This window comes from Callospermophilus lateralis, chromosome 2 (genome assembly GCF_048772815.1).
Source record: "Callospermophilus lateralis isolate mCalLat2 chromosome 2, mCalLat2.hap1, whole genome shotgun sequence".
Taxonomy (NCBI): domain Eukaryota; kingdom Metazoa; phylum Chordata; class Mammalia; order Rodentia; family Sciuridae; genus Callospermophilus; species Callospermophilus lateralis.
Genome location: NC_135306.1, coordinates 193233315 through 193304290, shown reverse-complemented (window position 1 = coordinate 193304290; position 70976 = coordinate 193233315). Strand labels below are relative to the sequence as shown.

The 70976-nt window shown below is 46.7% G+C and overlaps 4 protein-coding genes and 1 pseudogene across 4 annotated transcripts; 3 read left to right on the top strand and 2 right to left on the bottom strand.

The window, feature by feature from the left end:
• Window positions 1–8873: 8873 nt before the first annotated feature.
• Window positions 8874–9803, top strand: LOC143391626 (olfactory receptor 4B13-like). Its single transcript, XM_076844384.2, has one exon. It carries the CDS (start codon window positions 8874–8876, stop codon window positions 9801–9803), a length of 930 nt encoding a protein of 309 aa, XP_076700499.2.
• A 5545-nt stretch (window positions 9804–15348) lies between these two features.
• LOC143390056 (olfactory receptor 4B13) lies at window positions 15349–16281 on the bottom strand. The gene has a single exon (XM_076842684.2). It carries the CDS (start codon window positions 16279–16281, stop codon window positions 15349–15351), a length of 933 nt encoding a protein of 310 aa, XP_076698799.2.
• Window positions 16282–30836: 14555 nt separating this feature from the next.
• LOC143390045 (olfactory receptor 4X2-like) lies at window positions 30837–43911 on the top strand. The gene is made up of 5 exons (XM_076842681.2): window positions 30837–31743; window positions 38246–38267; window positions 40535–40568; window positions 41015–41075; window positions 43715–43911. Exons 1-5 carry the CDS (start codon window positions 30837–30839, stop codon window positions 43909–43911), a joined length of 1221 nt encoding a protein of 406 aa, XP_076698796.2.
• Window positions 34007–34566, bottom strand: LOC143390030 (olfactory receptor 4B1-like; annotated as a pseudogene).
• Window positions 43912–45641: 1730 nt separating the features above from the next.
• On the top strand, window positions 45642–68324 carry Nlrp5 (NLR family pyrin domain containing 5). Its single transcript, XM_077108602.1, has 11 exons — window positions 45642–45933; window positions 48967–49023; window positions 51551–53126; window positions 55638–55808; window positions 57598–57765; window positions 60097–60267; window positions 61159–61329; window positions 62249–62425; window positions 64050–64220; window positions 66047–66217; window positions 68192–68324. The coding sequence occupies exons 1-11, from the start codon at window positions 45642–45644 to the stop codon at window positions 68322–68324; spliced, it is 3258 nt and encodes a 1085-aa protein (XP_076964717.1).
• The last annotated feature ends 2652 nt before the right edge of the window (window positions 68325–70976 follow it).

Below are 70976 nucleotides of genomic sequence, written 5' to 3'. Positions count from 1 at the left end.
TGACTCAAGAAGACAAGTATCATGTTTTCTCTCAAATGTGGAATTTAGAAAAGAAATTTAAAGAGGAATGACATGAAAAAGAAGGGGAAGTATTTTAAAAATTTTTATTGGTGCATTATACTTATTTATACCAGTGGGATTTATTGTGACATATTCATCCATACAGATAATTTGAAGAATTTCATTTCCCAGTACCTTCCCTTTCCCTTCCCATCTCCCTCCCTTGATCCATTTGCTCTACTCTACTGTTCTCCTAGAAGGGGAGCTATTGAGGAAGAGGAGGGGAACTGGGAGGAAGAAGAAGAGGAAAATCAAGAGGATGGACATGATCAAAGTATGTTATATGTATATGAAATAGTCACAGTGATTCTCATTATTTTGTACAATTAATATGTCCTAATAATTATAATAATACAAATATTGCATGCTTATGACCACTATCATCTATAGAGAGATGAAGATACAGAGAGACTGGGTAATTTTATACATGAATATTATGCATAAATATATGAATGTGAGGACAGGAATGTGAGAATAGGAAGGTAATCTAGGCAAATGCAGTCATTTTATGTAGAAGTAGAAACAGGGAGAGTGAGAAGTGGGGAGGTAAAACATCATGGCTATAGTCAGATAGTCAACTCCTGAACCAGAAGCAGTGCCCAGGTACCGCCTTTCTCATTGTTATTATTATTGCATTTATTTTCAGTAGGCAAGTTTGGGCCAAAAGCCTGTTTTGGTCCTAATTTCAACATTCTTCTTTTAATTCTCTGTTATTGAGCATAAAAATTGTATTAATTTTACCAAGTAATTGAAACAATTGAGCCTTTCCTGAAGTCATAGGTAATTTGGAAAAGTTTCACTGAAGAGAAAAGAAATTCAGCAGGGGAGTTGGTCCCTTGGTTATTGCATGTGACTTAATTTATCATAATAGTTCAAAGCTCTCACCATTTAATCACAACCTTTGGACTTTATGTGGGTGGGTAGGATTTCTACTTCAAAACAGGATCTCAAGATCTCTGGGTTTGATATTCCCAAGGCTTTGTTGTTGTTGTTGTTGTTGTTGTTGTTGTTGTTGCTTAAAAATTAATTGTAAATCCAAATATTAACCCTGACATAGATCTTCTGATTAATTCTTTCTTTGTGATTATCTTAGACATAATTTCTTTGTTTTCCAACATCTCTCAGGACTGCTCATGGCTTGTCCTTGGGGATGAACCTTATCCTTCAATTGCAGTAGCAACTGCCACCCAGTACCTTTAGGAGACAGCTGGAAAATTGGAAATGACTGGAGTGTGGTTTGGGGAAGACAAAACCTCTTAGCCTCTCTCACCTCATCTATTAAGAGAAGGGAATACCTCTATAAATATCTCTTTTCAGGTTTAGCTGAGGCTTTGTCTACTGGGTTCCTCAGTGAAAAATTTGCTGGATGGTAAGATTAGCCCAGAGAACTTATTGGCTGAAGTGTGAGAATTTTCAGGGAGAGATCCAATGCTCCCTCCCATCCAAGTTTTCCCCAAACCAGAATAGGATATTAAGTAATGGTCTATTCCAGCAGAGTGACTAACTTCATGCTGAGACACTTGAGTATATTTGAGATCCATCTAGTCTATTTCCCTTGTTCCAAGGCAGAACAAAGCCACGCCAGCTCTGTTGACCTAAAGGTAGATAATGTGATTAGAAATGAGGTGCAAAATTTCTAAACAGCTGTAGGGTGTCGGGTAACTTAAATTTTCTCTTACAGCCATAGGAGTTCGTGTGTGAAATGAGGAGGTCAGGTATGATGATCTTGGGTGGGGTAGGGGGAAATAAATTAAATTGATAATTTTTATTTTAGTAAAATATGCATAGCAAAAAATGTGATGCTTTTGAAAGCCCCTAACACTGTTAGGCTCTGTGAGGCATTATTTAGCACTTACAAGGGAGAGCCGTGACTGGGGTAGAGGTTCCACTACTTCACTTGGGTCAGTCATAGGGTGCATCAAGATTCTCCTGTCTTTCTCTAGGCGTTGTCCGCATCCTGTTATTATGCTCTGGTGTGATGCACAGCAGGTCCCCTGACATATATTCTACTCACTGGTGTGTTGGCTGTGGCTTCTATATATGCTGATCACCTTTCCACTCCCTGGTTTCTGAGTGAGGCAGCATTGTGGGGGGAAAGGAAACATTTCTCACCACTAAGTTGGAGACATGGTGGGAGCAGGTAAATGAGGATGAGGGGTGGCAGACAGAGGAATGAACATAGGAAAGATGTGATGGAAAAGGAAAAGATAGCTTTCAAAGAGGAAGGCTAGCAGGTATTCCTCCTCTTGGGATGAAGCCTAGAAAACCTGGACTGTTTGTAATTTTCCTCTTATCTCTGAGTGATTTCTCAGATTGGTTTAAGGTACATTTACTTAACTGCTCTAATGGGTCAAAAATAGATTGAGTTTAAGCTCAGTTAAAGTGTGTTTATGTCGGCAAATAAAGGTACTTCTGGCTTCTAACAATCGGTCATATTTCATTTGAACCTTTCACTGTTGTGTTAGTTATATGGCCTATTCCTGCAAATGATACAGCATTACCCTTTAAAATGCACAGAATCTTGGCTGAGGCTGCCTAGTTTCAAATCCTGGCTGCACTGCTATGTAACTGTAGGAAATTTGAGTCTCTGTTTCTGCTTTTTAATAAGAAAAAAAATAGAACAAATAATAATATGCATCTTATAGTTTTGTTATGAAACATGAGTGAATTGATGCCAACATAGCATGTATAAATACGTAGTATGTAGTAAGTACTATGAAAATGCTAGTTATCGCTACCAGTCAAAACTGCAAATAAAAATAAAGATTTAAGAAAAATATTTTAAAATGTTGAATAATATGATAATGTTTCATAGTAGAAAATACAGACACAGAAACTACATTCACAGAACAATCTATTAATTGCTTAAAAAGAAACATAGTAAAGTACTATAAGAACTTTATGTGGTGAGTTTCTTCATGCAATCTAGAAAGAAGGAAGAGAAGGCATCCTGGGTTAGGAAAAAGCTGCATAGTGTTCTTCTGGGGAGGAACAATAGCTTGCAAAGGCACGTCATAGTTCAACAAGAAGGTGGAACTCCCTGCTAAGCATATTAGGACGTCTGCTATGGACAATGAGTGAGTCTTATTCAGTGTTATGCAGAGAAATGACATGATCAGATTAGTAGATAAAAATGACTAAAGTATTCTTCCCAATTTGCTCAGAGAAGATTCATAAGTGTTGGAGTGGTTATGGTGAGCCTCACTAAGCACACTGGAGTATTCTGGGCTTGCAAGACTGGCAGGATTTGAAGGGATAAGGAGAGGGCATTTCTGGTGAAGGGAAGCTCTGTGGTGGGAATGGGCAGGGTGGTCTTGTGGGCACGGGAGAGGACCCTGACTTGAATAGAAGGGAGTTGAAGTTGAGCAGGTAAAAGGGTGATTTTTTGAGATGGCTAAGAATACGAAAGTCGTTAAAAGTGAGTAATTGAGTGTTTCCCTGATGATTCTTAAGTTGTAGGGTGATTTGGAGAAAGAACAGTGTGGGTAATGGTTTTCCAGGTGAAGTGTATGGGATGGATGGAGAGGGCCCATCTGGAGGCTAAGGCTTTGCAATTTAGGCATAGCTGACTGTGAGAAGGGGACAGCAGCAGGAATGGGGACAAAGGGCACCCAGGGATGGTGGTGCAGTGGTTAAATTAATGGGATGAAATGGCCAGTTGGATGGTGGAAATGAGAGGAAGGCACAAATCATAACTGATATAGAAGCTACAAGGCTGGGCAGCTGGAGCACAACAGAGTCATCCAAGTATCTTCCAAGTCACACTTGCCTGTCGATCTCTGTGACCTCACCACTTAGTCCCATCAGCTGTAACCCTAACTTCTGTCTTCCCTTTCCCTGGGCTTGTGCGTGAGGATGAGTTGAAAGGTGATTTCTAAGGATCTAGCGATTTATACTCATTCACCAACTAGATTTTCCAAGTAGATGAGTTATTAGTAGTGATTTGGGGTGCCTGGTATCCCTTCACTGCCCTTAGAGGTCAGGGCACACAATAGTGATGAACAATGCTGCTTGTGTTGGCCATGGGTTTCAATGTAATTATTGTGCTGAAATTATCTTTTCACAAACCATTAGCTCTTGGTTAGGAAGATTCTTTCTGCTTCCATGAATGTCTGATTTTCTTTCCTTCAGGTACCATTCCTATTTTTTTTTCCCTGTAGCTGATATTCTCTCAAAAAAAAAAAAAATGAAACAGCTATGGCTCCTTTATTGGTAGACAGAAAAGCCTATTGCACCTTTGATATATATTCAGGTTGTTTAATTTTTTCTGCTTTAAGAAAAAATTAAAGATTTAAGGTCTCTCAATTAAGAGAGACCTCATTTTAGTACTTTTGAGAAACTTAACATATCTCTTCCTTATATGAATGCTAACTAATTTGGAAATAAGTCACTTTGGGAAAAATATCACCTTTGTTACAGATTATAAAGACAATTATTGAGATGGTGGATTACATCAGTTTCAAGGGATCTTCATAAAATTCATCCCAGAATTAGGTACACATGCACACCCAGTCATGGCGGCCCTGGACCCACCCAACAGAGAACACAGACTGTACCCCAAAGACAGAGGCTGGGTAGAAAGTGTGTTCTCTGCTGCATTTCATTTAAGAGAAGAAGGAGAGTGGAAGGGCCCACCTGTATGTGCCTAATGTCTCTTGAATGGTAGAGGTAGGCAGATAAAATGTGTCTGGAGGAAGTCATGGAGTGGGGCTGTGACTTTGAGGCTTTTGTTTTGTCTCCAGTGAGTGGAGCCCTCTCTTCTCTTCCTGGTTGCCATGTACTGAGCTTCTTTCCTCTGCTGAATCCTTCCCCCGTGATGTTCTGCCTCACCCTGGACCCAGAGCTATGGAGTTGACCAACCATGGAACCAAACCTCTGAAACTGTGAGCCAGAGTAAACTTTAGCTCCTCTAAGTTGTTCTTTTCAGATGTTGGTCACAAACTCATCAATTTCCCAAAACACAAATTGGTACCATGAGTGTGGTCAATGCTGTCACTAATCTGGTCACATGGATCAGAAACCTTTGTTTTTGGTTTGAGGACTGAATTTTAAAGAGTTAAAGATACAAGTCGGGCTGGGGTAGTGGCTCAGAGGAAGAGTGTTCGCCCAGCATGTTCAAGGCCCTGGGTTCAATCCTCAGCACCACATAAAGCAATAAATAAATAAAATAAAGGTTAAAAAAAAAAAGATACAAGTCGGGAAAGTTTTAGAATGGGTGATTCTGGTGGAAGCTCAAAAGACCAGAATGCCAATAGGACTATGAACACTAAAGACTGGTTCATGAGATTTGGGAGAAGAAGGACTCTATTGGAAAGTGGACTAGAGCCATTCATGTTACATTCTGACAAAGAAGTTGTCTATATTTTCCCATATCTTGAGACTTTCTGTGAGACTAAATTTAAAGGTAACAATTGGTGGAGGAAATTTCAAGGAAGCACAGCATTCAGGTAGTGCTATGGATATTGCTAGTAACTTTTAGCTAAGGTTACTGTGATAATGAGGAGAAGAAAGCAAAGCAGAAATATTTTAAAAACTTGCAGTTTGGCCAGAACAGTGCAAGTAAAACTTGGGCTGAGGTAGTTGTGGTTGTTAAAGACAATAGAACCTCTAAACAGGTGCTAAGTAGTTTGCACACAAACAGTAGGAATGGTGGCTTGAGGACAAATCAAGAATTGTCAAGAGGACACCCATCCCAGGTTCAAGGGTATAAAAGTAATAATTCCTTTGAGAAAAGACCACAGGGGCACACTGCTTGCCCAGGGTGGCTAAGAAGTTGTCTCACTGTGCTCAGTCACCCAGACACTTAGAGGCTGATGCATCGATGGTCCCAGGAGGACTGGCTACTATTTGAGATGGTGGCAGACCTTGACACCAACCTTGTGGTCCTGGTTCTGCAGCAGTGCAAGATGCCGGAGTTAGGGGGTCATGAAGGTGTCCACTGATATTTCTAAGGAAGACCTGGGAGGCCAGGAAAAGTATAGCAGAGTTGAAATCTCTGCAGGTAGGCCCAAGAATGTGATTGTGAGGATGTGAGAATGAATCCAAGGCTACCATGTAGAGAACCCTGAGATTAAGAGATACCAGTAGTGTGGAACAAAGCTGCAGGATTCAAACAGGAATGGATCAAGCAAGAGACCATGTGGGCTGCAACCAGTAAGTTCACAGGGGAGGAGCTACATAAGCCCTTTAGAAAGAACACCACAATGCTATGTGCCCTAGATGCTGGTCATGGGGGCTACAGGACTCAGCTGAATTTTGGTCTTGCTTTGGTCCCATCCTTTCTTTCTATGCCCTTATTTCTCCCTTGTCAATGGCAATGCTTCCTCTGTGCCATTATGTGTTGGATATATGTGACTTACTTTTATTCTCTATAGGGGAAAATATCCATGAGTTTGCCTTGAGTCTTTGAGGAGACTTTGGACTTGGATTTGGGGGTAATAATGGAACAGTTAACGAACTATATATTTGTAGTGTGAGATGGGCATGAGTTTTTTAAGGCCAGGGTGGAATGTTATGGTTTAGATATGAGGTGTCTCTCAAAAGCTCATGTTTAAGATGATGCAAGAATGTTCAAAGGTAAGCAATTAGATGAGATTCCAAATGATTAGGGATTAACTGGTAGTAGCTTAGGCAGGTGTGGCTGGAGGAAGTAGATCATGGGGTGGGGGAATGATTTGGGGATTTATATTTTGTCTCTCGTGAGTGGATCCTTCACTCTTCTTCTTAATTATCATGTCCTGAGATGCTTTCCTTTGTTGCATTCTTCTATCCTGATGTTTTGCCTTAGTCCTGAGCCAGAGTTACGGAGTTGACCAACCATGGACCAAACCTCTGAAACTGTGAGCCAAAATAAACTTCTTCTCCTCTAAGTTGTTCTTGTCCGGCATTTGGTCATAGCATTGAAAACGTTGACTAAAACAGTTTAACCATGGGCTTTTCTTAAGAAATAGTTCTTTGTGGTGTTTGCTGATTTTCAGTGTGCATATATTCCCAGCTCAGCTGATTTCAGGCTACCCTGGCAACACTTCTGAGTGTGGATTTGGAAAAAACGTGCACCCAAAGTCGGTCTGAAGTGTCCCAACACACCTATGCCTCCAACACTTGTATACTTAACCAGTGCCTCCCTGGGAGGTTATTGGAGGTAGAATATATGTTTATATTTGATTCACACTATCAGTTTGCTGTTAAGAATGCTTTTACTGATCTTTAGTTCTGCCATAGAATATGAGGCTCACACCAACCCTAATGTGTGCTAACTTATCCTCACTAACTTTCCAAGAACCATCTGTTACTTATGTTAAAAATGGTATTTGTTATGTTTTGTGGATATTTGTTTGATTATTCATGAAGCTGAATGTTCCTGCATATGTGATCTTGTTACTCTTTCATGATTTTCCTGTTCATAACCGTTGCTCATTTTCCACCGGGATGCATGAACATTTCTTACAGATATGATTTTTTAAATAGTGAACTTTAGGTCTTCTCATAAATATTTTAGCATTTTTCTGATTTTATCATTAAATAATGACTTTTTTATGCTTTTTTTACTTTCTTCAAAAGTTTTAGGTATTTTTATAGCCAAATAATCTCTACTATCATTTATGTCTTTCTCCCTTCATATTATAATCACCAAGTCCTCTTTGTGTTTTTTAAAAATTCTAATTTTTATTTTTAATATTTAATTCATAATTTTTTTTGATGGGGGTGAAAGTCTGGTCATCAAATTTCATTTCTTCCCCAAAGGGCATAGCAATTGATTTAAGATCATATTTTGAACAGTAAATCCTATTTATACTTTTACATGATTAATTTTCATATATAATTTTAAATTTAAAAAGCTTACATAATCATCTACCCCTTAGTCTTTAACTTGTAGTCACTTTAAAAAGCAACATTTGAAGGGAAAACTAATATCATTAATCTCTTTTAGTATGTTTTAGTGGTTTTAGAATATTTTAATGCACATAACTTTAGAATAATTTTGTCATATCACATAAAAAGATCACTCTTGATTTTTCTTGACAACAAAATAGCAATGAAACAATGCGTGTATTTTTAGATTAAGGAAAATTTAAATTAGGAGAAATTAGAACATAAATCATTGAGTTTTGTTATTGAAAAACATGATTAAATCTTTTGTGTGATGGATATAAATATGTTTTTCCATTAATTCACTTGTTGTTTGATATCCTTCAGTAGATTTTTATGGTTTTGTCTTTATGTACATTTCACATTTTAAGGCTTTTGTTTTTTAAAATTCTTCTTACTGATTGTAGATGTAATATTTGTCAGTTGTGTTTTCTAACTAGTAATTTAATTTGAACTCTCTTCTTGCTAGTAGTTTAAAATGTTTATATGTATTTTATTTTGATTAACATATCTTAATTGTCCATTTTAATGGAGCTCATTGTGATATTTAAACGCATGCATACATTGTGCACTGATCAAATCCAGTGTCTCCCTACTCCATTTCCAATTTTCAAGTAATCACATTAAGGTAGAATCTTTTTTTTTTTTTTAATTTCCACATATGGGAGAGAACCTGTGGTACTTGTCTTTCTGTGTCTGATTTAACAGAGTTTTGTTTCACCCTTGTTTCCATCTTAAGAATTTTGCTTTCAGACACAGCCACCCACTCAAACTAGCTTGGACAAACAAGTATTTACTTGAGTAATAAGGGGCTAAATGAATGGTTGAGTAATAAGCATGTAGTAAACTGGTTTTCACTCTCTAAAGTGGTGTAAATGGATGAGTTTGTGTTACAATCACTGTTTGCTTTATTGCAGGCATCAAGCACACTTGGAACAGAACCCATGGCCAGTGCAAATAACGTGACTGAGTTGATTATCACAGGCCTTTTCCGGGACCCAGAGGTGCAGAGACTATTCTTTGTGTTGTTTCTCCCCGTGTACCTGGCCACCATCGTGGGCAATGGCCTCATTGTTGTGACGGTCAGTGTCAGTAAGAGTCTACACTCCCCCATGTACTTCTTCCTTGGCTCCCTGTCCCTGGTGGAGATCTGCTACTCCTCTACTGTGGTCCCTAAATTCATCACTGACTTACTTGCCAAGGTCAAAACCATCTCTCTGAAGGGCTGTCTGGCCCAGATCTTCTTCTTCCATTTCTTTGGGGTCACTGAGACCCTCCTGCTTGCCGTGATGGCCTATGACCGCTACGTGGCCATCTGCAAACCCCTTTACTACACAGCAATCATGAGCCGTCCTGTGTGCCACCGTCTGGTGGCTGGTTCCTGGCTGGGGGGCTTTTTTCACTCCATTATTCAGATTTTTATCACCATCCCACTGCCCTTCTGTGGTCCCAATGTCATTGACCACTATTTCTGTGACCTTCATCCTTTATTTAAGATCGCCTGTACGGACACATTTGTGGTTGGCATTATTATGTTCATCAACAGTGGATTGTTCTCTGTATTCTCCTTCCTCTTCTTGGTGTCCTCCTACATCGTCATCCTCTTCAACCTGAGGAATCGCTCTGCAGAGGGGAGGCGCAAAGCCCTGTCCACCTGCGCCTCTCACATCACGGTGGTCATCTTGTTTTTTGGACCTGCCATCTTCCTCTACTTGAGGCCCGCCTCCACCTACACTGAGGACAAACTGGTGGCCGTGTTCTACACGGTCATCACCCCCATGCTGAACCCCATCATCTACACACTCAGAAACGCAGAGGTGAAAAATGCCATTAGGAAGTTGTGGGGCAAAAAAGTGAACTCAAGGATTGAATAAAAGTGCAATCTGATTTCAGTCAACTGTGAAGGACCAGAGCAAAAGTTTACCTGTTCCTCATTTTGTTGTATTTCTAATGAGTTACATTAGCTCCATGGTATCTTTTCAAACCCTGTCATAGCTATCTGTATATGGTACTGTGTTCATATTGGGATGTTTTCCATGTCTTCTCCAATAGTCAGCACTGCAAAGTGTTTAGAATTTAGGAATGGTTCATGTGAAATGGAACTTTACCCAGTCACCTCTCAGCGGTGTTACCCTGGCTGTATTCATTTCACCTCTGAGGTTCACATGTAGTGGTAGGGGGAAGTATCACCGCACTTGGAGACCAAAGTCCATGTTTTGGCCGGTTCTCCTTATCAGTGTTATCTTGGAGGAGTCCCAGGAAGCCATGTTGATATTTGACTTGTTATCTGTGTTCATCTCCATGCTACATGACATTGAGCAGCCATGACAGAGGCTGCATTGTCTGCAAAGCACAAAATATTTATTATCTAACTTTATAGAAAAAAAAGCCACAGAATCATGTTTTGCTTTCTAAATGAAAAATTTGCAGATCAATGGTTTGATGGTGTTTTCCTAATTCTATAACTGCAGGACATGGATTGGTGCCTCCTCGGCTCTCTATGTTGTCATCCTAGGATGCAAGATGTGAATGGCAGCTGCTTCAGGCTTCATATCTTCTTCATTTGAAGAGTGGGAAAGGCCCATTCCTTATTTTGAGAAATAATTCTGAGGAATGTTTCAGCAAAATTTGAGGTGTTTTTATTTTATTTTATTTTATTTTATTTTATTTATTTTAGCAGAAAGAGGTCATGAGGTCACCCTACATGCAAAGGAGGCTGGGAAAGAGAGCATTGGGAAATGATGTTGGGATTGCGTGATGGGCTTAGATGAGGCAGAGTTTCTGCCCTGACTGGGCACATTGCTATTAGAACAAGCTCAGGGTCTGCCTTGAAGGAGGGAGTGCTGTCCGTAGGAGGTTTGGTGAGATGGTTTCTTGGAGATTGGTGCACCTGGGCCTAGCAAGGTAGTTAAAGATTTGACTGTGTCACCAGATTGACTGAATAAAATCCAAATCTACCACTTAATGACTGGATAACCTGAGATAAGCATCTTTTAAATACTCCATGATTCTGTAACCTGGTCCTGGAAATTGGAGGCAAAGAGCAGGATGGTTGCCCTAATGTCACAGTTTTCCGAAGAGCAGACCCAGTTTTCATCTCCCTCTGGTGGATAGAAGGCAGAGCTGGGATGTGAATGCCTGGGAGTTGGGAATGAGGGCCAAACTACCCTTGGAGTCCTTGAGGACAGAGAATGGATCCTATTTACATATGTATTCCTGTACCTAAGGTCTGGGGCCAATTCACTGCAATTTCATTCCTGACATAGCACTTTGCTAGTGTAGGTGAATTACCACATGAGTAATGTCCTGAACTTTTGATCTATCAAAACATGTTTCCACCAACCCTTTATAAAACTTGTAGTTCTTATGTCTTGTTGAGGTCTATAATGAGCAATGTATTTGGGGGGGTAGATTTTATGTAGTTTGAAACTTTTTGTGTATCTTTGAATCTCTTGGAAACAGTGAATGTAAAAGGATTAAATACATGGTGTTATGTCTCTTTTGATGAGTTTTATTAACAGCCAACTGCCGTGCTCTTTCTCTTCACTCTTGGTTTTATTTTCTCAAGCAAAGAATAGCATAGTTCCAGTATAGGAGAGGGACATCCCACCTGGGCATGATGTCTCAGTGTTGACCAAACTTACCTGGGTCAGATTGAGCTTCAGCCTCACTTCTTCACCCCTTCCTGTGTCTGTGCCCTTTTCCATGTGACTTTGCAGTTGGCACGATGACTGACAGATGATGGACACTCAATTGCTGCTGAATGAGTAACGTCAAGATTGTGTCAACATTTGTCTTCATCATTTGGAAGGGCTTAAGTCAGATGTGCGGTCCCTTGGAGTGAGAGGATTTTATTATTGAGATATAACTAAGACATAGACATAGAAGAGGTATTCACACATAATCTGGAAGTAAAACAATACCAACTTTCCAAACTGTGTGGGTATGCCTGGAAGCCATATTTGGATTTGTTAATATTGTAATTGATATGCCTTATATTTGCATAATACCTTGTTATTATTATTCCAAAGCCATTTCACATCTATTACTTCACTGGAGTCTCATGGAAATCCTGTGAAGTCAATGAAATATGAATTCATTATTCCTAATATATAGTTTTAGAGTCCAAATGTGTTTAGGTTAGGTTTTGCCTGCAAGGATCAGGATCTGAAACAAGATAGAAGTGGAAAAAAAAAGATTCAGAGTAGAAACATTCTCTTTATCATGTTTCTCCATCCTTAATAACTTCCATTCCAGTGTTTACCTCATGGCCCCAGAGAGCTGTTGGAAATCCATTCTCAATGCCAAGTTCCCGTCATCCTTATAAAAGAAGTGACAAAATCAGTACATGTCCCCTAAAAGTTATAAAGAAGCCTGGGTAATATAATTTTTATTTTTATCCAGGTGGGCATGTGCTCCAATAATACTTGGATACACCCTCTTAAATACTGCTCATTTCATATCTATCCCTTTGACTGTATATCTTTATTCATTAAGAATTAATGACAATTAAAATATGGAAAAATATTAATATTTGTGGAATTTGGATTAAAGGAAATAGGCATTCTTTCTACTTTTCAACATTTCTGTAAGTCAAATTATTTTACAATACAAGTTTTAAATATTTTGCAAATTAAGGGGAAAACATTGTACAATTTGCATTCTTTGATTTTTTTTTGTGAAGACAGGTGTTCTAATGTTTTGTTTTTAGCTTTATTTACAAAATTTTTAGAAATTAAAATTTTAGAAGCTTATAGTTTTATAAATTATAATTCTATATTCTACTGATTCATTCCATTAGTTTTGTATTTACAATATCTTATTGTAAATTCATATTTTGCCTTAAAATTACTTAGAATTAGGTAATATATTCATAATGAACAGGTACACAAGTGAAAAGTTTCTTTCCATTCTTTTCTCCATTTCTCCTTTCCTTGTCCTACTTTTCTTAGTTTCTTATATTTTTTCAGAGTTTCTTTAAGCAAACGCATGTATATAGGTGGTTTCTTATTTATATACACCTTTATGTAAATAATAGCATGCTATATAAAGAGAGATAAAAATTGTTTGCTGATTTAACAATGCATAGTGGAGATTTTTTTTTATATTGATACTAGGAAAACTCTCATTTTTTCTTAAGTTTCATGGTATTCATTGACTGGGTGTACCATCATTTACTTAAGTAATCTATTGATGTAACAGGTGATATAGCAATGTGCAAAAGTGAAATGACTAGATTATGAGAGTTGTAAACTCATAGTGGATTAATCCATTTTGTGGATAAATAATTTCAACAGACTAATGGGTGGCAACTGTAAGCACATATGTTGTAGATGGAAGAAATAAGTCACTGTGAGCTGAATTATATTTGTCCCTGATTCCTTCTTTTCTGTGTCTCTATCTCTCTCTGTCTTCTTCCTGTTTGCCATATGGGGAACAATTTTTCTCTGCCAGGCCTTTCTGCCATGATGATCTGCCTCATCTTGGGTCCAGGGCAATGGAATGAGTCAGTTGATCATAGATAAAACCACTGAAACCATGAGCTCATAATAAATTTTCCTCCTCTAAGTTGTTGTCAGGCACTTTGATCACAGCAGTGGAAAGCTGACTGATACAATCTGAAAAATGTATAAAAAGGAAGGTGAAGTCATTTCAGATAGAACAAGCAGCATTTTTTTCAGGGATTAATAATGGCCATCATGAGTATGATTAGGAGAGACTCCAAGGAAAATGAAGATTTCCTGGGGCCTTACCACCACTACTCACCTACATTCTGAACTAGTGCCTACAGAAGAAAGGGAAAGTTCTTCAAGGCCTCTAGCACACCCAGGATGCTGCATCACTCTTCCAGGGAGAATGCATGCATTTCACCTGATCCTCAGAAAAGGTTGGTGGATGCAGTGCAAACTCAGTGCAACTCTGTGGAATTCCAAAATTGGCCAATTCTGTGATACTCTCTAAATTGTTCACAATGATGTGAGAGGTGAGTGACATGGAGATCCCAAGAGGTGAAACAACAGCACAGACCCAGACTCTCATATCCCTTCAACAAGAAATACTAACAAGCATTAAAAAATAAATAAATAAATGTGCCATGGCCAGTAAAAATAAGGGACATGGTTCTAGAATGAAAACACATGGACAGTATAACCCCCACCTTCATGCTCTAATTGGGTCAGTAAATATTGTCTAACATTCTATGATTTCTACTTCTAGATAAGGTAAAGATAATTCCTTTTTATGAATAAATTTGACTTCAATTTTCCCAATTGATAAGTACAACTGATGCCATTTTGATATTGTTTTGTTTATCAATGTTGGACACCGTGAGACGTCCCAATTCTACCTTGTGAGTCAACATGTCAAAAGAACTCCAGGGACTTTTCTGATGACCATGATCACATGGCTAGGGTACTAGATGCCAAGAGCCAGCAAGAAGAATTGAACATTTTAAAGATACTCTTGTCCATATTGGAAGAGGAAAAAAGATTTATATTCTCATACCCAAATATGCCCTAATAATTCCTGTGGATGGTCTTCTTTTATGTGAAGTACAAGTTGTTAACATGAAGGATGGTGAACAAAGGGAGAAGGAAAGAAAGGAGGGAGATTAAAAAGGGAGGGAAGAATGGAGGAAAAAAGGAAAGGAACAGATTTTAAGCAATGATGTCTTTTTTAAATATTTTTATTTTTTAATTGTAATTGGACACAATACCTTTATTTTATTTATTTATTTTTATGTGGTGCTGAGGATCGAACCCAGGGCCTCTCACGTGCTAGGCGAGTGCTCTACTGCTGAGCCACAACCCCAGCCCAAGCAATGAGCTCTTTTTAGCAATACAGGTAGATAGAAGAAATAGCTCCTAAAGTTCTATCACACAGTACAATGGCTTTCAGTGACACCAATTAATGAATATTTCATGGATAACAAGAGGAGACAATGACAGCTTACCAAACACAAGAAATGATAATTGTCTGATCTTATCTATATATTTTTACCCTAATTTGAACATTACACGTTGTATACATATATTGAAATGTCACACTGTCCCCCACAAATATATTAAATTGCTATTGAAGGAAGAATAAAAGAAGAAAAGGAAGCAAGAAAGTAATTTTAGCCTACAAAACATTCATCAAAATATTATCCTTGCATTTACATTTGATTTGCCCCTTCAATTACCCAAACCATTCTATTATTGGATATCAGAGAATCACCAAGTTCCATGAGGTTCAGAAAGAATATTTGACCTCTGTCCTTGGACCATTATAACCAATATACGAGGGAGTCCTAGTTACTAAGGAGAATTGTCTCAGCAATAACATGAAGTTCTTATGTTTGTTGTTGCCATTCTTGAAAAATCACACAAAACTTAAAATCCATTCCAAGAAAGACAAAAATCATACACATATTATTTATCATGTTCCCATCCCTGAGTTCTCCTCTCTGGCCCACAGCTTCCTCATGGCAACTTTCACCTCTGAGTTTCTGAGTGTGTAGATGATGGGGTTCAGCATGGGGGTGATGACCGTATAGAACACAGCCACCAGTTTGTCCACAGTGAAGGTAGTTGAGGGCCGAGTGTAGATGAAGATGGCAGGTCCAAAAAACAAGATGACCACTGTGATGTGAGAGGCACAGGTGGACAGGGCTTTGCGCCTCCCCTCTGCAGAGCGGTTCCTCAGGTTGAATAGGATGACGATATAGGAAGTCACCAAGATGACAAGGGAGAAAACGGAGATTAATCCACTGTTGGCCAACACAACAACCCCCTCCACAAAGGTGTCCGTGCAGGCTAGCTTGAATAAAGGCTGCAGGTCACAGAAATAGTGGTCAATCACATTGGGACCACAGAAGGGCAGTGGGATGGTGATGAGAACCTGAATTATGGAGTGGATGAAGCCCCCCAGCCAGGAACCAGCCACCAGCATGTGACATAGTTGACGACTCATAATGTTCATGTAATGAAGAGGCTTGCAGATGGCCACGTAGCGGTCATAAGCCATCACCATAAGCAAAAGGATCTCAATGACCCCAAAAAAGTGGGAAAAGAAGATCTGGGCCAGACAGCCCTTCAGGGAGATGGTTTTGACCTTGGCAAGTAAGTCAGTGATGAATTTAGGGACCACAGTAGAGGAGTAGCAGATCTCCACCAGGGACAGGTAGCCAAGGAAGAAGTACATGGGGGAGTGCAGACTCTTACTGACACTGACCGTCACAACAATGAGGCCATTGCCCACCACAGTGGCCAGGTACACGGGGAGAAACAACACAAAGCACACTCTCTGCACCTCTGGATCCTGGAAAAGGCCAGTAATAATTAACTCAGTCACATTATTTGTACTGGCCATAGATCCAATTCAAGTGTGCTGGACATCAGATAGTGAAAAGCCTGCAATAGAGCAATGATTTTTAGCTCTGATTCAGCTCATTTAAGCACATAAGACAATGTAAACCAATCTATAATAGGCTCATCAGTTCATTAAGTACTCATTTACCATTAAATATTAGCATTCTAATACTTTGTATTATTTTAATTTATTTAATTTTACTAATTTTAAGTGGAAGTTTCAGAGCTATAGTCATTTTCCCAAGGTTACACAGAAAAGTGGTGAATTCTGGGACTCAGAACCAATCTTTCTGATCTTGAGCCCAGGCATCTTTCTCATTCACTGCAAGATATTCTGAATGTGGGAGCCATTGAAGTGAATAGCCTATATTTCTATTACCTATCTTGCATTTTGATAGCTCTTCCTCTTGGGGAATCCCCCTGATTCACTTCTGGTCCTATGTTCCTTGTTGCTTTCATGTTTGCTCCAGGGAATGTCTTAATCCATTTTCTGTTGCTATACCTGGATGCCTTAGACAGGGAACATCATAAAAATTAGAGGTTAATTAGTGCACAAATCTGCAGGCTGTGAAGTCCAAAAGTGTGGCCTGGGTCTCTGCACAGCACCTAGTGGTGGCCTTCTCTGTGGGTCATGGCATGGTAGAGAGCATCACACGGTGAGCACAGAAAGCATGCCAAAGACTTCTTTATACAACACTTCCTCGATCTTCTATTAATCCATTAACCCATGAATGGATTAAACCATTTATGAGCACAAAAAATAATAATAATAAATAATAATGAGTAAAATAATGAGAAACTTCAAATGGAATCACTGATTAGAAAGCACAACTGAAAAATATTGTGTGCATAACAGTAAGAAACTTTTTATAAATATAAAGCATTAGAAATGTAAAATACTCAGAAAATCCTAAAACTCTAGTGAAGAACATAAAATAATGTTATATTAATGCAAGAGAAGACACATGTCATCACAAAATAATTTATGAAATCATGTTTTTAAATAGTAAAAGACAAGATAAGAAATTGCTTCAATTCTCTGTAAATTTCAATTCTTCTTTAATTAATCCCAAAATATGCATCTTCAACTATAATCCAATGAAATTTCTTTCTATAATTAAACAAAATTATGCTAAAGTTCATCTACAAGGAAAAATAACAGCTATAATCATACTAAAAAATTAATGTTAAGTGTTTGTCCTTCAGATATTGTTGTTTTTTGTTTCATTTTGTTTTGTTTTAGTGGCTGTATTTAAAGAAGTTTAGTAATGGATAAGAAAGAAATAATTATATAATTCTCAAAAACTGACATGACGAAACATTTGCTATAGCCAAGTAGATTTAAGAAAGAATGCTCAAAAGATAATAGAGGAACAATTGGTACAACCTTTAGGGGAAATGTATATTTGATGACCAACTATATACTACCATCTAAATAAATTCCAAATTAAACATTTAAGAATGAGAATTTAAATTATTAAAGAATAACAAGTAGAATTGGTGAATGTGATAATAATTTGATGGTAGAAATGCCTTTAGAACTTGGACATAAATGCTAGATTTTGACTACACACACACACACACACACACACACAACTTTTAAACAACAAAAATTTGTGCATAAAAAAAGGTCATTATACAAATGATCCAATGGGAAAAATACTCAATGTACATGAAAATACTCAGTAGTTCCAACATATAAAAATTTTCTAAATCTATAAGAAATAGATGTGCATGCACAATTTACAATAGCAAAGTTATGGGATTAGTTCAGGTGTCCATCAACAGATGAATGGATAAAGAATGTATCATATATACACCTCCATCTCAGTTTCCATGAACAAAGCAACTTGTCTTCACCTAAGTTGTTCTTGTTAAGTGTTTTGGTCATGGCTACAAAAAGCTAACAAGGATATATCATCATATACCTTTCATAGCAATTAACAAATTGTTTTGAAATTGTAGCTTCTGCTCTATATCACTTACCAAGAAATACAGTATTCTCACACTCAAAAATATGTCTGATATTTTCTTAAATCTATTATTCACATTTTTGGTAGATAGTAATAGCTGGTATCTCAATAATACTTACTATATTCCACACAATTTACAAGTACTCTATAGACATTTATTCATTCATTTTTTCACAAGAAATCTGGGAAGTAGTCTACTTATTATTACCCCTTTTTTACACATAGGAAAACAGACAAACCAAGAAGTAAAGTAAGTTGCCAAAGGCTTCATAGTATTGAAGCCAGGATTGGAAAGCAGGCAGCCCAACCACAGGTCCCGTGCTTTTTCACAATACCATGTTCCATTAGCAAGGACACGGTATGTACAGAATGCATGGCACAAAGCAAGAGGGACCAGCATAGAAAAGTGCAAATCAGTCTTTGATAATAGACTGTATATACACTGAATGGTAGGTCTTTGGATCAATGAATAATACATTGTGAAAATTATTAGCAATCGAAGGTACATTCATTCATTTGACCCATACAAACACATACCCTCTTATCTGAGTTTGATCTGTTTTTGACTCAGTGGAGAAATTAAGGTAAATATATTTTTAAAAAATCAATCTCAGAAATCACTCAGAGATAAGAAGATAATCGTGGAGCATCTCATTTTTCCAGACTTTATCTCCAACAAAGAAACAACTGATGACCCTTTTCCTCGAAACTTATCCTTCGTTTCCTATCATCTGTCTTTTCTCTATTAATTCCCCTTTCTGCTGCCTATAACCACCATATCTCCATTTACCTGTTGAGAAATACCTACCCAACCCCCCAGCCAATACTGCCTCACCTAGAAGTTCAGAAAGTAAAGGTGGCCAGCGTCAAGCAACTGACTGGTCTTTGAACCGGAGCTAAATGATACACAAAAATATACAAAAAACAGCTTGACTTGCAAGTGTGACTGACACTAGGGTGCAGAAAGGGAAGCTCTACCCCAAGCACAGGTTCCCACATGGTGATTCCCAAATGCTACTTCACAGAATTCAAAATAATAAAGGTATTTAAAAGTCACCCAGTTTTTTCCTGTGTACATTTAATTGCAATAAAAATGGTCAATTTGGGCTGGGGATGTGGCTCAAGCAGTAGTGCCCTCGCCTGGCATGCGTGCAGTCCGGGTTCAATCCTCAGCACCACATACAAACAAAGATGTTGTGTCTGCCGAAAACTACAAAATAAATATTAAAAAATTATTTCTCTGTCTCCTCTCTTTCTCTCTCTCTCTCTCTCTCTCTCTCTCTCTCTCTCTCTCTAAAAAATTATCAATTTAATTCATTATTCAGTTCCCCACAAAAATAATTTAACAAATAAAACCAACTCATTGCACAAATGAGCTCTTGTGACTCTAAGTACATAATCAAGTTGCCCAACATCCTATGGCTGCTTAGAAACTTTATGCCTTATTTCTAGTCACAGCACCTACCTTTGGGTCAGAAGAGCTGGTGGTGTGGTTTTATGTTGCCTTGGAACAAAAAATTGGACCAGGTAGCTCTCAAATCCTCTCAGGAGACTCCAATTCAGCATGAAGCTAGACACTCCACTGAGATAGATAATTACTCAAAGAGATATTCTGAGAAAACAAGGATAGTGAGGGGTATTAGTTCCCTCCCTGCAAATTCTGGTCCTTGAGCAAGAAAGTGCCCTGGGCTATGTTACCACACAGCAGATTTCTCACTCAACACCCCCAGTGGACAAAGACCAGGTCACACTCAGCTGAGACACTCTGAGAATAGTGATGGAAGAATTTTCACAGATAATTCCCTTTGATTATAGATGAGGTAACAGACACATTCACTGGCTGCCAATCTCATACACTAGTTACTTGCCACGTTCTAACTCAAATCTAAGTGCTCTTTCCTCAGCATTAGGCTGTCTTCTAATGGAGTAGGTGGTAGGTGCTATTGCAATTCAAAGATCTCCTTCTCTTACAAAGGAAAATGGACAATGTTCATGGGAACTGTTGGAAAACAAAGAAGATTAAGTCTAAGGTAAGCCACAAAGGAAAATTCAAAGGATCTGTATCAAGATTTGGATTTGTAACATTTTAGAAATAAACAAGAGCCATACACATCAGCAAAACCAAAGATTTTAAGTTCTTTTTTGACGTGAACATCTACACACCACTTTGTAGTCCAAAGGTTGTGTTGAATTACTGAGATCCTTAATCTACTTATTACACTAACACTACAATCAAGGGACCAACTTCCCCCATGGAATTTCTTTTCTCTAGAGTAAAAATTTGCGAATAAACTGTGACTTGAAGGAAGGTTAAAATCTATTTCAATTGCTTTAGTGACAGCAACAGAATCATTTTTTTTCACCTAAAAACAAGGAAGTCAATGAAGAAAGTTGAAAGTAATACACGCGGAAAGCTCTCATGCAGAGACTGGTCAACTGAAAATAAATACAAGAACCAACAGTGAACAAACACAGCAGTGGCACTAGCTGTGGTTTGGCAAGGGACTGACTCTCCAGTTTTGCCCAGGCCCTTGCACCTCTTCCCTTCTCACTCTCCCGTCTGTCCATTTCCATATGAGATGACAGAGTTCACCTGGATCATCACTCACCTTTCTACTCTAGCAGTCATGCGGCCATGTGTAACACTCATGTTTAAATTCAGTAATTCTCCCTGTGCCCCCGCCCAATGATGATAGAGGTCATGATCATAGAATATGGTAAGAATTTCCTCCCAAAGGTGTCATTCACTCACTGATTCATTTACTTACTTATTCATCCAGCCATTTATTCAACAAAGAGTAATGTATCCTATGAAGTACCAATCACTGTTCTAGGTAGTGGGTCTTTGCCATTCAGGGAAAAAAGGCTCCTAGATTCATGGAGGTTAAAACCTTCCTATCCCCTCCAAGACTTCATGGAGGGAGAGACAGACAACAAGTGAACAAAACTTGATGTGTAAGTTAGAGGGTAACCAACTTTCACAGTTATGACAAAAAATAAGATAGAGAAAGCTGTTAGAAATTAATTTGTGTAAGATAATAAGAAAGGGCCCCTTGTGCCAGGATCATTCACTGTTTTCTCTGTGATCTTGGGCAAATGACCATTTTTCTGAGCCTTATTTTCTAATAATAAAAGTAAATAAATTTGAATCATTTGAAGTGTTAGATTACCGATAGTAATTGTTATTTAGTACATATTGACTGAATGATTGACTAATAAGTGTTTATAAACCATAAAGAATAGACAAGAGACCCTGAACCTACTAGAAGAAAATGTAGGCCTAACTTTCCATCATATTGACAGAGGAACCAAATTCCTCAACAAGAATCCTAAAGTGCAAGAAGTAAAATCAAGAATCAATAAATGGTATAGTATCAAACTAAAAAGCTTCTTTGCAGCAAAGGAAACAATCAAGAACATGAACAGAGAACCTAAAGAATGGGAGAAACTCTTTTTCACCTGCACCTCAGATAAAGCATTAACCTCAAGATTATGAACTCAAAAAACTTAACACCAGTAAAACAAATAACCCAATCAGTAAATGAGCAAAGGAACTGAGCAGACACTTCACAGAAGAAGAAATATAATTAATCAACAAATATATGAAAAATGTTCAACATCACTAACAATTAGAGACATAAATATTAAAACTAAACTGAAATTTCATCTCATTCTAGTCAGAATGGCAATTATCAAGAATACAAATAATGGGGGCTGGGGTTGTAGCTCAGAGGCAGAGCGATTGCTTCACATGTGTGAGGCACTGAGTTTGATCCTCAGCACCACATAAATAAATAATAAAGGTATTGTGTCCATCTACAAACTAAAAATTTTTTTTTTCAAATAGAATACAAGTAACAATAAATGTTGGTAACAATGTGGGGGAAAAGATACACTCATACATTGTAGGTGGGACTGCAGATTGGTGCAACCACTATGGAAAGCAGTATGGAGATTCCTCAGGAAACTTGGAATGGAATTAGCATTTGACCCAGTTATCCCACCCCTTGGTATATATCCAAAGGATTTAAAAGCAGCATACTATAGTGACAAGTCCCATGAATGTTTATAGCAGCTCAATTCACAATAGGTAAGATATGGAACCAAACTAGGTGTCCTTCAACAGATGAGTGGATAAAGAAAATGTGGTATATATACACAATGGAATATTAGTCACCATAAAGAAGAATAAAATTATGGCATTTACTGGTAGGTGGATGGATCTGGGGGCAATCATGCTAAGTGAAATAAACCAATCCCCCCAAAACCAAAGGCCAAATGTTCTCTGTGATATGCGGATGCTAACACACAAGTCAGGAGAAGTGGAGATTCACCATATTGGATTGGGGAGGAGACGGGGAAGCAGTGGGGGGATAGGAATGAGAAAGAGTGGAGAATGAAATGGACATAACTTCCTATGTCCAATATGAATATACGATCAGTGTAATTCCACATCTTGTACAACCACAGAATGGGAAGTTATACCCCATGTATGTATGATATCTCAAAATATATTCCATGTATAACTAAAAAGAACAAATAAAAAAAAATTAAAACAGATTACCTGGGCTGAGAGCTTTACTGACAAAGTTACTATGTTGACCAACAGTGAGTTGATCTGCGTTTTCTCCATCCTCATCTTGCTGTCTTGCTATGCTGCCATCCTGGCTAACTTGAGGAAGACTTCTGAAGAGGAGGGATGAACAGCTCTCTTCACTTGATCTTTTTCACATCAGAGTGATCATTACTAAAATTTAGAGCAGGAATGTGACACAAAGACCCATGTGTTAAAGTATTGACAAACGGTATTGAGAGATGGCAAAACCTTCAGGAAGGGAGGCCTACAGGATGGATTTGGGTCACTGGTGTTATGACCTCAAAGTGAGCACTGGGACATGGCCCCCTTCTGTCTCTCTTAGTTCTCAGTTACCATGGGGTGAGCAGGCTTCCTCCATCATGCACTCCTGCCGTGATGTCCCATGTCACCAGAGATTAAAGCAACACGGCCAAACAACCATGAGCCAAAATAAAATTTTGCTCCCTAGGTCTGTTCACATTAGGAATGTTTTCAGAGCAGTGGAAAGGTAACTAACACAGTCATCTTGGGTTTTTGTTCTGTTTGGTTGGGATCCTGAGAGTTGAACTCAGGGCCTCATGCATGCTAGGCAAGCACGCCACCTCTGAGCTACATGCCCAGCAGATTTCTGAGCCTGCCATTTCCTCTAACAATAGCTGTCGTCTGCCTTCACTGAGGACAAACTGGTAATGTGCTCTTCATGGTCGTCACCCCCAAGCTGAATGTCAAAATCTGCACATGGAGAAACGTGAGGGTGAAAACTGCCATGAGGAGCTTCAGGGGCTAGAGGTGAACTCGAGGATGGAGTGAAAACATGAGCCAGGAACACCAGGAGCAGGAGACTCAAAGTGCGATCTGAGATCAGTCAACTGTGAAGGAGCAGAGTTCACCTGCCTCTGTTTTCCTGCAGGCTAAATGGGCCACTTTAACCTCATGCTAGGACTTCACGTCCTGTCCTAGATGTCAGTGGTTTCCAGTGTGGTCACATTGGGACACCCTCTCCCTCTTCTGCAGTAATCAGCACTGCACAGTGTTTAGAATGGAGGATGGATCCCATGAAATGGAATTCCATCCAGTCACCTCTCAGCAGTGTGACTTGGCTGTACTCACTGCACCTCTGCGGGTAGCATGTAGTGATAGATAGAAGGATCGTGGCACTTGCAGACAAGGTCCATGCTGTGGCCAGTTCTCCTTACCAGAATGATCTTGGGGGACCCCAGAACAGATTCTCTCCTTCCTTGGGTGCCTTCTTCCCATTAGCCTGGTTCTCTTGCCTGAAATTCCATGGTAGGAGGTTTATTTCAGGAGTAAGAAGGGAATTCTTAAAGGCAAATATCTGGAAGGGTGGAAGATGGCCATTATTAACCATTATCATCTACAAGGCTCTTGTCTTTCTAAACAGTAGTTACCTGGGGTCTCAAGGAAGGAAGTGATGTAGCTAGGACTGCGTTTGTTTCAACTGGTGAAGAGTGGCTTCAGTCAAAACAATCTCACTACGTGTTCCTGTGTGCACTGTGACTTAAGAAAGGCTCTTACATTTTTTTTTTTTAGGTTTACAAATAGGTATTAGGAAATTTAATTATTTAGAAATTAAATATAGAAATATTATAGCAAGAATAATATTCAATAAAAATGGTAAAAGAGAACATATTTGTCTTATCTCTAATCTTAGGAGAAAGTTCTCCATAATTCACCATTAAGTATTAATGCCAGTGCAGGGTTTTTTTTAGATTTTTTATTTGCTATATATTACATCAGAATGCATTATGATTCATATTACACATATAGAGAAGAATTTTCCTATCTCTGGTTGTACACAAAGTAGAGTCACACCATTCATGTCTTCATACATGTACTTAGGGTAATGACGTCCATCCCATTCCAACGTCTTTCCTATCACCATGGCCCCTCCATTCCCCTCCCTCCCCTTTCCCTATCTAGAGTTCATCTAATTCTCCCATGCCCCCCGCAACAACATTATGAATCAGTACCCTTAAATCAGAGAAAACATTCAGCATTTTAGGGGGGGATTGGCTAACTTTACTTAGCATTATATTCTCCAACTTATCCATTTACCTGCAACTGTCTTGATTTTATTCTCTTTTATTACTGAGCAATATCCCATTGTGGATATATGCCACATTTTTTTTATCCATTCAACTATCGAAGGGTATCTAGGTTGGCTCCACAGTTTAGCTACTGTACATTGTGCTGCTATAAACATTGATGTGGCTGTGTCCCTGTAGTATGCTGGTTTTAAGTCCTTTAGGTATAGACCGAGGAGTGGGATAGCTCAGTCAAATGGTGGTTCCATTCCAAGTTTTCCAAGGATTCTCCATACTGCTTTACATATTGGCTGCACCAATTTGCAGCCCCACCAGCACATGAGTGTGCCTTTTCCCCCACATCCTCACCAACACTTGCTGTTTGCATTCTTAACAGCTGCCATTCTGACAGGAGTAAGATGAAATCTTAGAGAAGTTTTGATTTGCATTTCTCTAATTGCTAGAGATGCATTTTTTAACAGATGAGAAAAAAATAACTAGATGAAGAAGATTTTGTGACACACACAAGTTAGCATGAAATTCAAATATTAATCTTCACGGTACAGTTTTATTGAATGACAGGCATGTCTGTATTTTGCATGTTATCTGTGTCTGTTTCCATGCTACATGGGCAAAATCGAGCATCTGACACAGGCTGTATGTATAGTCTGCAAAACCCTAAATACTTACTGTCTTACTCTATAGGAAAAGATTGTCCAGACTTGACGGAAGCCACATAATCATGGATTGCTGATTGGAGGAGAAGTTTGGAGGTCAGTGGTTCCAGGATGATTTTTTTTTTAAAGAGAGAGAGAGAGAGAGAATTTTTTAATATTTATTTTTTAGTTTTCGGTGGATACAACATCTTGATTTGTATGTGGTGCTGAGGATCGAACCCGGGCCGCATGCATGCCAGGCGAGCGCGCTACCGCTTGAGCCACCTCCCCATCCCCGGGATGATTCTAATTCTGTGATAATGGCAGCTCTCTAGGCTGACCTCATGGTTACAAGATGCAGTACAGCAGCTACTCCAAGCATTATATCTCCATATGTAGGGTGGTAAAGTCCCAGGTCACATTTTGAAAAATAGTTATGAGAAATCTCCAGCAGAAGTTTTTTTTTTTAATTTTTTTCATTCTTATTGGCCAAAACGAGGCCAGGGATCTACCCCTATGTGCAAAAAAAAAAAAAAAAAAAAAAAAAAAATTCTGGGAAAGTGAGCATTGGCAAAAGAGAATAGAATTACATGATATGCTTAGATGTGAGGAAGGAGAGTTCACCACAGGGGGTTTGGTGAGATGGTTTCATGGACGGTGGTGCACCTGGGCACAGTGAAGAAGATGAGGATTTGACTCTGATGCCCCACTGACTGAACAAAATCCAAATCTACCACTTAATGTTGGTGGAACCTCATGAACAACTGAAATTCTGTGATTCAATGGAATGTCAAGACCTTGAGTCCAATAGATTTTCACATTCCAATAAATTCAATAATTTTGACAAATGTATACACTGTGGCGCCAACATCCCAAACTAAAAGGAAATATTTCTATCACCCCAGAAACACTCAGGACTCCTCCCAGGTAATCTCTAACCCTGACTGCCAACTGGCATCTGCTAATCTAATTTCTATCATCATGGAATTCTTTAGCCTCTCCTTATCTTCCTCTGAATGCAAGCATGAAGCACATACACTCTTCTATCTGGCTCCAATCTCTCAATGTAATGTTTTGGAGAGTCATCTGTGTTGTGGCCTCCAAGAGGTTGTTCTTCCTGGTAAATTGTAAGTAGTATTCCATTTCATAAAATAAACCACAATAAAAAAATTCTCCTGTTGGTATACTTTTCAATGATTTCAGTGTTTGACTGTGGTAAATAAACTCTGCTACAATGGGTGTGTTTACATTTTCGTTTGTGTAATGAACAAATGATGGACTGGGGTTGTGGCTCAGTGGTAGATCCCTTGCCTAGGATGTGCGAGGCCCTGGATTCGAACCTCAGCACCACATAAAAATAAATAAATAAAATAAAGGTATTCTATCCAACTACAACTGAAAAATAAATATTTTTAAAAAAGAACAAATGAACTTAAAGTCATTCTTTTATTATACACACCAAATAATTTTTCACAAGAAAAGGTGTGAATAAATATATTCCTATTTCTGAAAATAAAAGGATTGGGATCTTATTGGAATTGGAAAAACTAAGATAGCAGTCAATGGGTTAATAATATTTACCAGAATAGGAAATAAAATCAACCTCTGAAGTAAAAAAAAAAAAAAATGTAGTTTTAAGTAAGTAGGCATAGTCTAACAACACAAATAAGATTTAAAATGTAATTTCCCTATAACAAACACTCAAATATTCATATTAAAATTGATCTCACTTAGTTTAATTAAAAATCCAAACTTTCAATATGACAATACTTTGGTTGGCAGATTTTTGCAGAAATTTCAATTTCATGAGAATGTATTGCAGAATACATAGAGATTTTACATGAATAATCCAGGCTTTGATGTAATTACCTGCTAAACTTCTACCCTAGGTATATCTTTCTTTGTGAAGGACAATGATTAACTCAGTTATTACAGGTAGGAAAGCAATCTTGTCATACATTGTCCTAAATCATAAAATGCTTCATCATAGTTTTCTCCTTAGTCATTAGTTGACACTTGGGACAAATGATTCAAATCATTTGTTGACATTAGTAACACTTACATATGGCCCATTCGTTTTACAAAGTTCTCCTGTGGCATCTCTAAGACATTCCATCACTCTAAATTTACAACACACACAGGTTTGGTCAAAGCACGTAAGGAATCCCATGTTCTCCACACCTCATTTCAATGCTTATGAATTCAGAGCAAATCTGCTTCAGCTATAGCAGGGCATCTCCAGGGCAGTCCTATGGACAGTAGTGCTGGATAATTCTCTAATGTATGGACAGTCCTGTACCTTATAGGATGTGTGACAGCTTGCCTGGACTCTCCCTCCTTAATGTCACTAGCCCTTCCCTCACCAGCCAGCTTGGACCTCAGCCAGTGGCTCCACACATTACCCAGTGTCCTCTGGGGTAAATCACCCCTGGATGGGAACCACCCTTCTATACCTCTTCTACTCCACAGGCTTTGAGATGTGCTATTTCAGTTTCCCTAGGCCTTGGACCCACACTATTGAGTACTGTCATTTTATATCAAGCTCAGGATCTAGCTCCTGATGAGCAGGAGAGGGATCATTGCCTTGTGACAATGCCATGCAGGGGAGTGCTCTGTGAATTCTGGTTGAATTTAATTTGTTCACATTTCCCAATTATTTTTTTTTTCCTACTAGGCTTGTGCAGGTCCTGCTTCCCCTGAGAATTTCTGCCTGATTAGGAAGGGGAAGGGTACAGATCCCTGGAGACCTCCTCTCACCTGATCATGCCTTCCCCCTACGTGGTGTCCTTTTTAAACATCTTGACTAAAGGCTGAGCTGCCAGGGTTCTTAGTTCTCTGTGGAGCACCTGGGAGGCAAGTCTACTTGGTTTTTAAGTTCAGGTGGATCTGGGACCCTGATGACTCAGTCTCCCACTTTCACAAGTCTAAAGCTGCAAGGGGAGCACATCACCCTGTCTTAAGATTCCTGGCGAGCAGTTGTTCTGGTCCTAATGCTTCTCCACTGGCTAACTGGCAGCTTCCAAGAGCCCAGACTGTTCCCAGAAAGAAATTTGCATCTGTCTTCAGAACGGAAAAGGTCACTGTGGTGAACTCAGCAAAGGATAGAAACACTGGTATCAGTTTTGTTGTGTGAACATGGGCTTCTTCAGTATGTGATGGTTGATTTCACTCTTAAAGCACAGGAAAGGGGTCCCTGAGGCATATGATGTTTTACAAAGTTTTCTGGTGTGAATGTTGAAGGTGCCACACTCTGAGATTCGGGAATGGAGAAGATATAGTCTTGGTCCTTGGAGCCCTTTGTTCTTTCAAGATCTACTGGAAAACTATGATATAGCAAATACTGTGCTTAGAAAGCCATGGAAGACACCCACCCAGGGTCACTCAACCCCTGGCACTCATTGAGTGTTATTAGGTGGTGGTCAGAGAAGTAAGCACGTGGTGGAGATGGCATGGTGAGAAGATGCAGTCTCTCCCTTCAGAGGCCTGCGCTGCAGTAGGTAGGTAGCCACAAAAAACAATATAATCCAGTGTGAAGCCCTTTGATCCAAGGAAGCACAAAGAAAGGGAAAATAACTTAGCCTGGCATGGACCTGGGAGAGGGAGTCATGGCGTCTATCTCCGAGGTAGGTAAGATCTGCATGCTAGTTGAGCCTTGAGTGGGGAAGAGGTTAAATAACTCTAGGTGGATGCAGTGGTGCTAGCCTGAATCTCAATCAGGAGAATCCCAAGTTGGACATCTCTCTAGGGAATATAGGGAGATCATGTCTCAAAATAAAAAATAAAAGACCGAGGGTATAAGCCAGTGTTAGAATCCTTACCTGGCATGTGCCGGGCCCTTAGTTCAATCCAGTATAGGAGAGAAGGGGGGTGGGGTGGTGGACAAAGGAACTAAGGAAGGGAGGACAGGAGGAAGGGAGAATGTCTTCCTCCTAGGTGTTCATTTTAAACAGCATGAATTTAAGGCATGAGATGCAGGGTTCTTAGTTCTCTGTAGAACACCTGGGAGGTTAGTCTAGGAAGGAAAGAAGAGAATAACTTTCAAGATACTATCTGAAAAACACATGCATATGACCCCAGGAGACCAGACTGTTAGCAGACATAAGCTGTCTCCCATGAATGGCTTGGGAGAATAGCTCAGGGATCTAAGAACTTACTATGAACCTTGCCTTCTCTTTGTTTCTGTGTTGTAAGTTCTCTCTGTGAGTTTCCTCTGGGTCCTGATGGTGCTTAACCACCTCAGCCTGTCTCCATCACTGGAGAAAGGAAGCTTTGTGGCAGGAGGGTAAGTCCTCGGGCTCCCTGTCTCAGGTGCTCTGGACTCTCATTATCTGAGAACACAGTTCACAGATGTTGACCTCAGCTAGCTCAGACCCAGTCCAGAATGGAGCAGGACTACCTGCATATCAGTCAGTGGAGATCCTGGTGATGACAAGGTGTTGGGGGAATAGGAGGTAGAGAGGGATAAGTCAGAAATTGAATGGGCCCTGGGGAAGGGTGTAGAAATTTTGGTGGCACTGGATACATAATGGTTGGAGGAAGTGAAAAGTGCCCGTGAAGAGAATCGTGCATGGATTGAATGGATCCTTAGAAAGCAATAAGGTCACACAGAGACATGTTTAGAGAATAAGAAATAGGATGGGGAGTAGAAATAAGGACTCAGACAAAGCTTTGTGGTTCTGTCCGGGGCACTGAGTCCAGGGACGTCTCTTCTGAAGACTCTGAAGGGCATGTGGACAGGGTGAAAACAGTGTTTTGGAAACCAGTTTTACAAAGCAGGTAAATATAAGTGTAATGCGAGAAAGCTGCAGTGACAGGTAAAACAATTATCCAAGGCAATAAAGATGTACTACAGAGACCCAGCCACACTGTCTTGTGTGCCCACATTGTCCAATCAGGAGATGTGCTTTATTTTTACTAGGTTGCCCCCCCTCTGCTCTGTTTCCACTAGTCCAACTTCTGCATACAAAATTTTATTTTCCACTTAACAAACTTTCTTCATGACTTTTTTCTGCAGAATAAATTCCAAAATTTGTAACAGCCCTTCTTACATTAGTACCAGTCTCTCTGAACAGTTTGATTTGCTGTTGTCCTTTTAATCCAGCCAAACACAATGCATCTACAGTTGCTCTCTCCAATTTGGAATGCTCTTCCCTTCTTCTATACAGAGGACTTATCTTTCAATATCTAGTTCATAAGATCTCAGACAGGCAAGTGTCTATGTAACTCACCCAGTTCATGAAGAAGTCTTTTGTTTTCTATCATTTCAGGTAACAAGACCCAAATAGCTGCCTCATAGTGGTGACCTCATGGCCAATACATACAACGTGACTGAATTCATTTTTCTGGGACTGTCTCCTAATCAGGATGTGCAAAGAGTTTGCTTTGTGATTTTTCTGCTCTTGTACTTGGCGATTATCCTGGGGAATTCCCTCATTGTGCTCACTGTCATGACCAGCAGAAGTCTGGGATCCCCCATGTACTTCTTCCTCAGCTACCTGTCCTTTGTAGAGATCTGCTACTCCTCTACTATAGTCCCAAAACTCCTCTCAGATCTGCTGTCTGTCAGGAAAACCATACCTCTGTGGGGCTGCTTGGCACAATTTTTCTTCATGCACTTCTTTGCAGGCACTGAGATTTTCCTGCTCACAATGATGGCCTATGACCGCTATGTGGCCATCTGCAAGCCCCTCAACTACACCACCATCATGAACCAGCAGGTGTGCATGGTCCTGGTGGGAATGGCATGGGTGGGAGCATTTCTGCATTCCCTTTCCCAGATCCTTCTCGTCTTCCAACTGCCCTTCTGTGGCCCCAATGTGATTGACCACTATTTCTGTGATGTGCTCCCCTTGCTCCAACTGGCCTGCTCAGACACTCTCCTCATTGGGCTGCTGATTGTTGCTAATGGGGGGACCCTGTCTGTGATCAGCTTTGTGGTCCTCTTGGTGTCCTATGTGGTCATCCTGCTTCATCTGAGAACTCGGAGCTCTGAGGGGAGGCGCAAAGCCCTCTCCACCTGTGGGTCCCACATCACCGTGGTCATGTTGTTCTTTGTACCCTGTGTCTTCATCTATCTGAGGCCTTCGACCACTCTGCCTGCAGACAAGATGGTAGCCGTGTTCTACACAGTGGTGACCCCACTCCTCAACCCTGTCATCTACTCCCTGAGAAATGCTGAGGTGAAGAAGGCCATGAGGAGGCTGTGGACCAGGACAATGAAACTAGATGGACTTAGAGGCTGAGCCTTGGTACTGGTCCTTGTATTTTAATGATGCTAGTCCTAACTCAAGGGGCAAAATGAGTAGAAGGAGATTAATTCTAGAGTGACCTTATCTGGTGTCTGCCTATAAAAATGTCCTTTTAATCACTTGTAAAGTGTTTCCTCTTAGGGATGTACTGAATATACTTTACCATGTTCAGTTGCTTCTAATTTTTAGTACTATAAGTAATACTCCTTTAAATATCCTTGAATAGAAATCTTATACTAACTTATGAGTTTTGGACTCATTTTCTATGGTGAATTTACTCTCCTAAAGAGTAACTCTACTCTGACTATTCAAAACTATTGAAAAGAAGGGAACTCTTTATATTCCTTCTCCAAGACCAGCATCACCCTTATATCAAATCCAAACAACGAGTCAATAGAAAAGGAAAACTACTGACCAATATTCCTGACAAGCACACATTCAAAAACTTGTCATGGAGGCAAGAGATATAGCTCAGGGGTAGAGTTAGTTCTTTCCTAGCCTATATGAGGCCTTGGGTTTGGTCCTTGGTACTGCAGGAAAGAAATAAAAAAAGGAGGGAGGGAGGGAGGGAGGGAGGGAGGGGAAAGAAAGAATGAGAGAGAGAGACTTCAACAGAGTGAGTTTTTCTTATTTTGGTTTTTTTTTTTTTAGTTATATATAGCATTAGGATTCATGTTAACCTAATTTTGAAAGCATGAAATATAATTTACTCTAATTTTGAACCAGAACTCCTTCTATCCCTCCTCTCTTCCCTCTCCCTATTTCCTTTCTTCTACTCAACTGATCTCTCAGCTACTTATAGCTTTTGTCTCGTGGATGTACATGATGGTGAGATTCACTGTAGCATATTCATATGTGCACATAGGAGAGGTAGGTCAGATTCATTCCACTGTTCTTCCTTTTCCCCAGTAAGTTTTTGATTGACTTCTTCATTAGCCATATAAGAAAAATTTTAAAACATGATGAGGTAAATAAACTACATTTAATTTAGGGTTGGGGATATAGCTTGGTGGTAAAGTATCGGAGGGACAATGGCCAGCATCTCATTAAGGGGTCTTTCTTCCTGCCCTGGATAATCCAAGCCACCTTAAGCCTTACAATCTCAAATAATTAGTAAATAACAAAGCACAAATACTCAGAAGTATTTACAGAAAATGAAGCCCCTGTTAGATCTAGTCCACACAGGTTCTGGAACTAGACAAAAGACAAAAAGGTTCTGGTGGTATACCCCCTTAAGGGGTCCATCAAAGGCAGGGATAAGGTTTCTAGGGCCAAGTCTTGCTTCATGATTTCTTGCAGTCAGCAGGGTGATGGACATCTTGGCAGTCACACCCATCTCAGGTGCTGTGTGGAATCTTCCACAGAGGTTGATGGGGAAGTTCACCTGCATCAAGTGGTCAATCCCTGTTGGGGGTACCACAGGGAGTTCCCAATGCCAGCCTTATGCCCTCAGGAGGCTACTATGTGCAACAGTTCACATATAGCCCACGGACAGCTTGTGACAGTGAGCACTTGCTTTAACATATGTAAGGTCCCCAATTCAATCTCCAGTATTACCAAAAAAAATTTTTTCAACAAAATAGCAGCAAACTGAATTCAACAACACATAAACATTTGATATAGGGAAAAACAGAAGGGAGAAAAAGAGGAAGGAAAGATAAGTGATTTCAATTTACAAAACATTTATCAAAAAGTCCTCTGAAAAGGGATGCCAGTAGACAGTACTTTGGGATAGCATAGTGGAATAACTATGGGTGACAGTAATTAATTAATATTTCAAAATAATTGGTGGAGAGAATTTTGAATGTTCCCAACACAAACACATGATAACTGTATTAGGTGATTGATATGTGATCTGATCTGATCATTACCCATTTCATACATGTATTGAAACATCACATTGTACACCCATAAACATATAAATTACTTCAGAGGGAGGAAGAAAGTGAGGAAGTGATTTTAGCCTACAAGACATTTGTAAAATTCTCCACTTTGCATTTGCCTTGGTTTGAGCCTTCCAATCATCCAAACCCATTATATTATTGGATATCATGGAACCAACCATGTTCCATAATATTCAGGGAGAATTCTTCACCTCTACTCCTCAAATGTTACACCAGGGAATCCTGGTAACCAAGGATAATCAAAGCAGTAATAACATTAAGTCCAATATTTGTTGCTGCCATTCTAAAATACCCCACTAAAAATGCATTTTAAACACATAATAATCAGACGTACATCTTTCTATTGCGTTCCCATCCCTGGATTCTCCTTCTGGCCCACAGCTTCCTCATGGTGATTTTCACCTCTGCGTTTCTGAGTGTGTAGATGATGGGGTTCAGCATGGGGTGATGACCGTGTAGAACACAGCCACCAGTTTGTCCCCAGTGAAGGTGGACGAGGGCCGCATATGGATGAAAATGGCAGGTCCAAAAACCAAGATGACCACCATGATGTGAGAGGCACAGGTGGACAGGGCTTTGCGCCTCCCCTCTGCAGAGCGGTTCCTCGGGGTGAACAGGATGACAATGTAGGACGACACCAAGATGGTGATGGAGAAGATGGAGATTAATCCACTGTTGGCCAACACAATAACCCCCTCCACAATGATGTCCTTGAAGGCTAGCTTGAATAAGGGGTGGAGGTCACAGAAGTAGTGGTCCATCACATTGGGACCACAGACGGTCAGTGGGATGGTGATGGGAACCTGCATCCTGGAGTGAATGAAGCCCCCCAGCCAGGAACCAGCCACCAGCATGTGACACAGTTGACGACTTATAACATTCATGTAATAACAACCTCAGGCGGGTGCTGGCAAGCCACGGGTACATCCTCATGGTGGCAAAAGACAGGTACAAATGGGCAGGGAGGAAACTGTCAGGGCAGCCGCAGCTACCTTCTATGGCACATCAAACCATCCCAGCAGGTGAGGCTGCCTGAGTGCTCACTGCTGGTTGAGAGTTGGCCCTGCCGCAGGGGCTGATCCTGGCTGGGATTGGCTGGTCTCACCATCACCATCCCGAGATGGAATTTGTCGCAGGTAAATGTCAAGCAGGGGCATGGATTGGAGACACTGTGGCCGCCCCTCCAGGTTGACTTGGGGAAATGCTGGCCACGTTGAGGCACTAGAGAGGCTGGGCCAGCTTGGCTGCCCTTCTGAGAGTTCTACTAGGGGTCTAAGGGACTGTCTTCTGCACTCTCTTGACAAAGGCATTCTAAAACCACATTTTTATACAATCACCCACTCCTTCTACCTAACACTACAGGCAAAGGCAAACCAAGCCTGTGCCATTCCCCTGTCCCTAAGCCCCACAGGCAACCCTGTCATGAGATTAGCAGACAGCCTTCCAACACCATTTGTGTGCTCAGCTGTATCCGTCAGTGACAGCACTGAGCTTTTAATACATTACCAACACCACGCTATGTACATTATTCTGCAAGTTATCTTCACTATTAGTCTAGCCTGCAAGCCACAGAACTGCACACTTTAAAATGGTGGATTTTAGCTGGGCACAGTGTTGCACACCTGTATTCCCAGCAACTCAGGAAGCTGAGGCAGGAGGATCCTGAGTTCAAAGCCAGCCTCAGCAACTTGGCAAGACCCTATCTCAATAACAATACAAGAAAAGAATGTAGCTAGTATTAGAGCACCCTGGGTTCAATCCCTAGTACTAAAACAATGCTGAGTTTTATGTTCTGCGTATTTTACCACAATAAAGCGGGGTGCGGGGTGAAGATCATGAAAGAGGAAGACTGGGAAAGTTGTGGAATCTCCCACTTAAGTGGAGAACAGCTGTTACAGTTAAAGCTTCGTCCTGAGATTTCATAAACTGACTTCCAGACCACTCATGTGTAATCGAATCAAGCCTTTATTGAAGCACACCGGTGGCGGCTGACCAGAACATAAAGCTGTTCCCCTGATCAGCCCCCAAAAATTGCAAGGTGCTCCTTATAAGCCTGAAAACCGCAAAAGGGATGTTCAGGGGGTCTAGCCAATGCAAGCAAGCCAGGTTACAGAAGCGGGACAGTGCAGTCAAGCGGAGAGAAGCCTAACCAATCACAGTTAGCCCAGTCACCCAGTTACAGAAACAGAGCCCCGTTGCCCTAGTTACAGAAACAATGCCCCATTAGGTAGTTCCGTGTTCTTAAAGGTTTCTATAGCAAAAGGAAAAGAACATCTTGCCCCGGTCATGACCCTTCTACTTGGCATGGTTGTTTTACAGGATGTAGTCACAAATCAAAATGGAGTCACATTTGCTTCTACTATCACACAGCAAGGACTCCCCCTTCCCACCACTGCCAGGGTGACAGGTGACAGGATATAAGAGCAGCTGGACCACTAGGAACGTGTTCTCATAGCTCCCTTCACTGATCCTGGAGTGCCTGTTCCTACCCTGGGCACTTTAACACATCTGCCCCAACAGGCCCTTCCCCAGGTGAAGGTCAGTGGGGAAGCAGGAGGACAGTGCTGACGAAGGAGCATCAGAAGTGCACCCTGCCAGCAGCAAATCCCAGGAGGATGGAGTGATGGAGACTGTCACCACAGGAGCTGTGTCCACAGGTGCCTGCCACACTCAGGGCATTGCATGTTATTTAATTGCTGCAAAGTCTGAGGTTGCAAAGAGAATATCATTTGGTGATGAGAAGATTGGCTTAATGGGCACAGGGGACTGGTGCCAAGGTCAGGAGCTGTGACTCTTGTAGGTGCCCCTCTGGACGTCTCTTGCCCAGCCAGACTCTTCCTTTATTCCTGGAATTCCACCTCTAGGTCTCTAACCAGAACACTGCCCAGCAAAATTTCAAAAGAGAAAAAAAATTGAATAACCGAAAATATAGCATTTATTCAAAAGATAGCAAGCCTATTAAATTTCAATGGCATTCTTCATAGAAATAGAAAAAAAATCCTATAATTCACATGGAACCACAGGGGATCAGCCAAAGCCCTCCTGAGGAGAAGGAAGGAAGCGCGACAGCCTGTAGCTGGCCTCAGAGCACCACAAAGCAGTGGTAGTCAAAGGACCAGACCCGAGGACGGATGGAACAGAAGAGAGGCCCCAGAGCCACAGTGCACAACCAGGTCTCAAAGAAGTCTAGAACAGAGTGGGGCAGGGGCAGCGTCTTCAAGAAACGCTGCTGGGAAACAAAAGGAAAGAGACCCTCAACTCACACCTTGTAGAGAAATCAGCTCAATGTGGACGAAAGGCAAATGTAAGGCCCAAAGCAAAATGCAGGGGGAAGCTCCGTGCCATCAGTCTAGGCAAAAAGCAGGCACTAAATAGACACTCGGAAGGAAACGTTGTCTCCCAGGGTGATTCCCCCTGCTCCCCAGGAGACTCAGTTCTCCCAGCCCAGTGCAGCCCAGCAGCTTCGGCACCACCCTCCCCTATTGGCTTCGAATTACCTGTCAGCAGGTAGGGGGGTTCCCATGTCCACAGTGCGTAGAGCTGGACAGCCAGGATCAACTCTCATTGGTGCAGAGCATGTCAAGGTGCAGGCGGTATCCACCAGGCTCTTGAGGTGACACAGAAGCACGGATCAAGAAAGGCTTTCTGTGGACTTGAGGAGTGTCCCATGGAGCCAAGCCGGGCACAGGAGCTCAGGGTCCCTAGCACAGCAGTGCAAGAGCTCTGGAGGAAGGGACTTTGGGGACTCTTGGCCCAGAAGGCTGCAGATCCTGCAGAGAGGACATGGGGCCAGCAGCAAACTCCTGATCCTGGTGTAGATTCCTGCAGGACCCCAGCCTGCAGAGGGTTGCCGGTGCACATGACCACTTCTCCCACTGCCAGAGAGATCTCACACCCCAGTACAGGATGCCAGGAAGAATACAGGCCACTCAAGTGACCACTTCTGCAGGAGAACACCAGTGAAGCCGCCCATCACAGACACTGGGCGTCAGGAACCAGACACGGCCGCCCCACCGGCTCCTGCTCCACACCCAGAGGAGGCGGCAGAGATTGTTAGCAATGTTAAGCAGCAACTTCATGTTGAAGTAATGACTTTAAATTGGCAATCAGAAAGCCAGTAGAGAAAGGCATAAGAACTGGAAAGAAACAGGTAAAACGGCAATCACAGATGATTTGATTACAGATCTGGAAAACCCAAAAGACTCCATAGAAAAGCCACTACTGACAAAACGAGAATTGGGTAACAACACAGCAGGTGATCAGCCAAGCACGCAAAAATCAACAGACTTCAAAATGAAAATGAGAATAAACAATGGAAAAGACCCCTTACTACAGCAAAAAGAAAATGCCTACTTTAAGCTTAACAATAATCAAAACTTAAATGAGAAAAACACCAAAGTACATTTTCATAAGACCTAAAAGTAGACTTAACCCTTAAGGAAAGACAACCACGCTCCTGCTTGGAAGGCTGAGCACCAAGGTGGGTCGCTTCTCTCCAGCACCAACCCTGGAGATGGAGATGCATGTTATAGAAGGCAACTTGACAAATAAACACGAATATCCAGGAGAATCCTGGGAAAGAAGAGTAAGGAGGAGGGAAAACCCTCCAGACATCAGGGTACACCATAAAGCTTCATCCTTACTACAGAGTACTGACAGATGCACAGACTGAGCAAACGCACAGACTAGGGGCCCAGACACAGGATTAAATCCCATGCAAGTCTGACAAAGAGGGCGTTTCTGACAGGTGGTGGAATGGATTTTTAATAAGTGGTGTGACACGCAGGTCTGTTCTCACACCACCCCACAGAACAATTTCCAAATGGATCAGAGACTCGAATGAATAAATGAGCAGTAAACCATGGAATCATTAGAAGATAACAGCTCAGCGTCTCTACAACCCGTCACTGGAGAAAACATTCTTAACGAAGATTCTAACTTCAAAAGCAATTAGAGAAAAGATAAATTATGAAAGTTTTTTAAAGCATCGTATTTTTTTAAAAAAAATACATTAGGCAAAATAAAAAGGACAAATGACAAGCTGAGAACTGCACTTCGATGACTCATTTATAAGGAGCTTCTAAATGTTGAGGAAATACTGAAATGGAATAGAGAAATGAATGAATGAATGAAATAGAGTAGGGGGAGTAGCTGCTCTCTTCCTTCTTTTCCTTGCAAAGAAATGCCATGGCCCTCAACCTTCAAAGATGCTGGAGCTCCTTGAAATGCAAATTAAAAATTCACAGAGGTCCCATCTCTTAATTATATGATAGAGGAGGAAACGACTATTGGTGGGTCTTTGAGGAAACACACACTCTCAGATGTGGCTACTGGGGATGCACAATGGCTGGTCCCTGTGGGGAAATACTTAGAAAGATACAGGACCCTTCTATCCTCCCACCTGAAAGTCCTTTCTCTAGAAATCCACCCTGACGAGAACACACAGGCAATTTATTTGTTGTAGGACGAATTGTGGTACATCTACAAAGTCAATTTCAAGCATATTGTAAATCTTCGTATGAAATAAAAGACTACCCTTTGCATTTATTCAGCAATCAGTTTGTCTAAATATATTAAAAGGTTAATATCAGGGTGATGAAGTTTTAAGTGTATTTCTTCCTACCTTCTCCAACTTCTTCTACAATGAGCATAAAATCCTTTTCTATTTTTAATTTTGATAAAACACACAACACAAAATTCACCATCTTATCTGCTTTTAAGTGTTTATGTGAGTAGTGTGAAGTGTATTCATCTTATGTGGAATCCATTTGTAGAACTTTTTCATGGTGCAAAACTGAAACTCTGTCCCCATTAAACACCATCTCTGCTTTCCCCTCCCCTCAATCCCAGGCAACCATTTTCCTGAATTCTGTCTCTACAAAATCAGTTTGTCTGAGAGACAGCTGCAATCCAAGGTCCACAATAGCACTATCCACAACAGCCAAGATACAGAAATAACCTAAGTGTCCATCATGGAGGAATGCATAGAGAAGTGTGAGATAGATAGATAGAGAGATAGATAGACAGATACATAGATAGATAGACAGGCAGACAGACACACATACATACATAGTGGAATAGTATTCAGCTTTCAAAAAGAAGGAAATCCTGCTATTTGCAACAACAGGGATGAACTGGAAGACATTACCTAAATGAAATAATCCAGGCCTAAAAAAAAGGTTAGTCATGGTCACACCTACACACCATCTCTCAGTTGAGCCCATAGCAGCAGAGAGTAGAAGGGTAGGGTTACCTGAGGCCACAGGGTGGGGAATAAAGGAAAGGGAGCTTCAGATACAGATCTGCACAACAGAGACCTGCGATGACCACAGGTAATAATATACCACATATTCCAAAATTGCCGAGCCTTTCAGCACAAACAATAAGCATTGGAGGTGCCCGATATATGAATTATATTAATCCAATCATTCCACAATGAATATATATAACCTCACAGCAGACCCTATATGACTACACTTAATTTTTTTTATAATAATTAAAAATAGCCAAGTGCCCTGATCCCAGAGGTGAGCTGTCCAGCGTGTTCTTTCTCCTCTGTTCCCACCCCTTTCTCCATCACTGCTGAAAGCCAAGCACAGGTTCCAGGTTGTGGAAATAAGGACATCCAACACAGGTGCACCTGCCCGTGCGCTCCGCCTGCCCGTGGTGCTGAGCAGGTGAAGCAGATGAGCCAGACGAACCAAAGCGCCTCACCAGCAGCAGGTGCAGGAAGTAGCCCCTTTCCTCGGGGCTGGCCATTTGAGCCCTGGCAGCCAATGGGCAGCGAGGCGTGCAGAGGAGGACCCCCATGTGGGAGTGGCTGCGCCTTTTTCCTCCAGGCTTGCCTGCCAGAGAGTTGGCCCTGATGCGGGAGGTGAGCCGTCAGGTGAGTGCCTTCTCCATCACTGCTGAGAGCCTGCCCTAGTTCTCTCCGGGATACTCAGGCCCCAAGGCCCCGTGGAGAGCAGAGTAGACACCCGGTTTTCTGCACAGTCCTCTTTAGATGTGTATTTAAGGCAGTTGGGCGGGTCCCCTCCCAGATTTGAGGCCTAAAGTGAGGGTAGGGCAGGGCATTGACCCGCTAGTGACAGTTTATCTGGAACCCTGGAGGTGGAAAAGTCACATATTGCTGGGGGCTGGTCCGTTCTCTGTGGATGAGCTGCAGGCAGGTAAGCGTGCCCCTGGGTCACAGGTTGCAAGTGTTCAAGGCTGGGACTGGGCCTCAAGCCCCGTCTCCACTGGTTCTACAAGCAAAGCTGGGCGGCGGGGCGGCGGAGCTCTGGGCGGCCTGCCTGCGGGCAGCTGACCTTGTTCTGCCCCTCCCACCTGCAGATCTGCGGGGGCTGGAATGGCGTCCTCCCTGCACCCCAGGCCCTCCAGGCTGAGGCCCCCGGTGGGTTCTGAGCCCTGGTCCCAGCCCCTCCTCTCGGGGTTTAAGGGCACACACTCCCATGCGCTGGAGGGATGGAGCTACCTGCTCCGCTCCCCGGGCTGAGCTTTGGCGTGAGAACAATAACGCTCCATGCTGGTGTGCTTCCCTAAGGCCAATGGAGATGTCTGGGTCCCCTATGAAAGGCCGTAGGGAAGACGAAGTGCCCTGTTCTGTGGGCTGCCCTCCCGGGGCTCTGCCCAGAAACTTCACCTCTCCCTGATGTTGACCCCAGGCACTGATCCCCTCCGCTGAGGTTCAGTGCTGGGTCCCTTCGGCCCTGAACTTGGGGCATGTGCCGTAGCTCGGGAGGGTGAAGGTGGAAGTGTTTAGGAGAGCTGAAGCCCAGTCTCCAGCAGCCTTCCTTCCTGGCTTAGCCGCTCAACCCAGCAGTTGAGAGCGTTTTGTTTCCCAACACCCAGGCATCAGGTGGTTCTCACGTTGAATGAGAGGGAGGGGGGAAACCTGGGAATTTTGATCTGCAGTTAGGATGTGGCCTTTTTAACTGATAAATACGTATTTCTCCTCCACCGCATCCCAGTCGATCTTGGCTGCCTTCCTGGAGAAAGGCGCCAACATGCTGCTTCTCTTCTGGCTTCTGTTCTGAGCCATCCAGGGCTTGACCTTTGGTGGTCTCTGACGTCCTTCTACAGCTGTTTTCTGTTGTAGTTGGCAATGGTGAAGTGGTCCTGGTTGTCTGGGTGAGCTGGCCTCTGGGGGCCTCCACTATGGTGATTTCTAAGCAGGGGTACCCCTCATTGCTCACTGAGAGGGCAGCTGTCTCTCCCGTCCCCCCCTCCCATGAGGTATCTCTTGCTGATCCTCTGCACCTGTGTGGGCGCCAGACGCACTGAGGCCTGTGCTGACCGCAGGGTGTGTGCTTGAGCCAGCCCACCTGCTGCTGATGGGCTCCAGGCTGCCTCCACTTCTGCTTGAGCAAGGCTGTGTCTGATGATGCCAGGGTTTAAGGAGGGTGGTATCCTTCAGCAGATGTTGCTTGTTTGCTCTTGCACCAGTGGTTGGCCCTCTTCCCTCATCCATAGGGAAGCGAGTTCAGTCAGGCATGCAGGACAGGTCAGCTGGGCACATCAAGCACAGCACATCACCGTGGTCCTTGGTTAACCCATTGTCACTGGTCTCATGTGGGTCAAAAGCCATAGACCAGCTGCGCACCCTGGCGCACACCAGTAATCCCAACGGCTCCAGAGGCTGAGGCAGGAGGAGCACAAGTTCAAAGCCAGCCTCGGCAGCGTAGTGAGACTCCAAGCAACACAGCAAGACCCTGTCTCTAAGTTATTAAAAAGGGCTGGGATGTGGCTCAGAGGTTAAGGCCCCTGGGTTCAATCCCCAGTACCCCCCACCAAAAAAAAAAAAAAGGCCAGACCAGGTATTTGGACCTGCTCAAATTCTTTGCTCATTTCAGTGCATTGAGCTGTTGATCCTCTCCATGGATCAGAAGAGAGATTTATATAAACTATTCTTCATATATTTCAAATGTATGTTCACCAGTTTGCTTTTTCAGGAAAGATGTAAATATTGATATGCTACTCTTGTTTTTATGGATTAGGAAGGGGACTGAGTCCAATAAATTTCTATCTGGCTTTTCTACTATTGGATTGAAATTTTCTGTTCCATCTACAGGTTATTTGGGGATTAAATATAAAGTAGAAATTCATGAACACAAATATTTCAAACTTGAGCATATCTTCCTTTTCTTTTAATGCTGGGAATTAGGGAATTGACTCCAGCGGTGCTCTACCAATGAGCCACAGTCCTTTTTTTTTTTTTTTTAAATAATGAAGTTGCCCCAGGTTGGCCTTGAACTTGTGACCCTCCTGCCTCAGCATCCCAAGTCCCTGGGATTACCCAATAATCTATTACTAACTGAATTCAATGACTTCATGATTTATAGAGGTTTTTCAAGAACTTTCCAGGGTGAACATACCCACCTATGAATGTCAGTTTTTACCTTTGTCATTTATACCCCACATTTCTCCCATCTGCTTTGCTACCAAAGGTAATGTAAACCATTGAATTATAAAACACTGGGACCCAGAGGACGTGCAGGTGGAGGACAAAACTGGTCAGCAATGTCCGTGGCTACCGTCCCATCTGATTCCCTCTGGGTCAAACAGATCGGCTTGTGGGGCAAGCGTTATTCACCACTGGGTCTGTCTGTCTGCCTGCAGCTTTTACACTAGAAAACCTTGCAGGATGCACTGAAGGCTCTCCTGTGGGCACTGCCAGTGTGTCCACTGAGACCCCGCAATCTGACCTTACTGCTCTGTGAGTGTCACCATAGCTGACCTGGTACTCATGTTGACGTGAATTCTCAGTTTCCCGACTATTCCTGTGTTAAGTGCTCTGAGGCCCAGGAGCACACTGTGCCTGGGAGGTCGGTCAGGGGCGTCCCTGGGGATCCACCTGCTGACGGCCATGTGAACTCTGCGGGCCTCACACAGGCCTGGGGAAGTGGGTGCTCGAGTCCCACAGGGCAGGGGTGGGGGGCAGTGGCTGCTTGCCTGGGGAGGCCTGGGACAGCTGCAGAGCAGGGCTTGAGCATGCAGTCTGGCCTGGCCTGGGCGCCAGCCTCGCCCCCACAGGCTTGGGCCTCCTGCGTCTGAGTCTCCTGTGGGTGACCAAGCTGGCTGACGCCGATCCACTGCCGCAGAGCGCACTCGGGAACGTGAGGGAACAAGGGAGGCACCGGCCTCTGCAGGCGGCACTGCTCCGGGACCCTCATCCGGGAAAGAGCCTTGCCCTGCTGGAACACCACACCCCAGGGGGGCCCCGTTGCTGACCCGCCCCTGAACCCCAGGAAGCCCCCAGGAGCAGCCCTGGAAAGGAGCCTTTGAGGAGGTCTTTCTCCATGGGTCTCCAGGCCTTGTGCCGGTTTTCTTCCATGTGTTTCATGATCTTTGTTTTCTTCACCTTCTGAGTCCATTTTCTGCTGTTATAACTGAGACCAAGTAACCTACAAGGGACAGTTATTTGGCTCACATTCCAGAGGCTGTGAAGCACAGAACCTCCCATGGTGGAGGTGGAGGGGCAAGGGAGGCTGAGATGGTAGCTGCCCCTCCTTCAGGCCACTCGGGAGGGAGGGCCAGCGTCCTCATGGCTGCCCTTTCCCAGCACAGCGGCATGGGGTCCGTTTCCAGTGAGCTCTGAGGGACACACCAGTACCACAGCGTCCTCCAGCCCTCCTGTGAAGGTGACCTTGGCAAACCCCTCCTGAGCCTCCCTAGTTGGAGGAGGGCAGGCAGGACTGAGGGCACTAACCCCCAGGGGGGAGCTGGTCTCCTAGATCAGGGAGCCACGGCAGACGGCCAGTCTGTGGAAGCTAGTGGAGACAGCGTGGCTGCCGGCTGGGGGCGCCTCCCGGGCTGCCGTGTTCTCGCCAGGACCCTAGCATATCGGCAAGTCAAGGCAGAGGGAGCTGTGTAGGCACAGGTGTCAAGCAAGGATGACATCCCCCACCCCTGGCGGTGGCCCTCAGAAGAGGCCCACCTGCTGGAGTCTAGGGGTACTGTGTTGCTTCCCGTGGATGGCTTTACTTTCTACCACCAGGTAGAAAACCAGACGAGCCCTAAACCACCACCCGATCCTGCTCTCCCTTTTCAGAGGTTGCAACAGAGCAAGAGGAGGGGTCCGCAGCATTGAGAATGGCTCCCAGGCGCCACGAACACTGCAAAGTGTCTGTCGGGACCAGCCCTTCAGGGCTGGCAAGGCAGCATGCGGCAGAGATCCTGCCCATGCCTGTCTCAAGTCCAGGGGACCCTGGGGAGTCTAGCCTGAGGACCACTGCTCAGCCCTCTGTACCTCCTCCTGGGGAAGTGCCTTCCCAGATCCTTGGCTCACTTCAGATTGCCTCTTTGAACTTTTATAAGTCCATTATCTGTAAGATTTTTCAGATATTTCAGTAATTCTTCTACCAGGACTATTTCCCGCATTTGTGTGACTCCTGCTAAGCACACAGTGGCCCTCGGCTGATTGGACACCGTGGGGCAGGCTGGTGGCAACTGCTGGGAACCCAACTGCTCTTCCCTGAGCCAGGAGCCTCGGATGGGCATGTTGAGCTTTATCTGTGCCAGGTGCACTTTCGAGGGACTGCAGAGTCGGCAACACACTATCCCAGAACTCCTGATGACAGGATGGACAGTGGCCATTGGTGCTGGCTTTTTTTTTTCTTTTCTCCCCCAGACAGGGTCTCCCTAGGTTGCTTACAGTCCTGCTAAATTGCTGAGGCTGGCTTTGACTCTATTCCTCCTGCCTCAGCCTCTCAAGCCCCTGGGGTGACAGGCATGGGCTGACGTTCCCAGCTGTAATCCTGGCTCTCTGAAGAGTTGTCATCTGTGTGTTGTGTGTCTCCAATATTTCCCAAGAGGGACGGAGACCCTTGCCTGCCCCCCCCCAAAGCCACCTGAGTCAGTGCTGTGGGCTGAGCCTGGACCTCTCCCCCCAGGTCCCACTTGCTCTGCATATCAGGAAAGTCCACCTTCCCCTAAGGCCGTGGCTCAGCCCTCCGCAGCGATGGAAAGGGACCAGTTGTACACCTTGACCAACTACGGGCTGCAGTGGTGCCTCCAGGAGTTAGACAAGGAAGAGTTCCACACCTTCAAGAAACTGCTGAAGGAGAGGTACTCGGAGGTGGCCAAGAACCCCATCCCTGGTGCAGAGGTGGATGCCGCCGGCCCTGAGGGTCTGGCCGCCCTCCTGCTTGAGTACCACGTGGGGCACGTAGCCTGGACTGTCTGCATTAACATCTTCCAAGAGATGAGCCTCTTCGCGCTCACAGAGAAAGCGCGGGATGAGGAGAGGAAAGGTAAGACGGGGGCAGGTTCAGGATGGGGACGGGGCGTCGTCATCCAGGTCCACTCTGCCACGGGAATCTGAATGGTGAGAAGCCACTGTGTCCTCAGCGGCTGGAACTTGGCACAGGGAGAAGCAGTGGACAGCCTCTCCACTCAGGCGGAAGTTGGCCGGGTTTGAGAGGATTCGAGTGGTAAGTGTGTTCGGTTACACTTCTCACTGGTGCAAGCTTGCGTGGGTCTCTGCTATTCCTCCCTTGGATCCCACGTCTGGGAATTGCAGCTCCTGGCGATAGAATGTGTGTGTTTGCAAAGGCTCCACGTGACGATGCACATCAATGTCTGATGTCCGTGTCTGCCCCAGCCCCAGGCAGAAGGATGGGGCTAATGGTGCTGACTGAGGGGTTGGCCTCCCCTAGATGGTGGCACTGGAGTCTCAGCAGGAGACTCGGATCAGACGTGTGATTCTACCTTAGCAGTGGACTTCGATCAGGAGTTATTTGGGGGTCTTTAGGAGAAAGATCATTTTAAAACGTAGTTCTCCTTTATCAGAAGAAAGTCTCCTCAACGGTAGACGGAGAACGTATTGCAAAAAGCTCCAGGACTGGGCAGCCGAAGCAGCCCTGCTGACTGTGGGAATCTTGGGTCTGCTCGTCATCCGTCACTCACCCACACTCGGCTCAGCCTGTCGCCTCTGAGCTGTGGAGAAGCCTGTGTGGGAGACACATTGGGCTCTTTGCAGGAAGCTAGGGTAGCTGATTCTACTGAGTCACCGTAGTAGGTCACAGTCACATGGAAATGTCCGTGGGCCCTGAGGCTGGTCCTCGAGCCCTCCCCATGAAATGGGCTCCCCCAGCAGAAGCTGAAGCAGAGCTGCTTTCAAGTCCTGCAACCTGGCTGCTCTGGGGAGCCCACCAGTGACTTTAGGTAACACTTGTTTAGCATATATTTAAATTGTCCTCTGTCCACCACCAAGGACTTGGCTTTCAGCATCGCAGAGACACATGGGCCTTAATCTTAAAAAATGGATGGTATAGCAAAATTGAGAGGTTTCTACAGCAGACCAGAGGGACGTGAAGTCTAGGATCACTTCTAGAAGAAGAAGAAAGCTTTGGAGGAAGAGGAATAGGGCATGGTACAGAAGGTTCTGAGCAAGAGGCAGCAGTGGTAGGAAGCCTTGGTGAGGAGAGGGCTCGGGGCTGGATGTGGAGAAGGGGCTGGTGGGGTCACAGCCTCTCCAAAATGCTGGCAAGCCTGAGCAGTGTCCCGTGGGTGGGGCTGGGAGAGCGGGCGTTTCAGTGCTGCTGCTGAAGGGCTGAGACCCAAAGGAGCTGTGGGAAGGCCAAGGCTGTTCTAGGGAAGCCAGGAGAGACGTGGAGGCCGCCTGGACTAGGTGGTAGAGAAGGATGCAGAAGCACAACTGGGAAATGATCTGAAGCAGGCAGAATCATATAAGGACTTGAGAGAAGATGGTGTCAGGATGGTACCTGGGTTTCTGGAGGGAGACCCCAGGTGGGTGGAGCTGCGTGGCCTCATCCCAGGAAGCACTGGGGTAAGGCAAGGGTCTGTTGGCCTTGGACCCACCTTGGCCCACATAGCTTGAGGATGTCCCATTTGTGTAACTCAAGGCCTCAGGTGGGTGGTTGACTGGGTCGGAAGTGAGAGGGTTGGAGGATGGCTCCTGAACGTGAGCATTTAGTGACCACAGTGTACCACCACAGCACACCACCTACCAGGGCCACACGGCAGGCAGGTGAACCACAGAGCATCCTTTCCCATTAGTTGCCACCTCACTGTGCTCCAGGCATAGGAGGACTGACCCCATGTGCCCACCACGGGCTCTACATGGGATAAACTGATCTCCTGGGCTCCTCTAGGTCCTTCAGTAACGTAGGCAGGCCTGAGCTTGCCCCTGGCTTGGGTGGTTGCTACAGCTTACACCATTCTCTCTTCTCTGTTCTAGCATGTGCAATGTCTCAGATCTCAAAGTCTGAGCTACTAAAGACTACCCAAGGACCCAGTGGAGAAGAAGCACCAGGTTTGTGGGGGAGGTGGGGGGGGGGAGGTGGAAGGATGGATGCTCTTGTTCCATATGGTAAATGTCAGTCAGTCCCCAGATCATGTTGAGAATCTTTTCACATGCTCATTGTCTATCTCCATATTCAGAGAAATGTACATTCAAAGCCTTCATCCATTTAACTGTCATTGGGCTATAATGTCTCTCTCTGTTTTTTTGGATACGAGGTCCTAAACAGATACATGACCGGCAAGTATTTTCTCATTGTCTGGATTTTCTTTTCACTCTCTTAATAGTGTCCTTCAAAACAAAAGGTTTAAATTTTTATGAAGGCACATTTTCTTGAGCTTTTAGTGTCCAATCTAAAATCTATTCCCTAGCCCAAGATCATGGTTTATGTCAGTATTTTCTTAAGAGTTTTATAGTCATAGCTCTTAAGAGAGCAATTAGTTCAAGTAGGGGATGTAGCTCAGCACTAGAACACTAGCTTGATGTGAGCAAGTCGTATTTTGAGTTGATTGTATGAGGTGTAGGGATCTATCTTCATCCCTTGGCTGGGGAATTTCCAATTCCAGTAACAATTGTTGAAGTCTGATCTTAAAAACTCAACTGTCAAGTACTCTTTCTAATGAGTTGAACAGAGGCAGGGGTTTGCTTTGGGGACGGTCCCATTCCATGGATCTGTGTGTCTTTTTTGAGGCAATACCACATAGACCCAACCACTTTTGATTCTTGGTAAGCTTTGACATCAGGAGGTGTGATTCTCCAATTTGTCCTCAAGATTTCTGAGCCATTCTGTGCCCCTGGGATCTCCATATGAATTTTAGGATCAGCTTGACAATTTTGTAAAAGAATTCATCCTCTGGGATTTTGACATGCATGGCATGAAATTACATAGATCAATACTGGGAGTATTAACTACAAACGAGGCGTCTTCAACCATGAACACAGGGTGGTCTTACCATTGCTTTGAGGCCTCTTTCAATTGTCTTGTGCCTTTCAGTAAACGGGCCTTACACTTCTCTTGCAGAAACTTCGCAAACTATACAGCAAGGCGGTGGGACAGCTGCAGAGACGCGCAGACCAGGTGAGGGAAGCCCCAGTTCCTTTGGCAGCTGGAGGCAGCTGGGTGGAGGAGGGGGCTGTGGAGCCCACCTGGGTAGTTCACTGGGCTTTAATTCATCAGATTTTACACTTCCCCTCTCAAGCCCCAGGCCATGATACTCACTCCCCATGGCCCCTGCCACCAGGCCCTGGGTTATGGCCAGGAACACAGCCACCCACCCACCCACCCCACCCCCATGCCCACACTTTATGTAAATGAAGAGTGTGGACTTGGTGGTGGGCTTCCTTGACCTTGAGCCATCAGGGTTCATCCAGGTTGTCAGGGGTCAGCCTCTGGTTGGCTTTGGTGCCTGACAGCTGGGCCTTCCACATTGTCTCCATCTGTTCCCCGGCTGGTGGGAACCTGGGTTGTGCCCACTTTGGGCTGTGGTAAAAGATGCTGTGAACACCTGTGCTCAGAGGCAGTGATGGTGATTGGTGACCTGGCTCATGACATTCGGGTGGCAGAACCTGATGTCTAGCGGCCTCAGAAAACAGGAATGATAGCCGCCCACACCTGCTGTTGGGAGAGGTCATTGGGCGGTAATGAGGGAGTCATGACTACAGTCCCAGACTCTGAAATCGTGTCAAGCTGGGCTCTTATTCCACGGGTACAACGTAACGCGCCGACTGTGTGTTACTAACCTTCCATTCCACCAATATAAGAAAAAGTACTGGTTGCCGGAATTGTTGACTTCAAATGCACCCTTGACGACTTGCCTAGGACACTCACCCAGGCCAGGTGGTGATCTCCATGTTTGTTCGTCAACGTCGCCCTTGTCCCAGCTTCACAGGGAGGTACTGGTGTCCCCACTGTGTCCCTGAGCACTCTGTCATGGAGGATGGAAGAGGCCAGAAATACATTCATGTCCAGAACAAGGAGATCCATATCTATTTCCAGTTACCATGCAGTATAAGCCTTATTCTGATTATGACTCACAGGAAACTAAGAGAAGGAATGAGTTGGGGGCTGGAGGTAAACGACGATGTGGGTTTTCATGCTTTGAGGTCCCTGGGTTTCCTGAGGCTGATGAATTGGATTCAGGGGCCTGGGCTCTAGGGAGGTCTTAGAAGTTTTGCACTCTTGACAATTAGAGCCATGGAAGAAAAGAGGTGGCTGAGGAGGAAGCAAAGAAGCCTGGGTCCACTGTAGTGTCTTCCTGCCTCTGGAACCCCTAACTCCACTGGCACAGCCAGTCCTGTGAGGAGGACCTGGGTCCAGGCTCCTCCAGCACAGGCTCCAGGCTCCAGGTCTCCTTCCGACAGCTGCAATGTGGATCTGTTAGCGGCTTTCCCTCGTATTCCTGTGAAGTACGAGTTCTGCATAGGTTTTTGTACTTTAATAATCACATAAGGTTGGTGCAGAGAATCTTGCTATGAGGGTTTTTTTTTGGTTTTTTTGTTTGTTTGTTTGTTTGTTTGGCAGCATAATGGTAGGACCAGGAAATTGAAGGTCCCAAGATACCAATATTTGGTATTTATCAAGTACCTGCTGGGTACTTGAACAGACACCTGAAGGCATTGGAGAGGCCCAGGTGAAGGGCAAAGCACTATTCTTGTAGAGTGTACAAAATGCAAGGAAGAATGAGTTTGAGCTTGGAGATCAAAGTCAGCAGGGTTACGACCGCATGGTTCACGGGCACCACCTGGCACGCTCGGCCGGCCTGAGCTAGTGGAGGTTGAGTACTCCTCCTTAAATCTCTCACCAAACCACAGGAGGACTTCGGAGGTGGGGAACTGGAGCCCAGAGTAGGAGATCCACGTCTCGGATCACACGGACACTGCAGTGGAGCTGGGACTCCACTCAGGCACCAACTCCAAGAGACATGCCCCCTTTTCTGTAGACCCTCTAGGGGTCTCCACAGTAGCTGAGGCTGCACTTCTCTTGCACATGTAGATGTTAATGCCATGGTGCAAGACCCTCAGCTCCCCCAGGCTCCTATCTTTCAGAGTCTACAGAAATTACTCAACGGGCCCCAGGCACTGTTAGAAATGCTGAAGACCCCCGTGAGGAGGAAAGCCCACAAGCAGAATGGATGGGTAGAGACAGTAAGCAAACAAACGTAGCACAGCACATCTTGGGGTCTGAGAGATGTCGGGGCGAGCAGAGTTTTGGGAGCTTCTGAGAGAGCCACAGTTTCAGGGGAGAAGGGGCAGAGCCCATCAACAGCATATTGCCAGGAAAGAGCAAAAGACCCAGAGCTTGAGCCGTCTGCACCAGGATCCACTGATTCTGGCCCAGGAACTTTTGTGCATGTTCATTGTGCTCATACGTGTGGAGGTACAGTGTGTTTGGATCCGTGTATGCACTGATGGTGAAAAACTCGGGGTAACTAGTGTAGCCACCACTATAAACTCTCATTTCTTTACGGTAAGTTCATTCAGATTCTTTCTTGAGATAGAAAATAACCCTATTGCCAATTACATTCTCCCTGCTGGTGTTTCACTTGTAAACCACTTTGTTCCAATTTTGTCTTTCTGCCACTCTCTCCTGTCTGCCTCATGCCCAGGTGCCTCGCAGGACTACAAGGACCGTGTGATAACCAGATTCACCGCAGAGTTAGACAGACACCCCCGCTTGCAGAGTACTGCCGGCTGGCCAGAAATACAAACACTGGTTGACGCTTTTCACGCAGACCAGAGGGGCTTCCGGGCACGCACCGTGGTCCTGCATGGCAAGTCAGGCACAGGGAAGTCGGCTTTGGCCAGAAGGCTCATGCTGAGCTGGGCGCAGGGCACATTCCACCAAGACACTTTCTCCTACGCCTTCTTTCTCCAGGCCAGGGAGATCCGATGGATGAAAGAGAGCAGTTTTGCAAAGTTGATCACCAGAGAGTGGCCAGACTCCCAGGCTCCAGTGGCAGAGATTATGTCCCAGCCTGAGAAGCTCTTGTTTGTGGTGGACAACTTTGATGACCTAGACACCAGGCTCGGGGAGGATGATGAGCGGCTCTGTGGAGACTGGGCCAAAGAGCAGCCAGCCTCAGTCCTGATGCGCAGTCTGCTGAGGAAGGTGCTGCTGCCCGAGTCCTCCCTGCTGGTCACTGTCACAGACGTGGGCGTGGAGAAGCTCAAGTCACTGGTCCAGTGCCCCCTTTACCTGATGGTGGGGGGCATGTCGGTGGAGAGGAGGACTCGGCTGCTCCTTGAGCACATCACAGATGACCCTTGCCGGACACAGCTCTTGCGCTCAGTGGTGGACAGTCACCGGCTCCTGGACCAGTGCCAGGTCTCCACAGTGTGCCTGATGCTCAGCATGGCCCTGCGGCTGAGGAGCAGCTCGGCCCCCGTCTGCCGGACCCTCACGGGCCTGTATGCCACCTTCCTCTTCCACCAGCTCAGGCCCCGAGATGTACCACTGCGCTGCCTCAACCAGGGGGAGAGGGTGACCCTGAAGGGCTTATGCCGGATGGCAGCCGAGGGCGTGTGGACCACGCGCTCCGTGTTCTACAAGGACAACCTGCGGGTACACGGGCTGAGGGTGGACACACTGTGCGCCCTGTTCCACATGGACGTCCTCCTCCGAGAGGACCGTGGGGAGAGCACTTATACCTTCCTGCACCCCAGCCTGCAGGAGTTCTGTGCCGCCCTGTACTACCTCCTGGAAGGGCGGGAGAGGGAGCAGGACCACTGCCTCCTGTTAATCAAGAACATGCCGGAGCTGAAGGAGCTTCAGCAGATGGCCTTGAGCTCTCACCTGCTCGGCATGAAGCGGTTCTTATTCGGGCTCATGAACAAGGACATACTAAAGGCGCTAGAGGACCTGCTGGGCTGCCAGGTGTCCCTGGGGGTGAAGCAGAGACTCCTGCGCTGGGTGTCTCTGCTGGCCCCACGGGCCACTACGGCCACCCCCCGGGATGTGCTGGACTCCTTCCACTGCCTCTTCGAGACTCAAGATGAAGAGTTTGTCCTTTCTGCATTGAGCAGCTTTCAGGAAATGCGGCTTCCCATCAACCAGAGGGAGGACCTCGTGGCCTCCTCCTTCTGCCTCCAGCGCTGCCAGCAATTGCGGAAGATTCGGGTGGACGTCAGAGACATCTTCGTGAGGAGCGAGCTTGCTGAAATGTGCCCTGTGGCTCCCCCAAGGTGAGTGCCTCCCGCAGTTCAGTTCTGGAGTTTGACAAGGTTCCAGATCCTTGTAGGACAAATCATCGAGATCCCCAAATCTGGCTCACTGTGGATAAGCTCTTGAAAAACACTAGGCCCACTGAAGACTGTTGAAGGAGAGGATCTGGGCCTGGAACCCCGGGGGCATGTGGAATTTTTTCAAAGTTCTCTATCAATTTGATCCTTTTGACTCACACACTGCCCTCTAGTGTAGGGTCCAGAGCTGTGCTAATAGAATTTTCTGCAGTGGTGGAAGTGTTCCACAATACTTTATCCAATATGGCGCCCACTAGCCACATGTGCCTATTGCGCTCTTAAAATGCCTTAACTTCTCGAGGAGGTAAGTGAACCCTTAATCTTATTCCATTACAACTTGCTTATATTTACATGGTCACACGTGGATGGAGAGTTTACTGTGTGTACTCAATGGTGCTGCGCCTGTCTATCCAATTGCCCATCCTCCCAGGACTCACATAGAAACCCAGTCAAGAAGATGGCTCTTGTTAAACCATGACACAAAGAAAAGACCACCGACTCCAATTTTAAATCAAATCAAAGCAAGCTTGTAATTCTGACTAGCTGGGACTCTCTCTCTCCCAAAATCCGTGGGATAGAAGACGGTACTCCAGCTCTCTAGGAACGCAGTTTTATAGGACAAAAAGTTGAAAAGGGGGTGTGTCTTGAGAACTTACAGATAACAGAATTTTGACAAGCAAATACAAAGGCAGGTAGTAGGTTAATGGTGTAAATGGTTCTGCACTTACGGAGTAAATTTAGATCCCAACATCAGAATTTATGAGGCACTATTAGGGTTGCAGAGAGGATTGTTATCTGGTCAGGTAAAGCCAAAATTTATGAGGCACCACTCAGGTTTCAGAGTGGGTTGTTATCTGGTCAGGGAAAGCCAGGCATGAGTGAGTTCAAGGCATGGGCAGGCATTCCAAGCAAGTTTAAAACATCAAAATATGGCCAGGTCAAATAGAAATCCCAATTTTACAGAAAATAGAAATGAACCTTTTATAACTTTTGACAAGATGGCTTCTGGTCTTACAAGGGAATTAAGCTGTAGTAGGAAATAGTAGGTCATATTACTTCCCAGAGTGTGACCTCAGGAAAGTTCTCCAACTGCCTGAGCCTGTTTTCTCATCTGCAAAACAGACATAATGGCATTTACCAATGGAGCTATCATGAGATTATAGCTGAAGCACCTGGGAACTATGGCATTTGGTTAGCACACAGATACTGGGTGGTAATACCATCAGAGCTAATCCAGGGCAGGCTTAATTCAGCAAAGAACACTGGGCAACCTTGGTTTTGAATTTTACCTCTTCCCTTAACAAGCTTTGTGTCATTGACAACATGGGGAAGTAGCTCCAACCTCTTGGACTTAGAACTCCAGCAAATTCCCACACAGGGGGCTATCACGGTGCTTGAAAAACACCCAGGCCCTGGCAAGGCAGCGGCTTATGGTGGGGAATGATTAGATCTGAAGCGTGCTCTGCTGGAGGAGCTTGCACTGTGGTCACCATGCTGTGCAAGTGATCACTGAAACCGGTTCCTCCTGACCAAACCGTTGTCCCTTGGCCAGTGTCTGCCCTGCCCCACGAGGCTTCAACAGCCACTACCCAGCTCATGATCGTTGGCTTGTTCAGATTCCTCGTGAGATCATGGCTCGTCCCTCTGTGCCTGGGTCACTCATTTCCCATGCTGTCTTTCAGGTTTGTCATTTGCTTTTTTTATTTATTCCTTGAGCACTCCAGTGAGATCAGTCAGCCTCCTGGAAACGTCAGCCCAGTGGTGAGGTGGCCGCCATGAACAGGTGACCGCTGTTTCACATGTAAATCAGTATCGCTAATGCTGGTTCTGCTGCGGGCCTCGGGGACCAAGTCTCGGACCCAGAGCTGTGACTCCATAACCTTCCTTCAGAGGCCCTGGTGGCCCCGCTCTAGCTGACCCATCCTGGGTCCCTCACCTAAGTAGTCACACAGCAGTTGTCCTTCTGTGACCTGCTTGTTCCGCTCAGCTTAACATCCCCTGGATTCATCTGTTGTTGAAAATGGAAATTTTCTTCAAGGCAAAATAAAAATTCCATTGTGTGTAGAGACCACTTCTGTATCCATTTATCCACTGAGGGACATCGGGTTGCTCCCAGGTCCAGGCTCTTCAGATTTCAGATCTTTGGGGGAGCTGCACAGAAGTGAGATTGCTGGGTCCTGCCGTGGTTGTTTTTATTTCTTGTGGGATGGCCACAGTTTTCACAGTGGACACAGCATCTATTGGGGGACCTAGAACTCTAATGTGGCTTGAGAGCAGGTAGCGCCTACACACCCTCATGCCCCGCCCCAGGCATAGACTTTCAGGAAGCATCTGGGTAAGGGCCAGTCTGCAGTGCACGAAGGGGCCCATCTTGCTGAACCTGGTCATCTCGCTCCTCATTGTCCCAGGGCTGCTGGCATCCAGGTGCATCTCTCACATCTGTGTCTCCAACAGGCTGCAGCAGAAGGCCCTCGTGGACGAGTGGTGGGAAAGCTTCTGCTCGGTCCTAGGCACCCACCCGAATCTGCAGCAGCTCCACCTGGGAAACAGCATCCTGAATAAATGGGCCATGAAGACACTCTGCCTCAAGCTAAGATGGCCGACCTGTAAAATACAGAATCTGATGTAAGGCTGCCCAGCCCCAGTACTAGAGAGGCTCTTCCCAGGACTGTCCTGGGAAGTTCTCCCCGTCCTGAGAGGAGACCCGGCCGTAACCCCACAGATGTGCTGAGGGGATACGTGCTGTGGAAGGTGGTGGGGTGTGGCTAGAAACCGTGCTGGGTGACTAGATTGTTGAAGCAGGTTCCCTTACTCTGGGTTTTGAAGGATGAGTAGGAGTTGGTTAGGAGGGGAGAACGTGAGGAGAGCTCATTCCGGTGATGGTAGAGCTGGAGGCAACAGTGAGTACAAAACACGTGGTCCATAGACCCTGTGAAGCCTGTCCTCGGTGATGGGGACTGAGCATAGCACCAACCAGGAGGGCCCAATGAGCTCTAGGTGTAGCATGGAGCTGGGACACTGTTTAAGGCTCCTGGAGCAGGACCAAGCGCCAGGTCTACTTCAGAAGCTCTGCTGCCTTGTGTCCAAGACCAAGTGACATTTCTTCTACTTTGTTTCCAAGACCAAGTGACATTCATGCAACACCAGGATGAGGGTGTTCAAGTTTTCGGTTGCTAACCTCCCCCTCTACCCTGCCCCTCCCTCTGTGAGCAGTTTTCCTCAGCCAGCTGGACTGAGGAGTTGGGCTCCAGAATAAGGAGGAATCCCTCCTCCTCACACCCCATGGCAACCTGGACTTCCCCAGGGCTGGCTGTCCCTCTAAGTGCTACTCCCTGGGAACCTCCTCCACCCTACCCCACCCCTGCCCAGCAGCATCTCTGTGGGCATCACTGTACCCAGCAGTGGTGGAGATTCGGGCAGCGGCTCACTGGTCCCCGAGCTCACAGCTGTCGTCCTTAGCATTCCCTGAATGCTCCTGCAGTGACATCCTTTTTTATTTTTATTTATTTATTCTAATTAGGTCTATATGGCAGCAAAATGCATTTTGATTCATTGTACACAAATGGAGCATAACTTTTCATTTCTCTGGTTATACACGATGTAGCATTGCACCACGTGTGCAGTTATACATGTACCCCGGGTAATGATGTCTGTCTCATTCCACCATCTTTCCTGCCCCCATGCCCCTACCCTCTCCTCCCCCCACTTTGCCCAATCACAGTCCCTCCATTCTTCCCACGCACCCCCCCCCGCCCGCTCCTATTATGGAATCCACATCCACATCCACTTACCAGAGAGAACATTCGGCCTTTGGTTTTTGGGGACTGGCTTACTTCACTTAGCATTATATTCTCCAACTCCATCCATTTACCTGCAAATGCCCTGATTTTATTCTTTTAAAGCTGAGTAATATTTTATTATGTATATATACCACAGTTTCTTTTTCCATTCATCTACTGAAGGGCATGTAAGTTGGTTCCACAGTTTAACTATTGTGAATTGGGCTGCTATAAACATTGATGTGGCTGCGTCCTTGTAATATGCTGATTTTAAGTCCTTTGGGTATTGACCAAGGAGAGGGATAGCTGGGTCAAATGGTGGTTCCATTCCCAATTTTCTAAGGAACCCCATACTGCTTTCCAAAGCCGTCTCATCCCTGAGGTGTGCACCCACGCTGGCTTTCCCTGGACTGGGCTGCATGTCTCCAGCTCCACCCCGTTCTCAGCAGGCCGAGTCTGCCCCCAGCCAGCACTGTTGTGTCCTCTCTTCCTGTGCCCAGTGCTCGCTCTCCATGTTCGTGTGTGTATCGTTTTAAAATTAAAACTCAAAAAGCGACTTGAGAGCTGGCACAGGAGAGGGCGAGGAGGCAAAGCCACGTCGGTGTCTGGCACCTCACGTCCCCTCTGCTCTGCAGATTTAAAGATGCGGAGGTCACGCCCGGCCTGCAGTACCTCTGGATGACACTCATCATCAACCGGAACATTAGACGGCTGGACCTGGGCAGCACGGCCCTGCGGGAGGAGGACGTGAAGGTGGCCTGTGAGGCCCTGCGGCACCCCAGCTGCCTGCTGGAGGCTCTGAGGTGAGCCTCGGGTCTGATTTTTATTCTGAAGTAATTACAGAAAGTTTCAAAACCAGAGTTGGGAAGATGGGGGCACTGGGATGGGTGGTGCTGAGGGTGTCTCCACCCAGGCAGGTGCTTGGTGCCATTGAATGGCAGTTAAAAACGGCTAAGGCAACAAACTGTTTCAGACATCATGAAGACGGGCTTTGTTACCACACAGCAGTAACAACCTCCAGAGTTTTCACAAAGGTTAAAAACAGCTGTCACTGGAGGTCGCTGCATCCCCAGGCAGTCCCCCCAGTGGTCACGTCCTACATGACCTCACCACAGCATCAACAGCAGGAGGCCCTGGCACATGAGTGCCCCTCCTGTAACCTTTTCAGCACAAACCCATGCCCGTCCCTGTACCCAGGATACCTCTGGCACCGCCCCTCCCTGGTCTCATTCCCTCCGCAGCCTCCCCACTGAGCCCTGTGGCCCCTGGTGTTCTCCGTCTAATTCAGCCTCTTGAGGATGCCATAAGGTGGAATCATGGTGTCATTGCCTGAGACAGGCTCCTCCACCAGCCTGTGAGGTCCTTCCCTGCATGGGCCATTAGGTGGGCTCCTCTGTGGCCGAGTGCCAATAGGTGACCAGGCCGTGCCACAGTCGGCTTAAGGCTCACCTGACCAGAGGTGTCTTGGTGTGTCCAGCTTCTGGCAATGCCGACCAGATTAGTCAGGAAAGCCTAGTCTAGCAATGCTGCACCCATGGCCTCCCCGACGGGCAACCTGGATCCTGCTTCAGGCTCCATCACTGATGCCCGGCAGCCAGGGAAGACCAGGGGCTGTGCCACTGCCACATGGGCTTGGGCCTGTGACTTGGGCCCTTTACCTTCATGGTGCAGCCACACATAGCCAGAGAGGTCCTGAGGGCGAGAGGGGCTGCCCAGTGTGTGGCTCTCACATAAGAGACAGCTGCCAACTGTCCTTCCCGGCCCCTCCTTTCCCCTCCTCCACCAGTCAGGGCTGGGGTTCAAAGGGAAAATAGGGGACATTGCCAGACAGGAGGGGGACAGGACAGGCCATTCATAGCCTGGAGTGGGGACAACAGCAATCCAAAGGCATACTGGGTTGGCTCCTGGTGGCTCGGGACAGCAGGGTACCTCGATTTCCCTCACCACTGTATCCCCAAGGCCTATGGACATGTGGCCTGTGTCATGTCCCAAGTGTTGTTGAAAGGATGCAGGGTGGACTGGCTGGCTCCCTGGTCAGGACCTGACATGGATAGCAGGTGGGCCACATTGTGAAGCTCGGAATCCTGTAAGTCGGATTCTTTTGCTTAGCTGACATCCTATTTCTAGAACTGGAACAGGTTCGGGCCCACAGGCTCATCGACCTAGAAGTATTGGAAGTGTTAAAAGAAACTGTCCGCGAGAACAGGCAGACCTTTATCCCATGACTGTTCCCAGGGAACACAGCCTGGCAGCTTCCTGTGGCATTTGCCCCATATTGGGTAGTAAGTCTCCAGCAGATGAGGGCCCATGGGAGGGCTGCGTGGTCCTAGGCAAGGATTATGCCATTTTTGCATCTGGGGTATTTGGTACCCAGAGCCATGCTGACACCAACCCTCTATGGGCACTGAGGGGCTGCTGGAGGGGGTCAGAGGGTTCCCTCGCCACCTTAGCTGGCTCTCAGTCTTGTGAAAGGACCTGCTGCAAGGCAGGCTGGGCAATGTGGTCCCACTCCACACGTGACAAGCAGGTGGGCATGGCTGGCATCTACTGTGGCTGGATACAACCCGCGCATCTGTCAGACATCTCACGTGCTTGGCGTGGGGGCATCATCCCCGTTTTCCAGAGGATAAACTAGGCGGTTCCAAGGACGGTGAGCTGCCTGCCGGGCAGGTGTTTGAGTGGCAGGTGGACTTGGAGTGGGATGGCTGGGCAACAGGCTAAATGTACATTCTGCCCTCGGACACAGCCAGAGGTCTCAGGCCTTTGGCAGATGCCAAGTGCTGTCTGCGTGCCAGGCAGTCCTGTGGCTGCTGGAGTGCAGTGGGGAACCAGGCAAGCCAGCCTCTACCTCACAGAGGTGACGTTCTAGGCAGGGAGGTAGACATACAGGGACACCCCCAGGTGTTCACTGCTATGGGAAACTCGGCGGGAAAGGTGGGCAGTATAAGGTAGTCCGTCCAGCTCACTCCAAAGACGTGAAACCCAGGACACTTGAGTAAGGAGCCAAACCCATGAGGACCTGGGGCCAGGCCTGTGCTCAGATGCTGCGGCAGGAGCAGCATCCAAGGACCAGGAAGGTGAGCAGAGGAACAGGCCTGCAAGGGGAGATGCCTTCATGCCGCCCGTCTCTGCAGGCTGGACTCCTGTGGGTTGACCCAAGCCTGCTACCCGGTGATCTCCCAGATGCTCGCTACAGCCACCAGCCTAAAATCCCTCAGCCTGGCAAGGAACGAGGTGACGGACAAGGGCCTGGAGCCGCTCTGTGAAGCCCTGAGGACCTCATTGTGCACCCTGACAGAGCTGGTGTAAGTGGCTCCCCTCACCAGGGCTGAGGCCCTCTGCACCATGGGGTTGTCCCCCTACAGCCTAAAGTGGGGACACATGGGAGGATGGCGTCTTGGAGTGCCCCAGTGTCAGGAGGACCCAGTAAGTAATGTCTGCCTCCACTTCTGAGCCATGTGAGGGCAGCAGTAGGAATCCACTCCAGAAAGCGACCACGTGTCCACTTGAGGCCTTTCAGAAGGAGGCGCTGCCTCCACAGATGGGGAGATTGGTCTCCAGTGACTGAAGGGCAGAACAGAGCACCCAGGTTCCAGCACAGACTGGGTCAGACGGGTCCCACAGAGCATCAGCCACAATCCCAGTGAGATTCCTCTGCCTGCTGCCCAAGGGCAGGGGAGGGACAGGTCCAGGCATGGTCTAGCAGGCCTGGGGGGCATCCATCCCTGCCCTGTTGGTGGGCAAAGTAGAGCTGCATGCCCACCAACTTTACCAGGCAGGTAAGCAGGGATTCAACCCCTGACCGGTCTCCAGGCTGTGGCCTGGCTGTCACTGGAGCACATCACCTTAGGTCCAGAGTCATAGCCAAGGTTGAGAACAGTAGCACAAATTACCCTCTTGAAGTCAGAGAAGGATGGTCCACTGAGAGCCTGTGTGCCAGGCACCTGGCATGCTGACCCCGTTAGTGCAGCCACAGCCCTGGGAGAGCAGCTGTCGGGCTCTGGATTGCTCTGGTTGTCAGATGCAGAGCTTCCTTCAAACAGCTCCAACCAGGAGGCCCTGGGAGCCTAATGCCACACAAACGGGACTCCCCACAGGCTCACAGTGCTGGAAGGGAGGGGGACAGGAAAACCTCATGGGGGCAAGGGAGGGCCTCTGGGGGAAAAACTCATTTCTTCCCGGGCTCACTTCTAAAGGCTGGACACCTGTGGCCTCACAGCCGCTGGCTCCCAAGACCTGGCCTCCATCCTCGTCCACAACCACAGCTTGACGCACCTGTGCCTGTCCAACAACCAGCTGGGGAGTGAAGGGCTGAACCTGCTGTGCCGCTCCCTCCGGCTTCCCAACTGTGCGCTCCAGAGGCTGATGTGAGTCTGTCTGCCCCGCTGCCCGAGGGTGGCCACACAGCCTTCTAACGTAGCCCCTGTGGTTCCCGAAGCACAGAACTGGGGCAGAACGTAGAGGGTGCTGCCACAAAGGGGCCCGAGACAAGTGTCCCCGGGATCTGCAGGATGGGGCCTGGGACCCCCATAGATGCCTCAGAAACTTGGCGAGACACTGTGTCAAAGTATAAAAAACCAACAACGGCTGGGGATGTGGCTCAGTGGTCTGCACCCCTGGGTTCAGCCCCTAATACACAGGCCAAGGAAGAACATGACCTTAAGCACAAGGTACCTTCCAGGCCCGAGGGCTCCCAGGTGGATGGGGGTTGCTGAACCCTGGAGGTGGAATGGCGCCCCCCGCCAACAGCTGCCACACCTCATCCCTGGGGCCTGTGAATGTGCTGCCTTACATGGCAAAAGGGACTCCATGGCTGAGTCTGAGGGTCTTGAGATGGGAGACCCCTGGTAGATTATGGGGATGGCCAGCAGTAATCACAGGGGCCCTTAAAAGAGGGGAGCAGAGAAGCAGGAGGTGGGCATCCAAGTGATGCTATCAACCAGCCATTGGAGGATGGCCCTGAAGTCTGGGAAGGGCAGGAGCAGCTCCTCCTGGAGCCTGTGGGGAACACGGCCCTATTCCCTGCTAGGCCCTGGCCCAGGAAGCCCATGCCGCATGGACTTCCATCATAAGGTGGTAGGTTCGAGTCCTGGGCAACTACGTGGTGGCCACTTGTGAATGGCAGCCATGGGAAGATAATCCTCAGGGTCTAAGGAGAGGTAAAGAGGAGGATCTGGCACCCCATGTGCCAAGTGCCACTACCCTGAGCCCCACAGCCCTCCTGATCAGACGTGGCCCTTCCTGAGGGGAGGGGGCCCAACCCTTCCTTGCCCTTGTGTCCCACAGACTAAACCAGTGCGACCTGGACGTGGTGGGCTGCGGCTTCCTTGCATTGGCCTTCACAAGCAACCCACATCTGGGGCTGACGCACCTGAGCCTCAACAGGAACCCTTTGAAGGACAAAGGGTTGAAGCTTCTGTGCGAGGTCCTGCAGGAACCCTGCTGCCGCCTCCAGGACCTGGAGTGAGCACCATGGGGGTCGGGGGCAGCCTGCACTCTGCAGGCCTGGGGTGCCGGGGTCCACAGGAGCTCGGGTTTCCTGTGGCAAGGTGAAGTGTGGGGTCACAGAGAGTATGCAAGGGCAGATGCCCTGCGCTGGAGGTCCTGGGGGTGGGTACTTAATGCACTCCTCTATCCAATCTCAGAGGGTGCCACCAAGCCAGCAGGAACTAGAGTGTCACAGATGGAAACCTCTGCTTTGTCCCATACTCCGCCCTTGATAGGGTATGCTAAAGCATGACCCAGCACCCCACTCATTGGTGGATGTGACCTTTAAAATCCCCTAAAGGTGGGCACTTCCCTTAGGTCCAGTGTCTCGGTCATAAACATCTTTTTTTTAAAGAGAGAATTTCAATATTTATTTTTTAGTTTTTAGCAGACACAACATCTTTGTTTGTATGTGGTGCTGAGGATCGAACCCGGGCTGCACGCATGCCAGGCGAGCGTCCTACCGCTTTAGCCACATCCCCAGCCCCAACAGTCATGAACGTTTAATAGCATTGTCGATCAGTTACAAAGGAGGAATTGGTAGACAAGAAAGTAGGGCCATTTGGAAATCTCTGCCCTCCCACTAGTAAGTGGAGTTGGATAGAGATTGTGCTAACAAACCTCTGGGTGCCGCCCAATGTGAATTCCTCATTGGTTTTAATTTCAAGCCCTACTTCTGGGTGGTATAGAACTTTACTCTTGATTGAATGGAGACTCGCTTCCTCTGGGATTGCACTAAACTGCTGGGCGCTTAGGGGATCCTCAGTTTGTCATCGTTTGCCCGCTGTCCCTAAGACAATCTTGCCCCCGGCCCTCAGATGTGAGCTCTCATAGCTGAGTCCCTCCCTGTCTTGAGCCACATGCCTCACGAGGACTCTCTGACCCCAGGGTCACTCTACCTATGGTTTCCAAGCTGAAGATGCAAGTAGAATGTCCCTTGTCCAAAATGCTTGAGCCAGGAGTGTTCTGGACTTTGGATCTACCTCACAGTTTGGAATGTTTGTAGAAGGAGACGTCAGGGAAGGACCCAAGTCTACACACAAATCACTTCCCTCACGTGCACCATCCCCGGGGGGCCTGAGGGTGATTTTGTATAGTCTTCAGGCCCCCGAGTTGACTGACCTGGCACACGAGGACAGGTGTCGATGGGTGTTGCCATTTGTGGCTTCTCATCAGTACTGGGTTTGACTTCTGGAGCATTTTGGGTTTGGGATGCTGAGCCTGGGTGGGCATGGACCCCCTCGGTCACTGTCACTCATATGAGCTCTGCAGCCATTCCTCAGCTGCTCCACCCCCACTGCCCATGTGGCCTTGGGAGCCAGGCCCACCAGCCTGTGGCAGCCCCTGCTGACCCCTCCCCTCTGGGCTCTGCCAGTTTCTCCTTTTTCTGTTCTGCTGCCCACACCCCACCCCCAAGGACCTGGGCCCCTCCAGGAGAGGCTCCAGCTCTGACCTGCTCACTTTTCCCCAAGATGGCCCTCTGGTGCCAGCAGCCCGCCCCGTTCCAAACCACAGGGAGTGAACGAAGCCCACAGGGGTCTCCCGACATTGCCCCACTGTGGCACTGTCCCTGAAAGTCGGCCGCCTCTGGTCTCTGCAGGTTGGTGAGTTGCCAGCTCACCGCGGACTGCTGCAAGAACCTGTCCTGCGTCATCACCAGGAACAAGCACCTCCAGAGCCTGGACCTTGCCGCCAATGCCCTGGGGGACAGTGGAGTGACAGCGCTGTGCGAGGGACTGCGGCAGCCTGACAGCTCGCTGAGGAGACTCGGGTAAGCTCCTGGGATGGCCTTGGAGGCAGAGCTGGGAGGAAGCCGGAAGGCCCCTGTGTGGAGGAGGGAGGCCCACTGAGGCCAGCAGCCCTGCCAGGTTGGACGGGCACAGCTGACCCAGGCCTGGGCTTCAATTCCATCCCCCTGCTGTGGATGAGATGAGGGGCAGCAGGGCGTGGGCACAGCGTCTGCAGGAGAAAGCCCTGGGCACCCCCCAAGCAGCCCAAGGTGCTGGGAAATGGGGTGGGGGGCTTGTGTGGCCATTTAGGGGAAGGACGGCACTTGAGCAGTCACCCCAGTGGCTCCCAACTCCAGTGGGCGTCAGTCACTGGGGCTCTTTAGGACACTCCTGGATCATGCTTGGAACACGGCTCAGCCGTGTTGGTACCTGCCACAGCGCGTGCGAACCCCGGAAACACACTATGTGAAAGGAACCAGATCCCCAAGGTCACGCGTGTTGATCCCATTGATGGGGAGAAAAGCAGGATAGTCAACCCCATAGACGAGGTCGATGGGGTGCCAGGGGCTGGGAGGGGGAGGCACAGCGCCTGCCCCCGTGGTGAGGAGGGAGCTAGGGAGCTGGGTGGAGGTGTGGCCACCCAGCTCTGCCAGGGGGTCCACTGGGGGCTCCGATGCACTCACCGGACACCACCCAGGTGCCGGCATCATGTTCTGTATGGCCCCCTCCAGGGCCACCCGCCCCACGTGGCCTTCTTTAGAGCCATCTGGGTCTCCGTGTCCTGTCATGTGGGTGCTGTGGCCTCCACCTGAAATGCTCGCCACACCCCAGCCTGCCTTCAGGACCTGGGAACCACAGGCTCTGAAGTGACGGGCACAGGCGGGCTGGGGACAGGGGCACTTGAGGATCGTGGACATCACTTCCTACCTTCCCAGCATCCGTTTTCCAGCTAATCTTTTTTCCCTTCCCAGTGACATTTATTTCAAACCAACTCCGTGCCCGTAAACCTCTGGGCCTACCTGTTCTTCCTGGGGCTTAAATGACACCACCCCTCCAGACGCCGCGCAACCCGCGTGAGGAAAGCATGGGATGAGCTTCCAGGGAGCCCTCGGGGTCTGCAGCCACTGCCTTCCCTAATGCAGAGTCAACATCGCCAGCAGCAGAGACCCCAGGTCCTGACTGCACAGCGCCTAGTGCTGCTGTCCCCTGACCCCCGTGCCCTGTCCTTGGCCTCCCTAATGGGCGTTTTCTGTCTTTAACTGCTCCAGAACCAAAACCAAGACATGACCCTGTGCCCAGCCCCACACTCTATCATGTGAGTTTAGAACCTCAAAATCCACAATGGACATAAAGCCCTCCACCACCACCTGCACTCCTGGGGCGCCACTGCCCTGTCTGTCCCTGTTGCAGCAAGCCGGGAGGGGCTCCGTGTTCTGCCTCTGGACACCTAGGCAGCTCCACGTCCTCACTGGGCCTTACCCTAGGGCTTTCCGCTATCATGTGGTAAACCCCCAAAGCCTGGCCCTCGCCACTGCCTGTGGCTGAGCTGTGGCCATGTGGGGTCCTGCAGACACTGCCGCCACCTCTGCAGTCCCTGCTGCCCCCGTGCTGCTCTCCTTCAGCTCTCGGCCTTCATCCTTCTTCCCCCAACTTGATCTGGGTCACCCAGCAGCCCTCAAAGGGAGCTCGGGGGCAGTAGCCTCACTTGGGAATGTGTCTGAATGGGAACCTTTGAGTCTTTCCTGGAACTGCCCAGCCAGAGATGGGGTGCAACCCCCCACTTTTTCTTTGACATTGAGATGAAATCCACGGGTTGGTGCAGGACACGGCATTGATCCTGGGTTTTCTTGGGCACCTGCTGCTGCAGGCTGGAGGCGTGCAGACTGACCACTGATTGCTGCGAAGTGCTGTCCTCCGCCCTTTCCTGCAACCACTACCTGACCAGCCTGAACCTGCTGTGCAACAACTTCGACCCCTCAGGGATGACCCTGCTGTGCTCCGCCTTCTCCCGGCCCACGTGCAACCTAAGAATAATTGGGTGAGTCCCTGGCAAATGTTCTGGGGCACAGGCCTACTTCTCAGGCAGGCAGGCTAGCTGGTGAGAAGCAGCTAGCTCTGTCCCAGCTGTGGGTACCGGCTGTGCCGCAGGCTCCATGCTGGATGCCGGGAGCACATGGAGTTGGAGATGGAGGTTCAGCATCTCAGGAACTTGCTTTCAGGTGGGCTGGGGAGGGGGAGAAGGGAATCTACTGGTATTCAAGCCCAGAAATCAACAGAATGGCTCTACTCAGCAGCTAAAAGCAAGACCTGAGGCACTGGCACCCCTGCTGCAGCAGCAGCACCCAGTGGTAGCCAAGAGGCAGGTGATGGGTGAGCAGTGCCATCCACGTCGGCAGTGGAACATGGTGCCTTGAAGGGCAGTTCTGACCTGGCTCCGCAGAGGAGCCTTGAGGGCACTACACTAAGTGGGCCAGGACACTGTTGTGCTCTCCCATGTAGTACATAGCCTGGTCTCAGGGTGCGAGGGGAAGTGGCTGGGGACTGAGCAGCTGGGGACAACACACAAGTTCTACAGGAGTGTCCAACAGCACAAGTGTACTTACTGTCCTGGACTGTACTTAGAAGAGAGTAAGCAGTCATTTTTAAGTATATTAAAGGTTAAATTAAAATATAAGGTTCGGGGTCACTGCAGATGGTCAATGCCAAGGAGGGAGTGAGATATAAGAGCCGTAGACTTGAGGAGGCACTCGCAGGTCACAGTGCTCCCCAGCAGCAGGCACTTGATCTGAGCCCTCAGGGCACACGGTGAGGTGGGAGCACTCCTGGCTGAGAGTCGAGGGAAGGTAATGAGAAGAGGGAGCAGTGGTAAAGGCTGGGGTTGACAGGATGGTGGACGATAAGCCCATGGTCAGGGAGAGCCTCAGTCCAGATGTTCAAAATCTGATCTTTAGGATCCAGGAAGGCCTCCAGCAGCTCTGTATCTAAGGTGTGGTGGCATGTGAGACAGGAGCTTGGGCAAGATCCAGAACAGGACAAACGGAGGTGGCCCAGCCCCAGAGGGCGGCACTAGTGAGAGCCAGGCTGAAGAGTCTGCCCAGCACTGCTGTGCTGCATGGATGGAGCCACTTGAGGGAGTTCCCAGGGGCCAAGGGTGATCTCTTTCCCATGAAGGCCACAGCACAGAGACATGGTTTCCCTGCCAAACACGGAAACTATCGTAGAAGCTAAAGCCTTCATCCTGATGGTGAGCGGGGCTATGATTTGATGCTGGAGAAAGGAGCCTGCAGCATCAAGGAATCAAGGACCACCCCCCCAACACAGGGGGGCAGTGGTGTCCTGGCAGCAGAGGGTTTACCAAGGCTTGGCATGTGTGTGACCAGCTGTGGCCCAGGCATGACGCAGGTTGGCCAGTGGGCTTGGGCATCTTGAGAGCTGACAAGCTTCTCCGGGGCCGGCTGCTTGACCCAATGCTGGAACCGCAGGCACAGGGCTGGGAGAGCAGGCCCAAGGACACCCTCGTGAACAAGGACCTCCCTGGGCCCACCTCCCAAGGGTCCTTCCACCTCCCACTACTCTGGGGACATTCTAGGTCCAGCAGTCTTTGGGGATCGTGTGACTGTGGACGTGGTGGAGAAGCGGACGTGGTTTCTGCTGATTGACCTTTTCTGAGCCCATTTTCCCTTCTACAAAATCTACTGAAATACCTGTTTCTCTCCTCAGATGAGTGGAGTGAAGTTGGGGACCACCCTGTCCATCACTGTTCCTCTAGACCTCATGATAAGGCCTAGCACAGAGATCCTTGGGAAGGGCTGGTGACAGTGAACAGGACGGGAGCCCAGGGTGGCCTCTGACATATCCAGGGGTTCCTTTGCCTGAAGGGACTGACCCTGTGGGGAGCATACTGTCCCCCTCAGGCGTGGCGGGGAAGGCTGGATCCTTCTCCAGGATCCCAGGAGGCTGGAGGAAGGTGGAGTCGAGGTCTCGGCATAACGGGTGCCCTCTCTGCCCACAGCCTGTGGAAAGAGCAGTATCCCGTGCAGATAAGATGGCTGCTGGAGGAGGTACAGCGGCTCAGGCCCCACGTGGTGATCGACAGCAGCTGGTACTCCTTTGACGAGGACAACCGGTACTGGTGGAAAAGCTAAAGATTGGAGACCTCCATCTGCAGCCATCTGGACCTTTAGGAGTGGCTCCTCAGGGCTGCAGGGTGATCTGGCTCTCTGTCCCCTCCCCATGGTGGCGGTGATTCTCTTCCCACACAACTTGGTTGCTGCATTTGAACGTGGGGACCTTCAAGTCACAGGACCGTGGCATCTATGTCGGTCCCACACTGAGCACAGAGGGAGTAAAATAAACACAGCATTTGGAAATGTACCCGAGTGGGCGTCTCCACCAGCCTGGGGTGAGGTGTAGGAGCAGGGTGGGAGGACCTGGGTCCTGAGAGGTGACCCCACAGGCATCACACTGTTGCTGGCTCTGAAGCGCTGGCTGGACATCTGGGTAGTGGCCTGCCACTCTGACCTCCAAACAAAGCTGGAGCCCCTGCCTGGGGTGACGAGAGCAGATCTGCCATGGCCTCTGCAGGCAGGGGTTCCAGGACCGGGTGCTCCAGTGTGGGCTGGCTCATAGCACGCAGTGTGTCATCAAGGAGCCCCAGAAACAAAGGGCAGCCACTGTGTGGCTCGTGGAAGGCACTTTCCCTGGCAAGTCACTGGATGGGTTGGGCAGGCCAAGAGCTCTTGGGTGGCCCCTATTGGGTATTAGGCTGCAGAATGGCTTCTCTGTCCTAAAGAGTGGTATTGGTCAGCTCGCCACCCCAAAGCACACCCAGGGCAACTGGCTCACAAAGGGCAGAGGCTGCTTGGGCCCACAGCTTTGGAGGCTTCAGTCCAGGCATGGCCCAGACGCTGGAGAAAGGAGCCTGCAGCATCAAGGAATCAAGGACCCCCCCCCCCCCGACACACAAAGTGGGGCGGTGGTGTCCTGGCAGCAGAGGGTTTACCAAGGCTTGGCATGTGTGTGACCAGCTGTGGCCCAGGCATGACGCAGGTTGGCCAGTGGGCTTGGGCATCTTGAGAGTCGACAAGCTTCTATGGGGCCGGCTGCTTGACCCAATGTAGTGAGGCAGCTGGTCATGGGGGGAGCTCAGGCAGAGCAAGACCTGCTCACCTCAGAATAGGGTGAGAAAGAGGGGAAGGGACCTGGGTACCCCTTGAGGAGACTCATGACTACAGGATAAAGGACCAGGGTCCCCCTCAGGAACACCCTCATGAACCAGTACCTCCCTGGGCCAACCTCCCAAGAGTCCCTCAACCTCCCACCACTCTGGGGACATTTTAGGTCCAGCTGCAGCCTTGGACTCGTCTTATGCTACTGGTGTCCCATGGTGGACGATGAGCTATCTACCGGGCCCTGACTGTGGGCCCGTCTCTGTTCTTAGCATCTGTACACTAACTCCACCTCCAGCTCATTTCTTGGACAAGGACTTGGGCACAAGGGGCCTATGAAGGTAGAGCCAGTGAGCAGCAGCACCCACTCAAGCGCAGGCCACAGACCACCTGCTTAAAAAAGCACCTCTCCCACCTGGATTATTTCCAGGTTGGTCTTGAGAGAGCGGCTCAGGTGGTCCAACTGCCTCCCTCTGCAATGCGGCTGAGGAATAGCTGCCCTCTGAGCAGCAGGGACACCTACCCAGTCTGCTTGCTCTTAGCAATTTCCTCAGCCAGCCGGCAGCTTTGCAGGAATACTTGAGCCTCTTTGTAGGAGAGTCGGTCCAACTGTGGGCGCTGAGAGTGAGGCTAGCATGGGGCAGGACATAGGTGGACCAGGGAAATAGGGAGGGGGGACACCAAGTAGTATTCGGAGCTAGAGATGCCTCCACCTCCTGCAGAACATGGGCTCCTGCCAGGACCACCCCTCTTGCAGACCAGGTGGGCGGTGACCATTGGATGAACTCAGTGCCTCTCTCGTGCTAGGCAAGCACGCCACCTCTGAGCTACATGCCCAGCAGACTTCTGAGCCTGCCATCTTCCTCTAACAACAGCTGTCCTCTGCCTTCACTGAGGACAAACTGGTGCTGTGCTCTTCATGGTCATCACCCCCAAGCTGAATGCCATCATCTACACATGGAGAAACGTGAGGGTGAAAACTGCCATGAGGAGCTCCAGGGGCTAGAGGTGAACTCGAGGATGGAATGAAAATGAAAACATGATCCAGGAACACCAGGAGCAGGAGACTCAAAGTGCAATCTGACATCAGTCAACTGTGAAGAAGCAGAGTTCACCTGCCTCTGTTTTTCCTGCAGGCTAAATGGGCCACTTTAACCTCATGCTAGGACTTCACGTCCTGTCCTAGTTGTCAGTAGTCTCCAGTGTGGTCACATTGGGACACCTCTCTCTTCTGCAGTAATCAGCACTGCACAGTGTTTAGAATGGAGGATGGATCCCATGAAATGGAATTCCACCCAGTCACCTCTCAGCAGTGTGACCTTGGCTGTACTCACTGCACCTCTGGGATTAGCATGTAGTGATAGATGGAAGGATCCTGGCACTTGCAAACAAAGGTCCACGCTGTGGTCAGTTCTCCTTACCAGAATGATCTTGGGAGAACCCAGAACAGATTCTCTCCTTCCTTGGGTACCTTCCTCCCATTAGTCTGGTTCTCTTGCCTGAAATTCAATAGTAGAAGTCTTATTTAATGACCAAGATGGGAGTTTATTAGAAGGCACATGTCTCAAAGCAGGGGTGACAAAATACAAGATAGCCATTATTAACCATTATCATCTACATCTGAACAAT

Excerpts from the sequence above, each read along its gene's own strand:
- LOC143391626 (XM_076844384.2), top strand. The coding sequence starts at position 8,874 with ATGGCCAGTGCAAATAACGTGACTGAGTTGATTATCACAGGCCTTTTC.
- LOC143390056 (XM_076842684.2), bottom strand. The coding sequence starts at position 16,281 with ATGGCCAGTACAAATAATGTGACTGAGTTAATTATTACTGGCCTTTTC.
- LOC143390045 (XM_076842681.2), top strand. The coding sequence starts at position 30,837 with ATGGCCAATACATACAACGTGACTGAATTCATTTTTCTGGGACTGTCT. Across the intron at positions 38,268-40,534 it reads GAGAATCCTGGGAAAGAAGA|AGAGTTGGCCCTGATGCGGG; the intron begins GTAAGGAGGAGG and ends CTTGCCTGCCAG. Across the intron at positions 41,076-43,714 it reads CCTCCAGGCTGAGGCCCCCG|GCTTGGGCCTCCTGCGTCTG; the intron begins GTGGGTTCTGAG and ends TCGCCCCCACAG.
- Nlrp5 (XM_077108602.1), top strand. The coding sequence starts at position 45,642 with ATGGAAAGGGACCAGTTGTACACCTTGACCAACTACGGGCTGCAGTGG. Across the intron at positions 45,934-48,966 it reads GCGGGATGAGGAGAGGAAAG|AAACTTCGCAAACTATACAG; the intron begins GTAAGACGGGGG and ends CTTCTCTTGCAG. Across the intron at positions 61,330-62,248 it reads TGTGCGCTCCAGAGGCTGAT|ACTAAACCAGTGCGACCTGG; the intron begins GTGAGTCTGTCT and ends TGTGTCCCACAG.